General features: G+C 42.7%; 1 protein-coding gene and 3 non-coding genes across 4 annotated transcripts; 2 read left to right on the top strand and 2 right to left on the bottom strand.

Annotated features, from left to right (window-relative positions):
* Positions 1–3,500: 3,500 nt before the first annotated feature.
* On the bottom strand, positions 3,501–3,638 carry LOC119926103. Its single transcript, XR_005450013.1, has one exon. It is a non-coding gene; the product is annotated as a small nucleolar RNA SNORA7 (small nucleolar RNA).
* A 14,196-nt stretch (positions 3,639–17,834) lies between these two features.
* On the top strand, positions 17,835–17,972 carry LOC119926301. The gene has a single exon (XR_005450188.1). It is a non-coding gene; the product is annotated as a small nucleolar RNA SNORA7 (small nucleolar RNA).
* Positions 17,973–46,418: 28,446 nt separating this feature from the next.
* LOC119925341 (olfactory receptor 1030-like) lies at positions 46,419–47,168 on the bottom strand. Its single transcript, XM_038743436.1, has one exon. The coding sequence runs from the start codon at positions 47,166–47,168 to the stop codon at positions 46,419–46,421; it is 750 nt and encodes a 249-aa protein (XP_038599364.1).
* Positions 47,169–61,989: 14,821 nt separating this feature from the next.
* LOC119926398 lies at positions 61,990–62,127 on the top strand. Its single transcript, XR_005450277.1, has one exon. It is a non-coding gene; the product is annotated as a small nucleolar RNA SNORA7 (small nucleolar RNA).
* Positions 62,128–72,089: the final 9,962 nt, after the last annotated feature.

The following is a 72,089-nucleotide window of genomic DNA, read 5'->3' as shown; positions in this document are numbered from 1 at the left end:
AATATGCTTTCTTTTAGTGACTGGAAAAGTCATAAAGGCAAAAGTCATTTTTAAAAAGATTCCAATCATTGCCTTATATATGTAGTTCATGGACCAGCAAGATTGAATTTCTCTATTTCCAGGGCTTTCTGTCCCTCCCTCTCCGATCTCATTAAATTCCACAAGCCGAGTTTTAATCACTACAGAACAAAGCTTTGTGCTTCTGGGATGGATGGGGAAACAATCACATAGGTCATTTTGACTATTTGTAACTTGCCAAGTGCATTATTCATATCTGATCCCTCCTTACCTGAATTAACAGTTTTTGAAGTTGAGTATGGATAGGATCTATCCATCTATCTACCTATCTTCAGTTTATTTTATTTTATTCTTCTTGCTAATGGCAGTAGAGACCCAATTACCATAATACATAGCACCAAACAAAAAATAATTTATTGCTTGTCCTTCCCTGACTATTGAATTGAAAAGGGTTACAAAAGTGCCTGTTTCATATTCAGTTTTACTGAATAGTCAGATTGTTTTTCTTCATAGATTAAAGTAAAGGGCTTTTATAATCAAATACAAGCCAGAAGAAGCAAAAAAAAAAATAATAAGTGGGCCTGGAAAGATTCTCATTATTCCAGTTAAGTTCAAGTACTGTCAAATATGAGGCAGTGTGGTTCAGTGGAAAAAACAAAGATCCAGAAATAAGTAGAACCAGCTTCTAGCCCCAGCTCTGTTTCTGACCTGCTGAGTGACCATGGCAAGTCACTTAAGTCTCTCTATGCCTTGGTTTCCTTATATATAAAATGGGAATAATGATATCTTACTCTACCTCATAGAAATGGCTAGAAACAAAAGTAATGTGAAAACATCTTGGGCAAAAATTGCTATATAAAAATACAAGGTATTATCAGCCAATTCTTCTCTCATTGGGGATAACAACTTAATTAGATAACATCACTAAATTATATGCATAGGAGAATTTATACTTTGGTCAAATGGAAAGATGCAGAGTGACATATTAATACAGGTCCTAGTTATCAGTTTTAGGTGAGCTGAATAAGTATTGAATAATTTTAACAGTGGCAAGAAAAACCAGCAGTGACAGTATACAGGTTTAGGAGCCCCTCTTTCATTAATCTAAGGGATTATCTATTTGATTTTGATTTACTTATTCACACGTTTGTTTTCATTTTCACTCTGTTCTAACAACTGAATTTCATATTTCCTGAGTATATCCCCAAGCTTCTATTACCACGATGGATATTTAAGTCAATGCTCAATAGGTAATTTCAGAGAGAGCTAAGCAAATTTCAAATGGAATGACTCCTTTTCAAGTGAATGGTGCGGTGTGAACATTCTAAATACGACGGGCACTGGCAGAAAAATTGTCTTTTTGATTTGTAGGTCACACTTATTTGCTCTGTCCTCCTATTCCTTCCTTCAGAAGATGAAGTGTTTTTCATGCTGGGCCCCTCCCCAGCCCCTCACTAACCTTTCAAACAATGTTAATGAAAGATTTCCCCCAATCCCAACTCCCCCACTCTTTACTCCATCTCTTTACTCTCATTACTCACTCAAATCATGAGTTAGGGGAGATAGGGAAACTCAGAAGAGGTCAATTCTTTAGAGATGGATCTTTTAACTGCAGAGCTAAAAAGCAAATAGGATTTGAATGAACTGCAAAAAAGAACTTTCCAAACAATTTCAGAGTTCTGTATTAATAATAATAATAATGATGGTATTTTCTTTGCACTTACTATATGCAAAGCACTGTTCTTAGCGCTGGGGTAGATACAAAGTAATCAGATTGGCCCACGTGGAACTCAGAGTCTTAATCCCCATTTTACAGGTGAGGTAACTGAGGCACAGAGAAGTTAAATGACTTGCCCAAGATCACACATCAGACAAGTGGTACAGCCAGAATTACAACCCACGACCTCTCACTCAAAAGCCTGTGCTCTTTCTACTAAGCCACTCTACTTCTCTATTACACCTCAGTATCGCTAAAAATATCTTTCCCATTGAAAGTTTAGGCTGCCTCAAGTATTAGGTGAAATGGACTCTTGGGTTTTAGTTTTATTTTATTTTATCATTTCAGACTGTGAGTTCATTGTGGATAGGGAATGAGAAAATGAACTCTGTTGTATTGTACTCCCCCAAGCCCTTAGTACAGTAAGTGTTTATTTATTGAACAGTAAGTGTTCAATAAATATGATTGATTGATTGGTTGAGTATTTTATTTTGAATTCCCTTCTCATTACAATATGCTGTGACATGCTGTACATGTTGTATCTTTATGCTGATGCTAACTTTGATTGTTTAATTCTGAATCAAACGCCTTCAATTTTCCATGCACTGTGATATGTGCCCCTGAGAAAGTTAAGCACTTTCCTCCTCCTGTTCCTTCCCCTTTCCTCACCACCACCAGAGGTGGTGGTAGTGGTGGTGGAGGTCCCCCAGCTACACTTCACTCCTCTAAGGCTAACCTATTCACTGTACCTCAGTCTCATCTATCTCACCACCCACATCCTGCCTCTGGCCTGGAAAATCCTGCCTCCTCTTATCTGATAGGCAATTACTCTCCCCCATTTCAAAGCCTTATTGAAGGTACATCTCTTCCCTGACTATACCTATTTTTCCTTTTCTTTGACTCCCTTCTGTAGCACCCTAACTTGCTCCCTTTATTCATTCCCTCCTCCCAGCCCCACAGCACTTACGTATCTATCTGCAATCTATTTATATTAATGTCTGTCTCCCCTTCTAGACTGTAAGTTTGCTGTGGGCAGGGAATGTGCTTGTTATATTAGACTCTCACAAGTCCTTAGTACTGTGCTCTGCACACAGCAAGTGCTCAATATATGTGATTGACTGACTGACTAACTGATGGGGTGGGGAGGGGGAAAACGTTTGAGATCCACATTGCAGCAGCCTAGGACCCTCTTGGCCCTGCCTATTCCCTAACAAAAATGCACTAGTGCATTTCCCCAATTCATCTCACTTCACATAAATTCCCAGTCTCTGGTTTTGAAGTGGAGACTCCAAAGATTTTGACAGTGAAGATAGGTGCTCCATTCAACAATCACCCACAAAGCGAATGAGGCAACGTAGCTCTTGCTGTGGCTAAATAGACTCCTGAAAATGCACTTCAGTCCTCCTCCCATTAGGGCATTTCACGATAAAGGCCGTTGGCCACTGGACAGTTAGTTTTCCCTATTTCCATCCAATGTTATACTATTTATTGTTAGCCTGTGTTTCTGGGTCACTGATATGTTTTCCCTATACTCATTCTCTGTCTGTTTTACGCTGTCAAGTCATGTCGGTCCCATAGTATATGCCATAGATACATCTCGCCCAGAAGACCCCACTTCCACCTGCAGTCGTTATGGTAGCATACCCATAAAGTTTTCTTCGTAAAAGTATGGAAGTGGTTTACCATTGCCTCCTTCTGCACACTAAATGAGTCTCTGCCCTGGACACTCTCCCATGTTTCTGCTGCCCAGCACAGGTGAGTTTTGTCTTGTAGCAAATTGCCTTCCACTCACTAGCCACTGCCCAATCTAGGAATGGAATAGGTATGCCTCTGCTTGACTCTCACTCCTGTAGTCGAGACTGGTAGAGTACTGAAAACTCTCCAGGTGCGAACCTGAGAGGATGTATACTTATCACCTCCCCCAGACTAGGGCCAGGGACCATGTCAATCAATAGTACAATCACTTGGTAGTGTAGTCTAGTGGAGAGCCCAGGCCTGGAATTCAGAAGGACATGGATTCTAATCTTGCCTCTGTTACATGCCTGCTTTGTGACCTTGGGAAAGTCACTTCACTTTAAATGCCTCAGTTACCTTATCTACACTATGAGGATGAAGACTCTGAGCCCCACATGGGAAGGAGGCTATGTCCAACCTGATTTGCTTGTATCCACTGCAGTGCTAAGTGTAGTGCCAGGCACATAGTAAGTACTTAACAAATACCACAGCTATTAATATTATTCACTTCCATAAAATAATCTCCCCAGTGCTTAATTCAGTGCCTCTAAATTTAATAAATGCTCGTGATGAGTAGCACTATTCTTTAGCAACTGTGCTCTTCAAGTATTAAGTCAAATCTGGTAGACTTTCTATTTATTTTATTATGATGCTATTCTATTTATTTTGTTATGATATGCATCTAGCTTTACTTCTATTTATTCTGATGACTTGACACCTGTCCACATGTTTAGTTTTGTTGTCTGTCTCCCCCTTCTAGACTGTGAGCCCGTTGCTGGATAGGGACCATCTCTATATGTTGCCAACTTGTACTTCCCAAGCGCTTAGTACAGTGCTTTGCATACAGTAAGTGCTCAATAAATACGATTGAATGAATGACTTGATTTGAGGCATCCGATTCAACCAGTTTAGACTAGACTGGGAGATTAAGGTTTAATAAGAACATATTCATCTAGAAAGTAGACTGATATAAGATTTTCTTATCATCATTCTTCCTGACAATTTTTATCAATTTCAAGCATTTAAGCAAGGAGGACCAGAAGGTGTTCAAAGCTTATTGGAGAAATTCAGGAAGCCTATGAAGGTGTTGTGTGCTGTAATAGGTTTAATTTGTACCACTGAGTGAGAGCAGGTCACAGGATTATTTAGCCAAATGCGTTTGTGCATTTATTTCTGTTGGAAAAATATAGAAATATATTTGGCCAGTTAAATGTTGTCATGATGACAATTTACAAACTATAATATTTAATTATTCAGCAATAAACATGCCATTTGAGAAAGAAATAGATGATGATTGCATTTAAAAGTAGCTATTTGTTTTGTTTCCTTACAATTATTATAATTAGACAAAAACCCATGTCAATTCATGCCAGTGGTCCTTCGAACTTGGTATTCTCTCCCACACAGTGGCTCCAAATGGTACTTGGAGGAATAGATTCTGGACCACAAGCTCAGTGTGGGCAGTGAATGTGTCTACCAACTCTCTTATATTGCCTTCTCCCAAGTTCCTAGTACAGTGCTCTGCACACAGTTAGTACTTGATGAATATGTTTGATTGATTGATTGGAACAGAACAATGATTGCTTTTTTGTTGTTTACTCGTATGGATTGTCCTTCCAACATCTAATATCTCCCCTAATAATTCCTCTGGACCAAGCCCATCAATCTGTAGAAATCCTTGTTGAGCTCTCAATCATCTGTAAATTTTTTTCTTTGACATCACTGATTTTCACTTGTCTAGGAATTAACAACTTCAACTTCATTGAATATCCTTCATTTTAATGTTTCAATATTTTTAATGGTATTTGTTAAGCACTTACTATGTGCCAGGCACTGAACTATGCACTAGGGTAGATAAAAGCTAATCAGTTGGGGGACAATTCATATCCTACCTGGGGCTGACAGTCTTAATCCCCATTTTACAGATAAAGTAACTGAGGCATAGAGATGATAAGTGACTTGCCCAAGAATGCACAGAAGACAAGTACCTGATCAATAACAATGTCATAGTCAACTCTGTCCTCACCCCTGACAATTTTTATCAATTTCAAGCATGCTCCCTTTTCAGCATTCATATTTGTAGACTGAAGTGTTCTTGCTGTGAGGTTATGTTCCTATAATAAAGATGCTGTAAACCCTGGGGCAGACACAAAACAATCAAGCTAACCTGCCCCACACGGGACTCACACCTAATAGTTAGGTAGGATAGGCCCCAGATGCTGCTCTTTTGGAACAGAAGTCACCCATAAGCGTTGTAGGCAGAGGTACAAGACCCCTTTTGGGTTTGGGAGTCAAAAGGACCTCAGTTCTAATCCCAGCTCTGCCACTTGTCTGTTGTGTGACCTTGAGCAAGTCACTTAACTTCACTGTGCCTCAGTTACCTCATCTGTAAAATGGGGAATAAAACTGTGGACCCTATGAGAGACAGGGACTGTATCCAACTTATTACCCTTGTGTCCACGCAGCAAATGGAACATTGCTTAGCACATAGTAAATGCTAAACAAATTCCATTGTCATCATCATCATCATCATATAGGTCAGGGAACTAATAAGGAGCATAGTGGTTGGAGGAAATCATCATGAGTGGGGCCTAATCTCGAAGATGATGAAAGAATGAAGTACAAAAAAAGGCTTATGCAACACACCTCTGTTGCCTTCATTCAACAAGACTGTCCACAACATTTTGTCACGTAATACGTTGTCTGACTGTGGCCCTACTGAAAGGATTTCACAGTGAAATCATTCAAGGCCAAGGTTTTGCTTCTTGGAGTTTCTGGGGTGAAGAATGCCATGACGAGGGGGCCGTGGGGAATGTTCTGGCCTCCTGTTCCCCCATGCTTGGATCTTCCTATTGGAGGTTCAGAGGATGCTGGATTCTTCTGAACATTCTTGGACACAAGAATGAGGAGATGGGGGCTCTGACCTGAGGGTCCTTGCTGGTGTTCTCCTTTCTAGGACCAGATGAAGTGATGAGGCTACCCCAACCCACCTCTGCTTTGGGCCAGGGGAGGTCAGCAGGGTGGGAGCTGGTCCTAAGGTTGTTTGAATCCTGCGTGGGCCACCCTGGAGGGATCAGGGGTAGCACCTGGATGTGCTTGTGGTAGCAGGACTCGAGCCACACCGGCAGCAGCTCCAGAAGAGTCTGACCGAGAGAAGGCCCACAGTGAGGGCCAGAGGGCGGGAGGGCCACACAGAGAGCCTGGGCTTGAAGTGCTGGGCCAGACCCCTCTTCCTGGGTCTCCGCCCTGATGACTTCTCCTTCCTTCTCCAGCGAGTGACTTCTGCCCGTTGTCCTGCTTCCAGCCACATCATTATAGGGCATAAATGAATCACCCTGCCCATAGCATTTTTTACTTGTTTATTTCTCAGGCTATAGATAAGGGGGTTCAACATGGGGACCACGATGGTATAGAAAACAGAAGCCACCTGGTCCTTACCCAAGGAGTAAGATTTACTTGGCTTTAGGAATGTAAAGATTAGAGTCTCATAGAAGATGGTGATTCCCGTGAAGTGGGAAGCACAGGTGTAGAAAGCTTTTATTCTCCCCACAGTGGAGTTGATCTTCAAAATGGCAGTGATAATAGCCATGTATGAAACTGTAATCATTATCAGAGACATTGCAAGGGTGGATCCAGCTAAGATAAACATCATTTCCGTGTTGTGTGTGTCAGTGCAGGACAAAAACAAGATTGGTGAGGTATCACAGAAAAAATGGTGAATTACATTTGAGTTCCAAAATGGCAATCTAGCTATGAACAGAAGAACTATCAGGGAGTTTTTAAAAGCAACTCCATGTGACCCAACCATAAGCCACATGCATAATCTTGAGGACATAACAGAGGAATAAAGCAGTGGGTTATAGATAGCTACATAACGATTGTATGCCATTGCAGAGAGGAGAAAGCATTCTGTTCCTGCCAAAGAAATGAAAAAATACATTTGGTCAAAGCAGCCAATGAATGAAATTTTCTTTCTGGATGTTAAATTCTCCGAGGTTTTGGGAGTAATGGCTGTGGAGTAACTCAGATCAACAAAAGACAAACCACACAGGAAAAAGATACATGAAGTTATGAAGACAAGATTCTTTCTGGATTATGAGGATCATCCCTATGTTGCCCACCACAGAAATCATATAGATAGAGAGAAATATCATGAAAAGGATCAGTCGGGCTCTTGGAGAACCTGTCAGGCCCATGAGGATGAAGTCGGCCATTCCAGTATCATTTACTGTGTGCAGAGCACTGTACTAAGCACTTGGGAAGTACAAGTTGGCAACATATAGAGACGGTCCCTACCCAACAGTGGGCTCACAGTCTAGAAGGGGGAGACAGAGAACAAAACAAAACATATTAACAAAATAAAATCAATAGGATATGTACAAGTAAAATAAATAAATAGAGTAATAAATATGTACAAATCTATACATATACACAGGTGCTGTGGGGAAGGGAATGGTTTTGTTCTCTGTCTCCCCCTTTTAGACTGTGAGCCCACTGTTGGATAGGGACTGTCTCTAATATGTTGCCAACTTGTCCTTCCCAAGCGCTTAGTACAGTGCTCTGCACACAGTAAGCACTCAATAAATACGATTGATTGATTGATTGATTCTTGCAGCCGGTGGCGTCAGCATCTCTCCTCTACTGAGAAATGAATATTGAAATTCAGGAGGAAAATGTTCCTACAGTTTGGGGGATATTAGGAGAATTAATAGAGAAACATACTTAGGGAAGGATACTACTGTTTGATCACATTTCGTTCGATATCTGTGCTTGGATAGAGGGAAGTCAGAGAAGCCCAGGTTTTCCCTTCTCAGGCAACAGTGATGGGAGAAGTTTATGTTCACTTTGAATGGAGAAAGCTTCCGACCCTGCAGAGTCACTAAACAACTACATAGAATTAAAACGATGTTGCAATAACTCAATTTTCTCTCACCTATCCTCACAGTTCTGATAATATAGGGAGTTCAGCACCTACAAAGGGGTTCTGTGTGTGTGTGTGTGTGTGTGTGTGTGTGTGTGTGTGTGTGTGCATGCTTGTGTATATGGGGGACAGAAGATGGCCATGGGAGTAAGCAAGGTCTAGTGGATTGAGCACGGGGCTGGGAGTCAGAAGGAGCTGAGTTCTTACCCTGGATCCACCACTCGTCTGCTGTGTGACCTTGGGTAAGTCACTTAACTTCTCTATACCTCATTTACCTCATCTGTAAAATGGGGATTAAGACTGTGAGCCCCATGTTGGACAGGAACTGTGTCCAACCTGATTAGCTTGTATCTACCCCAGCACTTAAAACAGTGCTTGACACATAGTATTAAAAAAATATTATTATTATTACCCTGTGAAATTCTACTCTTACAAAAGGATTAGAATGTGATTCCTCCCTCTATTTCCTCTTCTGACTTTTTCTGGTTCCTCATCTTTCAACAGGTTTTAGCCTATGCTAAAATAATTATAATTATTTATTAAGCATTTGCTATGTTCCAAGTACTGGGGTAGATGCAAGACAATCGGACAGGACCCAGTCCATGTCCCACATGAGGCTCACAGTCTAAGCTGGAGAGAAGACAGGTATTTCATCTCTATTTTACAGATGGGAAAATTCAGGCATAGAAAGGTTAATTAACTCTCCCAATTTCACAAGGTGACATGTAATGAAGCAGGAAATGGAACCTCTATCTACTGACATACAGTCCAATGCTGTTATCTCTAGATTGCTAGCCTCAGGTATATAGGAAACAATTCAAGCATGAGTTTAAGAGAATGAAGAGTATGCCCCAAAGAATCCTGGGAAGACCATCTATACAGCCCTGACACCATCTTGTCACTGATTCCTTGCTATTTTGAGGCTCAGTTACAGGAATTCCACACAAGTGCTGAATGCAGTCTCTATCTTTGATAAATGCAGGCTGGCGATAATATTATGTCCCTGTTCTCCCTTCTCAAGTCTCAACACAACTTCCATTATGAGAGCAAAGCCGGAGGGATTTACCTCCTGTAGACATGTACATATCTTTAAATTATATATAATGAATCATTTATTTATACTAATGTCTGTCTCCCCATCTAGACTGTAGGCTCATCGCGGGCAGGGAATGTGTCCACCAATGCAGTTGAATTGTACTCTCCCAAGCACTCAGTATAGTGCTCTATACATAGTAAGCGCTCAATAAATGCCACTGATAATGATGATGATCATACAAGTTGTATTATTGTAAACTCTGAAGCTCACTCTGGAAATTTCAGTTGAGTCTTTAAAAAAGAATGTCTTCATTTAGAAATCAAAAATATGGTGTTAATTTGCAAAAAATTCTTCAGGGAAGCTGATTTGTTTATACTCTATCCTCAAATTTTCAATTTACTGAAGTCAAATTTGTTCTCTTATTTAAATGAATCAGAGAGGATACATCATGAAGAAACTTTGAGGGGTTTAACTTTAATTTAGATTTTGGTTGCTATTTCAAAACCTTTTACAAAACTCTGAGAGCCTAGGTATTATGGAAACTTTCCAGGACACCAATATACAATCATACAGCTTTTACTACAAAATTGTAACTGAGCAGAGACATAATCACTTACCCTTTATAGTGGTTTCCAATTCTGATTAGGCGATATGACAGAGTTAAGGAAAGGGTCTACTTGAAATTCCAACTCTCCTTACTCAATGGGATCTTTCCAAAAGGAGAATGAGTATATAAAATGCCATATATTAAAGGAAATTTTGATGTTCTTTAAAAAGAGAAGGATACCATCGGAAGGTTTTTTCAAGTCTACTAATACGATATAATATTGAATTGTTTCCCATTTGTGAGAATTAAATGATCATTGTTGGGTTAAAGGAAATGCATCCCTCCAAGAATCAGGTTATTCAGAGGAAGTTGATAACTTTCTGCAAGAAACTTCTCTCTACTAGTTTGTCATTGCAGATTTTCCTTTTCTACAAAATGGATTTAGTTCCCAAGAAATATCAGAGCCCTCTGATTTAAGTCATTTCTCATCAGATTTAATTTCAGTTATATTTTTTTCATGTGCTTTCCTATCCTGTATCCTTGGGCAAAGAAAATATTCAGATCAAATCCAGAAAAGCACTAGCCATTTCCAAGAAAAGATCATGCCAACACTATTTATAGGGACTCTGGGCAGTGTCAGGTTCTGATTTGTTCCACACAATGCTGACAGCCTCTCCCTCGCTTGAACCTCAGAGCATCTCTCCAACAGAAAGTTAATAACCAAACAAGCTTTGTTTCTCTTTAGGGAGACAGGGATTAAATTGGTCACACAAGTCATTTTCAAAGTAAGACTATGAGAAGGTTTTTTAAAGACAAAATATCAGAGCAGGATAAACTCAAGTACACTGTTTCTCCATAATGTGTGATTTCCCTATGTGTTTTGGATATGACATTATTGAGAAATTTGGGGATGCTCTTCAGATACATTCATCAATTTAGAGAAAATGTGATGTGTTGGATGAAATAGATAAACCCCAGGTGTGGCAACAGACTTGGGACATAAACTATCTTGTGAATGTTCTTTGTCGAAAAGTTCTATAAGCTTGTAATCTCTGTATTACAACAAAAATGAGAGTTTTTTAAATTTTTTTCATGATATTTCTTAAGAATTTACTATCTGCCAGGCACTGTGCTGAGCACAGAGGTGGATATAAGATACAAGCTAATTAGGTTGGACACAGTCCTTATCCCATTTGGGACTCACAGTTTTCATCACCATTTTACAGATGAGGTAACTGAAGCACAGAGAAGTAAAATGACTTGCCAAGGTCACATAACAGACTAGAGGCAGAGCCGGGATTAATACCCACTTCCTTCTGATTCCCTGGCCTGTGTTCTATTCACTAGGCTGTGCTGCTTCTCATAGTTTGTGTGACTGACCTTGATTCTTCTACTTCAAAATAGGCCCTGTACATGGTCTTCATTCACCATGAATAGTCTTTTTTTTATTTTGTAAATCATAAAGACCTGGGAGTTATCCTGCTCAAGTTTGGCTTTCCCAAATTAGTTATCGTCATATGGTCACACTCCGTTGGAATGGCAGTCAGAGTCTGGATAAAAGCTGTTTAAGGACATCCTTTGCTGTCACAAATGGTGTTAACTCTTGCACTGATGCTTTTCACCATAATGTTCACAGTGTTGCTGACTGACACATACTAAGTGTGGAATTTGGCAGCTGAATACAGAATCTCCTAGGAGGTGGACTCTTGTATTTGCAAGGCCTTTATGCAAAGACAATGATTGCAAAGACTCTCATTGATGAGCCCCTGAATGCTTTGTGTTGATAGCCTGAAAAAGACAGGTATTCTACTTCAAACAAGGTGCAGTGTCCTAATTCCTGCTCGAAATGCTATCCATTGATGGTGGGCAGCTTAATTCTGCTCCCTGAGGTGCAGAATTTCACCAAATTCTATTCAGAGTGGCCAAGTGAAAAGAGCATCAGAGCCTGAGAATCTGACAGCATTCTAATTGCAGTTCCACCACTCGCCTGCTGTGTGACTTGTCTGCTGTGTGATCTTGGGCAAGTCACTTCATTTCTCTGAGCCGCAGTTACCTCATCTGTACAATGGGGAATGAGACTGTGAGCCTCAAGTGGAACAGAGATGGTGTCCAACCCGACTTGCTTGCATCCACCTTAGTGCTTAGTACAGTACCTGGCACATAATAAGAGCTTAGCACATACCACCCCCTTTTGGGGTCACACCTGGAGAGTTTCCAATACTCTACCAGTCTCAACTATGGGAGGAAGCATCAAGGAGAGGCATATCCATTCCTAACTTGGGCAGTAGCAGGTGAGTGGAAGACAATCTGCTACCAGTCAAATCTCTCTGTGCTGGGCAGCAGAGGCATAGGAGAGAGTCGAGGGCAGAGACTCAGGTTTACTGCTCAGAAGGAGGCAATGGTGAACCACTTCTGGATTTTTACCAAGAAAACTCTATGGATCCACTACCAGAACTATTGCAGATAGAGGTGGGTCATTCTGGGAGAGAGGTGTCCATGGCATCGCTATGGGTCAGAGATGGCTCGGCAGCATTAGACAAGACTCTTGTCTAATAATACCAGAATTATTATTATTATTACCTTACATTGTAAACTTCTTGAGAGAGAGGATAATGTCTACCAACTAGATTGGACTGAACTCTTCCAAGCACTTAGTAGAGTGCTCTACACACAGTAAGAACTTAATAAATATCATTGATTAACTTCTCTGTGCCTGTTTCCTCATTTGTAAAATGGGGATTCAATAACTATTCTCCCTCCCGCTTACAATGTTAGTCCTACATGAGACAGGGACTGTGTTTGACTTGAATACCTTGTTTCTACCCCAGCATTTAGTACAGTGCTTAACAAAAATAATAATAATAATAATGGTATTTTCTATTATTATTATCATTATTATTACCATCTACCTACCCCAGTTGCTTAGTACAGTGCTTGGCCCAAAGTAAACGTTTAACAAATACACAACTATCATTATTGATGGCAATGCTTCTAGATGCATAGGCTTGGCCTGTTCACCATTTGGAGTGTTGCACTTGGATTTGCAACCTTTATTCATGCATCCTCAGCCCGACACCACTTATATGCATATCTGTCTCTTCCTATAGAATGTAAGCTTGCTGAAAGCAGGGACTGTATCTACCAACTCTGTTATAGCATAGTCACCCAAGCACTTAGCATAGTGCTCTGCATATAGTAAGTACTCAATAAATACTATTGACTGATTGATTGGAACATTGGCTCTGGAAAGAAAGGATGACAGCATCCTCAGATTTGATATCTGAGGTGCTATTGTCAACATAGTATTGTTAGACTGTAAGCTTCTCTAGACTGTAAGCTCACTGTGGGCAGGCAATGTGTGTGTTAATTGTTATGTTGCACTCTCCCAAGCACTTAGTACAGGGCTCTGCACACAGTAAGTGCTTAATAAATACAACTGAATGATTGAATCAATATGACCATGAAGAGGGGACACCACATGGAGAGTATATACAGCAACTTCATCAATTCTGTTTGCACTGTTTGAGGCAAATTACCAGCAGAGACTGACAAGAACACATCCCACACTCCAAGTTCCTACACTGTAGTGGCATCATAAGTGGCCAAATAGTCCATATTGAAAACAAACAATGTATAGAGAAGTAGCGAGCTCTCCAAAGCAGGAGAGATTTTCCAAGCAACAGAATTTAATGATTACAGGAAGGTGGCTCAATTCAATATTTGTTTAGCATTCAGGGACATGTGTCCCTATAGCAAAGATTTTTCTCTTCGTTGCTCTCAGAAGAGCATTCTTATTGTCTTTCTTCTTCAGGCTACAGAGCAAAGGATTCATGAGGGGAATGACTTCAATATAAACCACAGGAGCTCCTTAATCATTCTGGCAGGGAAGTGATATTATCCAGTTGTAGGAAAGTGAAGAAACAGGGTCCCTTACAATAGCGTCACCCCATGAGTGGGAGGCAAAAGTGGAAACATTTATGTTGGGCATCAGAGGAAGAGATTTTTAGGAAGGCAGAGAGAGTGGAGCTGTAAGAGATGGAGAAGATATGAGTTAAGCCCTATTTTTCCTGCGTATTCAATCATTCACTCAATCGCATTTATCGAGTGCTTACTGCGTGCAGAGCACTGTACTAAGTGTTCGGAAAGTACAATTCAGCAACAGAGACATTCACTACCCAACAACGGGCTAACAGTCTAGAAGTGGGGAGAATGACATCACTCCCCCAGACTCACCGGAAAAGTAGGAGATGTCGGTTTCCTTCTCGCCTCCCAATGTTGCTTTCACACTATCCCTCCTCCCCTTTCGTTTTTCCTCCCTTCCTTTGAAACCCACATTATTCGACTCTACCACCCCCTGCAGATTCTTGTAGCCGTCATCTACCGCCCCCCCGGCCCCACCTCCAACTTCTTTAATGATTTTGACCCCTTCCTCACCTTCCTTCTCTCCTTTTCCAAGCCCACTCTGATCCTCGGAGACTTCAACATTCACATAGATATCCCTGGTGACTCCTCTGCTGCCCACCTTCTATCTCTCCTTGACGTTGCCAACCTCGTGCTCCACCCCACCTCGCCCACTCACCAACTTGGTCACACCCTCCACCTCATCATCTCCTACCGCTGCACTCTCTCCTCACTCACCAACTCTGAAATCCCTCTCTCTGATCATAAACTTCTCACCTGCCTCCTCACTCACACTCCTCTCCCCTGCAAATCTATATTACTACCTCACAGAGACCTCTGTTCTCTCGACCCCATCCATCTTTCTGAGGGCCTCACACCCTACCTCGCCGCCCTCTCCTCTCTACCCAATCTTGATGATCAGATTACTGCTCTCAACTCTACCCTCTCTACTCAGCTCTACTCACTTGCTCCACTTTCCCTTCGCCACTCTCGTACCACTAACCCACAGCCCTGAATCACTGCTACTGTCTGCCTCCTTCACTCTTATGCTCGAGTTGATGAATGCAGCTGCCGAAAGTCTAAACACCATGCCAACCTCGTTCACTTCAGGTTTATCTTTTCCTGCCTTTACTCTGCCCTCTCCACTGCCAGACAAAACTATTTCTCCTTCCTTATTGACACCCATGTCCATCATCCCCGTCAGCTCTTCCATACATTTAACTCCCTTCTCAATCCCCCTGTTCCTTCTCCTCCTCCTTCCCTTACCCCCAATGATCTGGCCTCCTAATTCATTAATAAAATTAAATCCATCAGGTCTGAGCTCCCCAAAGTCACCCCTCCCCATTCTCCAACCCCCCGGCTCTCAACCCTCTCTGCTACTCTCCCATCGTTCCCCTGAGTATCCCCAGATGAAATCTCCTCCCTCCTCTCAAGTGCTACTCCGATCACCTGTGCTTCTAACCCCATTCCCTCTCATCTTATGATACCTCTTGCTCCGTCCCTCTTCATTCATTCATTCATTCATTCATTCAATTGTATTTATTGAGTGCTTACTGTGTGCAGAGCACTGTACTAAGCGCTTGGGAAGTACAAGTTGGCAACATAGAGAGACGGTCCCTACCCAACAGTGGGCTCACAGTCTAGAAGGGGGAGACAGAGAACAAAACAAAACATATTAACAGAATAAAATAAAAAGAATAAATGTACAAGTAAAATAAATAAATAGATAGAGTAATAAATACATACAAACATATAAACATATATACAGGTGCTGTGGGGAAGGGAAGGGGTTAAGATGGGGGATGGAGGGAGGAGGAGGGGGTGAGGAAGGAGGAAGAGGAAGTCTGGGAAGGCCTACTGGAGGAAGTGAGCTCTCAGGAGGGCTTTGAAGGGAGGAAGAGAGCTAGCTTGGCTGATGTGGGGAGGGAGGGCATTCCAGGCCAGGGGAATGACGTGGGCCGGCGGTCGACGGCGGGGCAGGCAAGAACATGGCATGGTGAGGAGATTAGCGGCAGAGGAGCGGAGTGTGCGAGCTGGGCTGTTGAAGGAGAGAAGGGAGGTGAGGTAGGAGGTGGCGAGGTGATGGAGAGCCTTGAAGCCTTGAAGCCTTGAAGCCGAGGGTGAGGAGTTTCTGCCTCCTCCCTTCCTTAACTTCCATCTTCAGCTGCTCACTCTCCACTGATTCCTTCCCCTATGCCTTCAAACACGCCCACGTCTCTCCCATTCTAAAAAAAACCCTCTCTTGACCCCACCTGACCTTCTAGTTATCTCCCTATCTCCCTCCTACCATTCCTTTCCAAACTCCTTGAATGAGTCCTCTACACGCACTGCCTCGAATTCCTCAACGCCAACTCTCTCCTGTACCCCCTCCAATCTGGCTTCCATCCCCTACATTCCACTGAAACTGCCCCCTCAAAGGTCACCAATGACCTCCTGCTTGCCAAATCCACCGGGTCCTACTCTATCCTAATCCTCCTCGACCTCTCAGCTACCTTTGACACTGTGGACCACCCCCGTCTCCTCAACACACTATCCAACCTTGGCTTCACAGACTTTGTCCTCTCCTGATTCTCCTCTTATCTCTCTGGCCATTCATTCTCAGTCTCTTTTGCGGGCTCCTCCTCCCCCTTCCATCCCCTTACTGTAGGGGTTCCTCAAGGGTCAGTTCTTGGTCCCCTTCTGTTCTCTATCTACACTCACTTCCTGGGTGAACTCATTCGCTCCCACGGCTTCAACTATCATCTCTACGCTGATGACATCCAAATGTACATCTCTGTCCCTGCTCTCTCTCCCTCCCTTCAGCCTCGTGTCTCCTCCTGCCTTCAAGACATCTCCATCTGGATTTCTGCCCGCCATATAAAACTCAATATGTCCAAGACTGAACTCCCTATCTTCCCTCCCAACCCCTGCCTTCTCCCTGACTTTCCCATCACTGTTGACGGCACTACCATCCTTCCTGTCTCACAAGCCTGCAAACTTGGTGTCATCCTGGACTCCGCTCTCTCGTTCACCCCTCACATCCAATCCATCACCAAAACCTGCCTGTCTCACCTGTGCAATATCGCCAAGTTCCACCCTTTCCTCTCCATCAAAACTGCTACCCTGCTGGTTCAATCTCTCATCCTATCCCGACTGGATTACTGCATCAGCCTCCTCTCCCATATCCCATCCTCCTGTCTCTCCCCACTTCAATCCATACTGAGTCCCCTCCTTCCTCTCCCCCTCCTCCCCCTCCCCATCCCCCCACCTTACCTCCTTCCCCTCCCCACAGCACCTGTATATATGTTTGTACATATTTATTACTCTATTTTACTTGTACATATTTACTATTCTATTTATTTTATTTTGTTAATATGTTTTGTTTTGTTGTCTGTCTCCCCCTTCTAGACTGTGAGCCCGCTGTTGGGTAGGGACAATCTCTATATGTTGCCAACTTGCACTTCCCAAGCGCATAGTACACTGCTCTGCACACAGTAAGCGCTCAATAAATACGATTGAATGAATGAATGAATGAATGAATGAATGAATAAACAGGAAACAATAGCATCCAAATTAAATTTTGATAAAAAATTAGATATAAAATTTATAAATAAAATTATAGACATATACATATCATTAATAAAATAAATAGAATAATAAATGTGTACATATATACACAAGTGCTGTAGAGCAGGAAGGGGAGTGGAGTGGAGAAAGCAAATCAGGGTGATGTGGAGGGGAGAAGGAGCAGAGGAAAAGTGGGGGATTAGTCTGGAAGGATTTTATGCTCTTTTTAGGCTCTTAAGTAAGTTTGCATCGAGTGTGATGATTTCATAGCAAAAAAAGGTGAATAGCAAAGTAAGAGAATATTAGTCTACTGAGATTAAGGAGTTAGTGAATTTAATTTGATGAGATGGTGTTCAGCCATTTGCAGACCATTTGTGACACAAAGCCTGGAAAAAGCAGTGGGCTACAGATGGCACACTTCTCAGAGTCACACCTGGAGAGTTTCCAGTACTCTACCAGTCTAGACTATAGGAGGGAGAGTCAAGCAGAGGCATATCCATTCCATTCTTAGCTTGGGCAGTGGCTAGCGAGTGGAAGGCAATCTTTTACAAGTCAAAACTTACCTATGCTGGGCAGCAGCGGCATGGGAGAGAGTCGAGAGAGGAGACTCAGGTTTACTACATGGAAGGAGACAGTGGCCAACTGCTTCCGTATTTTTACCAAGAAAACTATATAGCTACACTACCAGAATGATTGCAGGTGGAGGTAGGGCATTTTGGGAGAGATGTGTCCATGGGGTCATTATGGGTCAGGCATGACTCGAAAGCATAAGACAACAACAGATGGCTATACAACAGTCAGAGCACATCGAGTCCAGGAGGAAGCACTCATTACAGACTAAGCCAAGAGTTAAGTATGTCTGGCCAAAAAACCCAGTGTAGGGAATGGTTTTCTATTTGAATATGAAATTGATTAGGGTCTGGACAGCGGTAGAGGAATAAAGGATATTGATGAATGGTACGTTGCTGAGTATAAGTGCCTTGTAACCAGAGAACGGGTCACTTCTTTATACTATATTTCCCAAAAGCTTCATACAGCGCACCTCACCATGCGGGCTCTCAATAAATGTTACTTCAGAAGCAGTGTGGCTTAGTGGAAAGAGTTTGGGCTTGGGAGTCAGAGGTCATGGGTTCTAATCCCAGCTCTGCTACTTGTCAGCTGTGCGACTTTGGGAAAGTCACTTAACTTCTCTGTAACTCAGTTACCTCATCTGTAAAATGGGGATTAAGACTGTGAGCCCTCAGGTGGGATAACCTGATTATCTTGTATCTACTTAGAACACTGCTTGGCACATAGTAAGCACTCAACAAAAGCAATTATTATTATTACTACCAGTCCTCCTCCTCCTCCTTCTTCTCCTCCTTTTTCTCCTTCTCCTTCTCATCCTCCTCCTTTTTCTTCTTCTCCTCCTCCTCATTGTCCTTTTTCTCCTTTCTTCCTCTTCATCCCGCTTTTCCTCTACTCTTCCTCGTCTTCATGTCATTCTTTTTTTCATTCAATCGTATTTATTGAGCACTTACTGTGTACAGAGCACTGTACTAAGAGCTTGGGAAGTACAAGTCGGCAACATATAGAGGTGGTCCCTACCCAACAACGGGCTCACAGTCTAGAAGGGACAAAGGATTGTTCTAAGTGGTGGGAGGTTACAAGGTGATCAGTTTGTTCCTCATGGGGCTCACAGTCTTCATCCCCATTTTACAGATGAGGGAACTGAGGCCCAAAGAAGTTAAGTGACTTACCCAAAGTCACACAGCTGACAGTTGGCGGAGATGGGATTTCAACCCATGACCCCTCTGACTCCAAAGCCCGTGCAATTTCCCTTGAGCCACGCTGCTTCTCAGGGAGGATTCATTCAATCGTATTTATTGAGCGCTTACTGTGTGCAGAGCACTGTACTAAGCGCTTGGGAAGTACAAGTTGGCAATATATAGAGATGGTCCCTACCCAAAAACGGGCTCAGAGTCTAGAAGGGGGAGACGGACAAAAACAAACAAACATGTAGACAGGTGTCAAAATCGTCAGAACAAATAGAATTAAAGCTATATGCACATCATAAACAATACGAATAGAATAGTAAATATGTACAAGTAAACTAAATAGAGTAATAAATCTGTACGTTTATATATATATATGTATATATATATATATATATATATAAGTGTTGTGGGGAGGGGAAGGAGGTAGAGCGGAGGGGATAGGGAGGAGGAGAGTAAAACGGGGCTCAGTCTGGGAAGGCCTCCTGGAGGAAGTGAGCCCTCAGTAGGACTTTGAAGGGAGGAATAGAGCTAGCTTGGAGGATGTGTGGAGGGAGGGCATTCCAGGCCAGGGGAAGGACGTGGGCCAGGGTTCAATGGCGGGACTGGCAAGAGTGAGGTACAGTGAGAAGGTTAGCGGCAGAGGAGCAGAGGCTGTCTACCACTGCTGAGGAAAAAGTGCATTAGTTTGTGAACATGTGAGTAAGTTCTGATTAGGATGATCTGCACATCTGCTATGATGATAAAAAATGCAGCGATAAATACCTTACTAACAACATTGAGGAGAGGATAGTTATGTCATCTGCAGGTCTCTAATCACTTTTTGTGGCTTTTTGGGCCAGTGGATACTAAAGGGGTGGGGGTGGGGGTGTTGAAAGTACAGTGAAATTTTCACCTATGGAGGCTCCTATCTGTTGCTAAGCCATCTGCATTGAAGATTCACACTGCCTGCTGTCATTTTTAAAATTGCTAATAATTATATGGCTGCCAATTAAAATGTTTAAAGCCCAACTGATTCTCCTCAGGTTAATGCAGAATAAAAATGAAGTAGGCTCTAGTGGAAAGAAAATAGGCCTGAAAGTCAGGAGACCTCTGTTCTGTTTCCAACACCCTGCTACTGACCTGCCTGTGTCTTCTGGCAACACCTTTAACCTCTCTGGCCATCCTCTGGCTAATGAATATAACAATACTCGTTCCCTTCTTGGGGAATTATAAGAATTAAATTGGAAGCATTATGGCCTAGTAAAACGAGGACAGGCCTGAAAGTCAGAGGACCTGGGTTCTAATCCTGGCTCTGCTGCTTGTCTGCCGTGTGATGTTGGGAAAGTAAGTTAACTTCTCTGTATTTCTGTTTCCTCATCTGTAAAATGGGAAGTCAATCCTACACTCTCCTCCTTAGAATGTGAATCCCACATTGTACAGCAGGGACTGTGTGCAACCTGATTGACTGTCTTGTACCTAGCCCTGTGCTTCATACAGTGCTTGACACAAAGTGACCGCTTAACAAGAGTCATGGAAAAAGGAAATGGAACGTGAAAAACCCAAGGCCTTGGGGAGTTGATACCCAGCCAAAATTGGCTAGCTCAGAGTGATAATCATAACAATAGTAATGGCATTTGTTAAGCACTTACTATGTGCAAAACATTGTTCTAAGCACTGGGGAGGTAACAAAGTGATCAGGTTGTCCCATGGGGAGCTCACAGTCTTAATCCCCATTTTAAAGATGAGGTAACTGAGGCACAGAGAAGTTGTTACTTGCCCAAAGTCACACAGCTGACAATTGGCAGAGCTGGGATTTGAACCCATGACCTCTGAACTTGAACCCATGACCTCTGACTCCAAAGCCCAGATTCTTTCCATTAAGCAACCTTGCTTCTCTGATATAATACAAATTGATTAAAAATATCTTCACCTCTGCCTTGTATTAAAATATCTAGGTAATTCTATCCAAATGATCAGGCTGATTGTATAATAATTTGCGTTTTGTAGACTTGGTCCAGTGGTGTTAAACTAAGCATGTCACCCTCCCACAGAGGCTTCTCAGAGATTCTCTTTGGAACTGCTTTTAGTGCAATTTTTCATTTATTTTGGTATTTGACAAGAGCTTACTATGTGTCTGAAACTGTACTAAGTGCTGGGGTAGACACAAGCTAATCAGGTTGGACACAGTCAATATCCCATGTGGGGCTCACAGTCTTAATCCCCATTTTCCAGGTGAGGTAACTGAGAATCAGAGAAGTGAAGTGACTTGCCCAAGGTCATGCAGCAGAGAAGTAGTGGAGCTAGGATAAGAACCCAGGTCCTTCTCGTCCCTGCTTCATCCACTAGGCTGCACTGTTTGTGTTGCTGATAAGGTTTCCTGAATTCTGGGAGTCAGTTGCTGTAGATAGTCCAGCATGGCATTCTGCAATCTGGAAAGAATTGTCTCTGTTGCAGTAGAAGAGAAAACGGTGTTAGGGACTGCCAGAAAAATAAGGTTGACCAGCTAGGAGGGTTCCCCAGGGAACCTTGTTGGGTGACTGCATGAGTTACTTATGGCTTGGCTGTTAGTGGTCTAGGTGACAACACTAAATGATACATTAAAAAATCTGTAATCTTTGAAGATTCCCGACATAAATTCTGCTCAGCTAAAAAATTCGTTGTTGGAATGTCATGAAGAACGTAACAAAGACTCCTCTGTCACCTTATTTTAGTTTGTCTAAGAACCTAAGGTAAATCCCTTAACTTCTCTGAGCCTCAGTTATCTCATCTGTAAAATGGGGATTAAATCCTCCAGTCCTCCTCCTTTTAAATTAGACTGTGAGACCCATGTGGGACAAGGGCTGGGTTCAACTTGATAAATTTGGTATCTACCCCAGCTCTTAGAACAGTGCTTGACTCAGAGTAAGCACTTAACAAATGGCATTCAAAAAATTGAAACTGTGAAAATGATGGTTTTTGGTGTCTTGGTAGGCCATCTATTTCCTGTAGGGTGGAAACTAGAGCCTGTTTTCAGTGATTGGCTAGCAATGACTGTTTTATATTTCCACCCAGAAAATCATCATAGGTGAAATCAGTCAATCAATCATTGAAATATACTAAGCTCTTGAGAGAATACAAAACCACAGAGTTGGTAGACATGATCCCTGCCCACCAGGAGCTTTTAGTCAAGAACGTACAGTCTGTAGAGGGAGAAAGGCATTAAAATGAATAATAATAATGTTGGTATTTGTTAAGTGCTTACTGTGTGCCAAGCAATTTTCCAAGCACTGGTGGGGGGGAGGTAATCAAGGTTGTCCAACGTGGGGCTGACAGTCTTAATCCCCATTTTACAGATGAGGGAACTAAGGCCCATAGAAGTGAAGTGACTTGCCCAAAGTCACATAGCTGACAAGTGGCAGGACTGGGATTAGAACCCATGACCTCTGACTCCCAAACCCGTGGTCTTTCCACTGAGCCACGATCTGTATGTAAATTCTGCGAGGCTAAGGGTTGGGTGAATATTGAGTGCTTAAAGGGAGCAGATACAAATGCATAGGTGACACAGAAGGGAGAGGGTTTAGTTAAACAAATAACTTGGGGGTAAAAAGAGGAAACTGGAGACACAACTGTTCTGTCTGCATTCATTTGTTCTAAACCTTGGAGTTGTTTTCTATTTCCAGAACACAGGCTAGGATGTCAGAGGTCATGGGTTATAATCCTGGCTTCACCACTTAGCTGTGTGACCTTGGACAAATCACTTAACTTCGCTGTGCCTCAGTTCCCTCATCTGTAAAAGTGGATTAAGACTGTGAGCCCCACGTGGGACAACCTGATTATCATGTATCTATCTCAGTGCTTAGAAGAGTGCTTGGCACCTACTAAGAACTTAACAAATACCATTATTATTATTATTATTATTATTATTATTATTTCATACTCTTTCTCTTAGTTTCCAGTCACAGATCTATACCATTTAGTTATTATCAATCTCGTTACCAAATGATGCTTTGGGAATTAACTGGAGCTAATTTCTGAACACATAAAGAAGCAAAACACAGTGTGTGTGTGTGTGTGTGTGTGTGTTTGTGTGTGTGTGTGTGTGTGTGTGTGTGTGTCTTTCTTTTCAAGATAATCACTACCATCCTTAGTTAGAAAGGACCAACAAAAATCCAAGGCGGTTATATTTGCAGGTTTGCTGTCTCAGGCTGAGAAATGTTCAACTTTATAGTTTATTCATCTCCTAGGCAACTTTAGAGATGCAACTGTCAATGGAATTATTATAATAGCCTTGTCCACTGGGCATGATTAAAAAGTTACGTGACTGTGAGGTGCAATTACTGAACTTTTAAAGTAAGTTTAAGAAAGCCAGGAAATTGGGTCCACTGGGCCTTGTTAGGAGCTGAATGGCAGCCAAAAGCATAAAAACATCCACTGAAATTAGGCCCTGTGTCTTCAGGCTCTGTGGGAGAGATTAACTCTGATTCTTGTCCTAAATTGTGGGGATGATCAGAGACTTCTTATAGGCATAGGCTTTGTTCCTGGGAAGACAGTCTGTTTGATTTTCAAGTTATTTTCCTTAGGATGCCATGTCCCCTCTCCTATTTCACTAACCTCGATCTGGAGCAGTTGGGAGTCACACATTATGGATTCTCACAATACATTTGTTCCCTAGCTAAGGACCTAATAAGTAATGCAATCTGGCATAAACAAAGCTTATTAACATTTGCAATTTGGCCCCATTGGTTGCAAATATTCTCAGGCCTTCCAGAATTTTTGTTCCTCTCCTGACTCCATTCTGACAGGACTCTTCAGCCTCCCAGAGAGGACACCTAATTAGATTCCTCATGACTGACTAGCTAGCACAAGCCCCTGGCTTGAAGTGCAACTCTATAGGTACTGCCACAGTGTGGCCACATGAGTTTATAGAAGCAAGAGTCAAAATCAAACTAAAACTGCTTTTGTCTGGTCCTTTATCACATCTCTTTTGCCCCTAAGACTATCTCTGTCTTGACTGAAAGCCTCGGCTCTGGTTTGGGAGAAATGTGTTAAAGAAAGATAAAACAACCACCTGCCACTCAAAAAATAGGCCCCATTCCCCTTTCCCTCTTCCCTACCCTTCTCCCAAAATTAATGGTACCAGACCTGAATGAACAGAACATATACACATATAAATTTAGCTAGTAGCTAGTACCTCATCTGTAAAATGGAGGTTAAATCCTACTGTCTACTACTTGCACTGTGAGCCTTATGTGGGACAGGGACTGTGGCCAAACTGATTATCTTATATCAACACCAGCAGTTAGTACAGTGCTTGGCATATAGTAAGTGCTTAATAATTGTAAATATAATAATAAGTAAAATAGCTGGTTTTCAACAATGCTTCTCCTCCAGTGTATAAATATATAGCGTTATATAGCTGTACGGTGTGTATGAATTACTATATTGTCACAGGCTAGTGTTACTTGGCAAACATATCCCTGAAGACGTGAAAATACTACAGTTTCACATAGTGGAAGTGAGAATTCTGGGATTAACAGGTCGTTAAAGTAGATGATTCTGACATTAGATGCACTGTTGCCCTTAAGAACTACACGTAAGATAACTTTTTAGCATCTCATGACATAGTAAGAAACATTTATAGCCCTAAAACAAGACGGCCAGATAATAGTACAGACCAGATATTGGTGCACAAAATATGAAAATAGATTAAATGCATTGAAGTACAATTAAGATGGTCCTTGGAGTCAAAATACATTGAGCACAGGCTTGGGAGGCAGAGGACATGGGCTCTAATCCCGGCTAAACCACTTGTCTGCTGAGAGACCTTGTGCAAGCCACTTCATTCCTCTGTGCTCAGTTGCCTCATCTGTAAAATGGTGATTAAGACTGTGATCTTCATGTGGGACAGCTTGATTACCGTGTATCTATCCCAGTGCTTAAAGCAGTGCTTACTTAATAAATACTATTATTATTATTATTATTGTTATTATTATTATTATTATTATTATTATTATATACCTGTAGCATCAGATGCGCCAAACGTTAAGCACAGAACCTCAAGGTACAACCTTTCTGTGAGCCCAATGTGACTGAGATTGTTGTCCCACACTAACCTTTACAGCCACACATGTACCAACAGGTGAACTTCACCTCAGTGGTATCTTCTTCAACTATGAAACACAACTACATAAATAAACTATAAAAAGAAACTTATGTATTATATTCATGTAAATAGTAAATTATTTTTCCTGAGAAAAACCTATGCAGAAAAATTTAATGTTTAGATCTAGGAAAATCCATTATCTACTATACAAAGATCTTCTGGTGGTTATTCATTGGCCATTTTGTAACATTCACTTTTGTTATTCTTTAATTAGGCATTTGCAAATTAAAATATCATGTGTCACACCTAATGATGTAAAACCTAATGAAAACATGTATATTTATCAGGTTAATATGACCTTAAGATAGACGATATAGAATTCAGGTAAGTGTATTATAATCAGGGACACGAACTACATAGGGGCCCACTAGCCATGACCCATGAGATCATCATTGAGTAGTTGTTTCCTATCCTGTACATTCGTTCTACTCACCTAAAATGTAACATAACAAGCACTGCTTCTATGCTGAAACACTGACAGCATTCCAAGACCTCACAGAACATCTCATTGTTTGTGATTGTATATTGTCATTTGATGTTAAGTAAATGTAGCATAGCCTGGGGAAGGAGCATAGGGCTGGTCATTAGGAGATCTGGATTCTAATCCTGGCTCTTGCATTTGCCTGCTGTGTGACCTTGGGTAAGCCACTCTGACATTCTTCCAACCAACATACTGGCCTTCTGAGTTCAAGCCTCTACCTGTTTTCTCTAGTTGCATCATTCAACAGTGTATTGCCTAGCTAACAAAATGAAATGGCTGTAATTCTATCAGGGGCACTTTTGCGTTTTGCTCAATATTCAGTGACAATACAAGAATACAAAGAATGCAATCAGGGAACAAAGTCTCCTACCATTGAAGCTATGATAACCTTTCAGTAACTCAAATAAGATAAGTAAAATGAGTGGGTGAAAGTAGGTTACTCCAAAAGTTGCTGAAATTTGAGCCAAAATTGGGCAAATCTAAACAAAGGGATCAGAGAAATTGTTTTAAGCATGCTGCAAACAAAGTGACAACCTACAATGCATCTTAGCTAATGGGAGACAACTATGGCAGACGGACAAGCAGGGTGCACAGCAATTGAGAAGGGAGCAGTTCTTTTTGAGGCAAAGCTCTCAGAGGATCATGAGATAGAGGCAAAAACAAGACAACCCCAGCTACAGATAACAACCACAACAACACAACAAAAGAAAATATTTGCCTGCAAACAATGAGGGTGGGACTGTGGATAGTGCATTAGGATTTTCAGACACATCACTGCTGAATTTTACTCAGAGGGATATTCTTCCAATACTAAGAACAACTATAACTTTAAAATTTTGAACATCTGGTACTGATCAACACAGCTACTCCCCTCCCATCCAAATTATTCCTTGAAAGAATGTCCAGGGAATATTATGTGCACCCTTATTAGTGATTGGGGCTGAGCCATGCACAAAATAAGGGCTGGATGACATAATTAATCAGATTCCATTGCTTAGGTAGTGGGGTCAATCATGGTGTCTTTATTTTATCTAGAAGGTAGAAGACATTTGTGGTAATGGTAATTTGAGATTTGATTCTTTTTTTAGTTTTCTACTCTCATATAGTCTAATGATTACTCATTTTAGCATCACTAATCACCTGGGCATTGAAACACCCCAAGGTGATCAACCTCCTAGATTTTGTACTACTGCTATGAATATTTCCAGGTCCTTGTTGAATTTTTCTTTCCTTTCATCTGGATGTGATAGTGTTGGGATTTGGGTTCTAAAAATGGATGCCAAACTCTTGGCTTTTGAGTCAATCATAGGGTTATCAGATGGTTGCTAGACATTTTGGAACTTGGACCTTAGCCTGTCAAGGCCATATATGATATGCCCACTTAACAATCGGTCTATTTAATGAGCACTTAATATATGAACAGAACTGTACTAAACTATTTGAAAACGAGAGCTCCTTAGGTGAAGGTGTAGCTAGCCCCTGTTTCCTTGAGCTATCTGTTATTTCAGTAGTATTTACTGAGCTCCTACTGTGTGCAGTACACTGTACGAGGTCCTGGAGAGAGGTCAACAATAGTAAAAGACACGGTCCTTATCTTTGAGGAGCTGACCATCTAATAATTAAGTAATTTCATTTCACTCAGTGTTTGTGATATCAACTCCATATCTTGCTAGTTTGAAGGCACTGAGGCACGGTCCTTGTCTTGACAACTGTTGTAATCAATGTCATCTAATGATTTCTTATTCTACACCACAGTGATTATTTTATTTGCCTTTAATAGTAATAACAATAATAATAATGCTAATGCAATTAATAAAGTGCTGACTAAGTGATATTGTGTCGGGTAAATGGGTAATGAAATTAGATGCAGTCATTCTCCTTCATGAGGCTCACTTGGGACCCAGAGCTTGTGAGGATAATTTGTATGTAGCCAGTGTGGAGGGGGTTTAAGGATGAGCCAGAAAAAGGTTGTAGTGCCAGGATGGAAAGAGGTGGGAAGACTATACAACACATTCTTGAGAGTCAGAAGGACCTGGGTTCTAATTCTAGGTCAGCTACTTGTTTGCTGTGTGACCTTGGATAATTCACTTAACTGCTCTGTGACTCGGTTCCCTCTTCTGTAAAATGGGCATTACGACTGTGACCCCTGTGTGGGACAGGGACTGTGACTAACTCGATTACCTTTTATCTACTCCAGCACTTAGTACAGTGCCTGGCACGTAGTAAAGACTTAACAAACAGCAGCCTTGCCATACTAAGCCCCACTTTTCCTCATCCCCCACTCCCTTCCATGTCACCCTGATTTGCTTCCTTTGCTCCCCCCGCCCAGCCTCACAGTATTTACTCATTCATTCAATAGTATTTATTGAGATTTTACTGTGTGCAGAGCACTGTACTAAGCACTGAGGAAGTACAAGTCGGTAACATATACAGACGGTCCCTACAAAACAACGGGCTCACAGTCTAGAAGAGGGAGACAGACAACAAAACAAAACATGTAGACAGGTGTCAAAATCATCAGAACAAATAGAATTAAAGCTATATGCACATCATTAACAAAATAAATAGAGTGATAAAGCTGTACAAATATATTTACATGTGCTGTGAGGAGGGGAAGGAGGTAGGGTGGGGGGATGGGGAGGAGGAGAGGAAAAAGTGGGCTCAGTCTGGGAAGGCCTCCTGGAGGATGTGAGCTCTCAGGAGGACTTTGAGGGGAGGAAGAGAGCTAGCTTGGCGGTTGTGTGGATGGAGGTCATTACAGCCTAGGGGAAATACGTGGGCCGGGGTCGACGGCGGGACAGGTGAGAACAATGCACAGTGAGGAGGTTAGCAGCAGAGGAGTGGAGTGTGTGGGCTGGGTTGTAGAAGGAGAGAAGGGAGGTGAGGTAGGAGGGGACAAGGTGATGGAGAGCCTTGAAGCCGAGAGTGAGGAGTTTTTGCTTGATCCGTAGGTTGACAGGCAGCCACTGGAGATTTTTGAGGAGGGGAGTAACATGCCCAGAGCGTTTCTGCACAAAAATAATCCGTGCAGCAGAGTGAAGTATAGACTGACGTGGGGAGAGGTAGGAGGATGGGAGATCATAGAGGAGGCTGAAGCAGTAATCTAGTCGGGATAAGATGAGAGATTGAACCAGCAAGGTAGCGCCTTGGATGGAGAAGAAATGGTGGATATTGGCAATGTTTTGGAGATGAGACCGGCAGGTTTTGGTGACAGATGTGTGGGGTGAACGAGAGAGCGGATTCAAGGATGACACCAAGGTTGTGGGCTTGTGAGACGGGAAGGATGGTAATGTCGTCTACAGTGGCAGGAAAGTCAGGGAGAGGGCACGGTTTGGGAGGGAAAATGAGTTCAGTCTTGGACATATTGAGTTTTAGATGGCGGGCAGACATACAGATGGAGATGTTCTGAAGGCAGGAGGAAACACGAGCCTGGAGGGAGGGAGAGAGAGCAGAGGCAGAGATGTAGATTTGGGTATCATTGGCGTTGAGATGATAGTTGAAGCCGTGGGAGCAAATGAGTTCACTAAGGGAATGAGTGCAGATAGAGAACAGAAGGGGACCAAGAACTGACTCTTGAGGAACCCCTACAGTAAGGGGATGCGAGAGGGGGGAGAACCCCGCAAAGGAGACTGAGAATGAACAGCCGGAGAGATAAAAGGAGAACCAGGAGAGGATGGAGTCTGTGAAAGCCAAGGTTAGATAGCGTTTTGAGGAGAAGGGGGTGGTCCACAGTGACGAGGCAACTGAGAGGTCGAGGATGTATATATCTGTAATTTTACTTATGTATATTGATGCCTGTTTATTCGTATTGATGCCTTGATGCCTGTTTACATATACTGTTGTCTGTCTCTGTCCTCTAGACTGTGAGCTCACTGTGGGAAGGAATTATCTCTAATGCTGCATTTTACTTTCCCAAGAGCTTAGTACAGTGCTCTGCACCCAGTGACTGCTGAATACAATTGAATGAATAATAATAATAATGATATCATGCTTATTAATGGCCTCTGGGATCTTATCTGGCTTAAAAGCCCAATGCAGGCCGTGATCCAGCGAATTAAAGAGCTAGAGTGGCACTTCGGCTCTACCTATATCTCCTTTCTACCTCTGAGGGTTGGTGTCAGCAGCAAGTCTGTCTTATTTATCTATTGTACTTTCCCAAATGCTTAGTGTAGTGCTCTGTACACAGTAAGCACTCAATAAATATCATTGTTAGATTGTTGGGTGCATGGGAAGCTATTGGCTCTGTCCCCTCCGTGAAAAGCCCCTGAGATAGTGATAGGTGTGCCCTCTTCCCAGCACCCTCTCCAGAGGAAATCGAGTGGCCCAGCTTTCTAGCACAGCATAGTGGAGTTAGAGCACAGCTCTGGAAGTCAGGAGGACCTGGGTTCTAACATCACCTCTGTCACATGTCTGTTTTGTGACCTTGGGGAAGTCACTTAACTTCTTTGGGTCTCAGTGCCATCATCTGTAAAATGGGGATTAAGACTGTGAGCCTCATGTGGGATCAGGGACTGTGTCCAACCTGATTACCTCATATCTACCCCAGTTCTTAGAACAGAGCTTGGAACACAGTAAATATTGAATGAGTACCATAATTATGATTATTATCCTCTTTTTCCTGTCTCCCAGTGCAGGCAGTGGAAGGTTAGAAGTGGCATCAGTGGTTATGGAAGAGAATATATTTGCCTGCCCTCCTCAGCAGAAGTCACTGATGTGGCCTGTCATCAGAGAAAAGCTCATGAGAAGCAGCGTGGCTTAGTGGAAAGAGCACGAGTATGGGAGTCAGAGGTCACGGGTACTAATCCTGGCTTCACCACATGTCAACTGTGTGACTTTGGGCAAGTAACTTAAATTCTCTATGCCCTCAGTTACCTCATCTGCAATATGGGGATTAAAGCAGTGAGCCCCATGTGGGACAACTTGATAACCTTGCATCTATCCCAGCGCTTAGAACAGTGCTTGGCACATATTAAATACTTAATAAATACCATAATTATTATTATTATTATCTCCTTCGAGTGACAGTGTCGAATACATCACTCAGTTCAGCTGATGACAAGTGGAGACAATGGAATGGAGAATGAGTACCACACCCAATTCTTCCAGAACACGCTGGGAACATGTCTTTTATTGTTGTATTGGACACTCCCTGGAGCTTAGTACAGTGCTCTGCACACAGTAAGCGCTTAATAAATACAATTGACATTTGACATTTGGGCTAGAACTTAAGGGAACTCAACAATGTTGTTCCAAAAACACAAGACCGACTGGTTAAAGAATTGTCAGAATAAATGGATGCAGACTCAGGGTCAACACTGTACCACATTGTGAGATTTCCCACTGCAAGTTTTTGTACAAACACAAGTCTGGCATTGTAGGAAAAGTTGGTGCATTTTGGGAAACGGTATGTCATGTTTCCACAAGGGGGCAACGTGATACAATTTGAAGGCAACAGCTTATCATTTGAAGAAATTTTCGTCAACAAGCCCAGGACTTATTTATAGGTGGAAAATTCGCAGTTAATACAAAGCTGAACTTTGAATAAAGGCTTTTCTAGATAAGTCCCATTAGCACAACACGGTCACTTCCATTACCTTATTGTGGGATCTTGACCTTAAAGTTTTCCCTCCTGAAATACAATGTATATAGAATGTATATAGAATTATGTTTCTGCCTTAAAATTACAATAGTATTTATGTCTTCTGATTTTTGGATTTAAAGTATTCATGGCAAATCAATCATTATCACTTCAGAATTTATTGAGTAGATCTATTATTTGTCTAGCACTCTACTCATTCATATATTTAGTCATGGTTTTTTCATTTGATTTCCAATTCTGTATATTGCTAATGGGAAGGAAAGACCAGAAAAAGGCCAGGAAAGGGGGGTTTAGTGAAGGAGTATCTCTAGAAAGAGGAGGTGTTTTTGTAGGAGGGCCTTCAAAATGAGGAGAGCTATGGTTTGATGATTTTGAGAGGAAAGGACATTTCACACAGAATGGAGGGCTTGGGTAATGTATTGGAGATAGGAGAGTAAAGAGAGAGATACAGTAGGAAGTCAGTTTGAGAGAAGCAAAGAAATTACTCTCCCCCATCCTTGAAAGCCTTATTGAAGGCACATCTCCTCCAAGAAGCCTTCCCTGACTAAGCCTTCTTTTCCTCTTCTCCCACTTCCTTCTGCATTCATTCATTGAATCGTATTTATTGAGTGCTTACTGTAATAAGCGCTTGCATCACTCTGCCTTGTTCCCTTTATTCATTCCCTTTCACAGTCCCACATCATTTCTATAAATCGCAGTAATTTATTTTTCATTTATTTAGTTAGTTATATTACCCATCTCCCCCTCTAGACTGTAAGCTCATTGTGGGCAGGGAATGTGTCTGTTTACTGTAGTATTTTACTCTCCCAAGCTCTTAGTACAGTGCTTTGCACAAAGTAAGCACTCAGTGAATACGAATGAATGAAAAAAGAGCAGAAAATGAAGAAAACGTCTACTGAATGGACTTGAGTGCCCACAAAGAATTGCCTTCAGAAAATACTTTTGCCCCATGCAGAATCAGCTAAGGTAGGTAGTAACCATGCTTAAAGAAAAGGGTGGAAAAAAGATGCCTAAGAAAATCTATGCCTTTCTTTAATAATAATAATAATTATTACTATTATGGCATTTTTTAAGCACTTACTATGTGTGAGGCACCGTACTGGGTGCTGGGGTGGGATAAAAGGAAATCAGGTCAGACACAGTCCCTGTCCCACGTGGGGCTCACAGTCTCAATCCCCATTTTACAGATGAGGGAACTCAGGCTCAGAGAAGTGAAGTGACTTGCCCAAGGTCACACAGCAGACAAGTGGCAGAGCCGGGATTATAATTCATGGCCTTCTGACTCCCAGGCCCTTGTTCTATTCACTATGGCATGGTGCTTCCCTTTCACTCTCATTGTATGTATGTTATGCATGCTTGCATATTTCACCCCATTTTGCTGAATGCTTCCTGAGATCATGGACCATTTCTTCTACATCTATTGAAGCTCACAAAGTTTGATTTCACAAGGTTGTGTAGCCCAGTGATCTCTATGCAATAGGCACTCAATAAATGCTTCTGGAGCTGAAATAACAATGATGATGATGAAGTTGCTACTGCTACTGGTGATTGTTGTAAGGAGTGAGAGGGGTGATGGCAAATTGCATTTTAAGCCCAAATCTGCCCAGAGTAAATCTAATAAGAATCATGAGTAATAAAATTATTTACTGAGTACCCACTGGAAATAACGCACTGTCCTGCAAGTGTCAACATGATGTTAGGCCATGCTATAAGTGGGTGGCCTAGTGAAAGCATGGGACTAGGGGTAGGAAAGACCTGGGTTATAATCCTGGCTCTGCCATTTGTCTGCTGGGTGACCTTGGAAAGTCACTTAATTTATCTGTGCCTCAGTTACTTCATCTGTAAAATGTGGATTAAGACTGATCCCCATGAGAGACAAGATCTTCTTTTGTATGGTATTTGTTAAGTGCTTACTATGTTCCAGGCATCGTTCTAAGCACCAGGGTAAATGAAAGCTAATCAGGTTGGACACAGTCCCTGTCCCACGTGGGGCTCACACTCTAAATCTTTACAGGTAAAGTAACTAACAGAGAAGTTAAACGATTTATCCAAGGTCACACAGCAGAAAAGTGGCAGAGCTGGGATTACAATCCAGGTCCTTCTGACTAGGAGACCCATGCTCTATCCACTAGACCATGCTGATCTCTACTAGCTTGTGATTATCCCAGCTTAGTATAGTGCCTGGAACATAGTAAGTGCTTAATAAATACAATAAAAAAATCATATCTCCTCTGAGTAGCCCTTCATTTCCCCAACTATTGGCCCTCCCTTTTGTGCCACCTAGGAACTTGGGTCTATATCTCTTAAACACTATTCACCCCACTTCCACAACCCTTATTTTTATATCCTTACATTCTGCAGCTTCCCCTATCTGGAATTTATTTTAATGTTTATCTCCTCTGTTAGATTGTTAGCTCTTTCAGTGCAAGAATCATTCATTCATTCATTCCTTCATTCAACTGTATTTATTGAGCATTTACTGTGTACAGAGTACTGTACTAAGTGCTTTCATTCATTCATTCAGTTGTATTTATTGAGCACTTACTGTGTGCCGAGCACTGTATGAAGCACTTGGAAAGTACAATTCGGCAGCAAATAGAGAAAATCCTTACACAATAATACAGTAATAAAGAGAGATATTTCTTGCCCACAATGGGCTCACAGTCTAGAGCTGGGAAGGCGGACATCAATACAAGTAAACAGGCATTAATACGTATACCATCTCTTTTGTTTTATGCTCTCCTGAGTCCTTAGCACAGTGCTCTGCACACAGTGAGTGCTCAATAAATGCAACTGATTGATCGATTGACAACCCTCGGTCCACAGTTACTGTGAGACATCTCAGGAAGTGCCTAGATTTAAGAGAAACAGCATGATCTAGAAGAAAGACACTGGGCCTGGGAGTAAGAGGACCTGAGTTCTAATACCAGGTCTACCACATGCCTGCTGTGTGCCTTTGTGTAACTCACTTATCTTCTCGGTACCTCAGTTACCTCATCTTTAAAATGGGGATTAAGAGTGTGAGCCCCCTGTGGGACAAGGACTGTGTCCAGACTGATTACCTTTTATCTACCCCAGTGCTTAGAAGAGTGCTTGGCACGAAGTAAGCACTTAGTAAGTACTGTAATAATGATGATTACTAGTAACTATAATTAATATTACTTATATTATAATATATGATATGATAATTATTATAACAGATGAGTTAACTGAGGCATAGAGAAGTAAAGTTACTTGCCCAAGGTCATTCATTCATTCATTTATTCAATCATATTTATTGAGCACTTACTGTATGCAGAGCACTATACTAGGCATTTGGAAAGTACAAGTTGGCAATATATACAGACAGCCCCTACCCAACAATGGGCTCACGGTCTGGAAGGGGGAGACAGACAACAAAACAAAACATGTAAACAGGTGTCAAGTCATTAGAATAAGTAGACGTAAATCTAGATGCACATCATTAACAAAATAAATAGAATAGTAAATATGTACAAGTAAAATAAATAGAGTAATAAATCTGTACAAACATATATACAGGTGCTGTGGGGAGGGGAAGGAGGTAGGGTGGGGGGATGGGGAGGAGGAGAGGGAAAAGGGGACTCAGTTTGGGAAGGCCTCCTGGAGGAGGTGTGCTCTCAGTAGGGCTTTGAAGGGAGGAAGAGAGCTAGCTTGGCAGATATGTGGAGGGAGGGCATTCCAGGTCAGGGGGAGGACATGGGCCGGGGTCGACAGTGGGACAGGCGAGAACGAGGCACACTGAGGAGGTTAGCGGCAGAGGAGTGGAGGGTGAGGGCTGGGCTGGAGGAGATAAGGGAGGTGAGGTAGGAGGGGGTGAGGTGATGGAGAACCTTGAAGCCGAGAGTGAGAAGTTGAGGAGTTTTTGCTTGATGCATAGGTTGACTGGTAGTCACTGGAGATTTTTGAGGAGGGGAGTAACATACCCAGAGCGTTTCTGCACAAAGATGATCCAGGCAGCAGCATGAAGTATAGACTGAAGTGGGGAGAGACAGGAGGATGGTAGATCAGAGAGGAGGCTGATGCAGTAATCCAGGCCACACAGCAGACAAGTGGTGGTGTCGAAATTAGAACCCATGACCTTCTGACTCCCAGACAGATGGTCTCTCCACTATGTCATGCTGCTTCTAAATGCATGACAGAGTATATATAACTGAGTTGGTAGACACAGTCCCTGCCCACAATGAACTTATCACATTACGCCAGATGTCTGGTATAATGCCTATGACATCATAGAACATCATATAATGATAATAATAATAATAATAATAATAATAACAATAATAATGACATTTGTAAAATGCTTACTATGTGCAAATCACCATTATAAAGCTGGGGAGGATACAAGGTGATTAGTTTGTCCCACGTGGGGCTCACAGTCTTACTCCCCATTTTCCAGATGAGGTAACAGAGGCACAAAGAAGTTGAGTGACTTGCCCAAAGTCACACAGCTGACAATAGGTGGAGCCGGTATTTGAACAAATTACCTCTGACTCCGAAGCCCAGGGTCTTTCCACTGAGACACACTGCTTCTCTGTGACCTTCTGACTCCCAGGCCTGTGCTTACTTTGTGTCTACCCCAGCACATAGAACAGTGCTTGGCACAAAGTAAGCACTTAACAAATATTATTGTTATTATTATTATTATTATTATTATTATTATTATTATTATGTGTTTTGATGCTTGGTGTTTTTTGTACTATGAGGGACTGACGTACTCTCAAGGCCTCTAAAAACACAACGAATTCTCATATGCCCAGAATGGTTTCAGAGTGATAGTGAGCAAAAGTAGGAGATTGACTAAGTGGCCCTCTTGGTTCCTCTTCTGGCTCTGGAATTCTAGAAATCTCTCATCATATGGTGAGGAGGTAATAGAGAAGATACTTTCAAAATATACCCTCTTGAGGTTGGACGATACTATCCCTACCTTCCCTTTATTTTCCCATGAAGACGGCAATGTTTTCCAACTATCAAGAACACCTGCCTCCCAGGAGCCCATATTTTGAAAATGTATTGTATAATTTTTCTCACCAAATCTACAGAGGTGTAGAGGAACATTAACCTCATCCCATCTGTTCAGGTGAGATCACTGAGTCCTACAACAGCAGAATCAAAACGTTTAGCTCCTAATCCACTGCTCCTGACATTACCCTACACTTTCAAACAAACTCTTTCTTGCATTTCCTTGGCTCTCCATTGGACATAATTAAAAGTTAGGTTTCCAGAGGGATGCTAAGATCACCATATCATAAAACTTGCAATTGCACCACAAATAATTATGAGTGATGAACTACCCCAATTAGAGACTTCCATGGAAAGCAACATGGAGCTAAAGAATCCTTAAGCAGAATTAATTTCTTATTTCCCTTTTTTCTAATTGCACAAAAACATATTTCCTAAACTCACTCTCTGTTTATCTTAAAAGGGCACCCCAGGCTTTCTTTGGTGTCCATCCTTACTGCTGGCATCAGCAGTGTTAAGATGCCAACAATCAATTTACTACAGCTTAATTTAAGAAAGATTGCAGGAAGTCATGCTTTCCAAGTTTAGGCTGACACTAATGGACACAGGTGTTTAGTCTGCCAAGTAAGAATTTATTTTTTTTCTTATTAATATTTTGGCCAAAAGAAGGATGGAATCAATGAATCAGTGAATCAATCAGAGAAGCAGCTTGTCCTATTGGATAGAGCAAGGGCCTGGAAGTCATAAGGACCACTTTAAATTTTTAAGGTACTTATTAAGCACTTACTATGTTCCAAGTACTATACTAAGCACTGGAGTAGGCACTAACTAATCAAGTTGGACACAGTCCCTGTCCCATAAGAGGTTCACAGTCTTAATTCCCATTTTACAGATGGGGCAAAGGGAAATTAAGTGTCTTATCCAAGACCACATAGCAGACAAGTGGTGGAGCCAGGATTTGAACCCAGGTCCTTCTGACTCCTAGGCTTGTGCTCTATCCACTAAACCACAGCGGTCCTCTAGGACCTGGGTTATAAACCCGGCTCCACCACTTGTCTACTGTGTGACTTTGGGCAAGACATAACTTCTCTATACCTAGGTTACCACATCTGCAAAATGGGGATTGAGACTATGAGCCCTATCTAGGGCAGGGAGTGTGTCCCATTTAATTATCTTGTATCAATCCCAGTGCTTAGTACAGAGCCTGGCATGCAGTAAGCACTTTACAAATACCATAATTAAAAATAAATCAACCATATTCATTGAGTGCTGACTGTGTGCAGAACACTGTACTGAGTGCTTGGGAGAGTACAGTATTGTAGAGTTGGTTGATTTGTTCTCTGTCCATTAGGACCATGCCTTCAATCCTTTCTTCTCCAGGTTCTACTTAGGGTTTGATTCAGGACAGAAAATAAAGGACAAAATATAGTTAATGAGATTAATTTTGACAATACTAGAAAATCTGGTCAGGTTCCCACAGAGGAAGTGAAATTCATGGTATTAAATTGACCTTTTGTGAAATAGTCATGGCTGGAAAGATTTGCAATATTTTTGGGAAGGCTTTTCCATATACAAAGTCAATCAATCAATTGTACTTATTGAGTGCTTACAGTGTGCAGAGCACTGTACTAAGTGCTTTACAAAGACAAAGTCTTTGGTAACACACTGCAGATTTAACCTGTCAGTCAAGAGAGAAATAAATTATGTAGGGACAGATTGTATCTGAAGTGTGTTACCAAAGACTTGAAATCTAGCACATAAAATAAATCACTTAATAATAAATATTTGAAATTTCCAAAATTGATCAGCTCAGTTTCAGTATACAGTTGAATAATGTAAAATTTAACAATAATGTATAGCTCATTTCCTGTTTATGTAAGGTATACAACAACCTAGTAGCCATAGATTAGATGTTGTATTACAGATGCCCACTCTCTGGTTGTAGCATAAAGTCAACAACTGGGGGATGTTGAAATCATAGATGAATGACGAAATCAAGCACCCTGGAATTATCAGATTTGACCAGCATAAATTTTATAGTATGCTTCAATTTTAAATATCATTTCTCATTTTTAGGAATGAAAATATGCAAGGCCTTTGCTACATAGCAGTCACTGAGATTTTGATGTATTAATAAAATACAGTCCACTTATTGCCTTCTGTTCAGCATTATTTTAAGAGCTTTATGTGTTGCTAGTTGTACCAGCCTACAGGATCCCAATATCTGAAATATGGAGGGGTGGTGCCAGTAGGTCAGTCTATCATATTTATTGGGTGCTTACTGTGTTCAGAGCACTGTACTAAGTGCTTGAGAGAGTGCATTATAGCAATAAACAAATACATTCCCTGCCCTCAACGAGCTTAGTGTCTGGCGGTGCTATAGCCTATAATTCCTAGAGCTTTGCCAAATGAAGAAAAATGAACCTGATTCTGCCATGAGTTTGGGAGAAAAAATGACTGTCTTAAAGCGACACCTAAGAAGACATTCCATAAACTCATGAGACAGGGCTTGGGATCTCTGCCCTGTGTCTGTGCCAGGATATTATGTGATTGGCGTTTGGCACATTAGCAGGCAGAGAACGATTTGTGAGTACAGCTGGGAGAAGCAGAGGGCACTTGTTCCAAGGGATCCTCGCCACACTTCCTCCCCTCATCCTGAGTCGATTTCTTAATGTGTCTCAGAAAGTTGACCTGGGGAAGAAAGAGTAGAAGGCATGGCAACCCGCAATGTGATTATACAGGAGCGATTCTGTGCTTGAGCAGGTAGTAGTAATAGTAGGAGAAGAGGTGTTTAATGAACAACCACTCAGTGCTTGCATTGTACTATCTGCATATATCTGTAATTTATTTATTTATCTATTTATCTATTCATTTATATTCATGTCTATCTCCCCCTCTAGACTTAGAATTTGCCATGGGCAGGAATGTGCCCGTTTGTTGTTATATTGTACTCCCACAAGCACTTAGTACAGTGCTTTGCACACATTGTGGGAGTACAATATAACAACAAACGGGCACATTCCTGCCCATGGCAAATTCTAAGTCTATTTATGTATTTATTGAGCACTTAAGCACTTAGTACAGTGCTTTGCACACATTAAGTGCTCAATAAATACAATCGAATGAATTGTACTAAGTGTTTGAGTGGTTCAGAAAAAGGAAGTTACCCGTTCCCAACCCAATATATAATCAATCATATGTTGAGTCCTATTACCCCCTGATCGAGAAGCCCAGAACTACGTGAACTCACATGAGCATATTTCATATAATCATATTTATTGAGTGTTTATTGTGTGCATGACACTATTCTAAGCTCTTGGGAGAGTACAACATAGCAATAAACAGACACATTCCTTGCCCACATTCCCTGCCTATGTGAATTCACTCAAGCATATTTCATTCAATCGTATTTATTGAGTGCTTATTGTGTTCATGACACTATTCTAAGCTCTTGAGAGAGTACAACGTAGCAATAAACAGATACATTCCCTGACTATAACAAAGTTACAGTCTAGAGGTGGTGAAGTTTCCCTCTATGGTTTTAAGCAAAGGGAAGGATACATAACCCTACCCCATTATAAGCAACTTGAGGAGTGGGTTGTGTCTTTTAATTCTTCTAAGAGATTCTCAAGTTCCTAGTAAATTGATCTAGACTTAGTGCTCATTCATTCATTCATTCATATTTATTGAGCGCTTACTGTGTGCAGAGCATTGTACTAAGCTCTTGGAAAGTACAATTCGGCAACAGATATAAACAATCTCTACCCAACAATGGGCTCATAGTCTAGACGAGGGGAGACAGACAACAAAAGGAAACAAATAGACAAGCATCAATAGCATCAAAATAGATAGAATTATAGATATATACACATCATTAATAAAATCAATAGAATAATAAATATGTACATATATACATAAGTGGGAGGGGGTAGAACAAGGAAAAGGGGGGGCTCAATCTGGGAAGGCCTCCTGGAGGGGGTGAGCTTTCAGTAGGACTTTGAAGAGGGAAAGAGAACTAGTTGGGTGGATATGTGGAGGGAGGGCATTCCAGGCCAAGTGAAGGATGTGGGCCAGGGGTCAATGGACGGACAGACAAGAATGAGGCACAGTGAGGAAGTTAGCGGCAGAGGAGCAGATTGTGCAGGCTGGGCTGTAGAAGGAGAGAAGGGAGGTGAGGTAGGAGGGGGCAAGGTGATGGAGGGCTTTGAAGCCAATAGTGATTAGTTTTTCTTTCATATGAAGGCTTATAGGAAACCACTGGAGATTCTTTGAGGAGGGGGGTGACATGACCAGAGCTTTTCTGTAGAAAGATAATCCAGTGCTGAATAACACTGCTTCTGATACTTTGTACTGGTGCATTCCCAAGCCCCGTTGACTGTACACGGCTACATTTGGGATGGTAATTGTGATGATGTTGGATTCTCAGTCCCTTCTCCCCTTTAGCTTTAAATTTCCCAGCTGCCACCTCCTTTGGTGTCTTCAAGGATCACACCAGGGGACCAGGATGGTTTTCCGGAATTATCACAGCACCAGAGGAACTGTCAATCAGATGATCAATCATTGGTGTCAATTGAGTGCTAACTGTGTACAGAGCACAGGTCTAAAAGCTTGGGAAAATAATAATAGTAATAACTGCGGAATTTGTTAAGTGCTTACTATGTGCCAGACACTGTACTTAGTATTGGGATGGATACAAGCAAATCAGGTCACACGCAGTTCCTGTCCCATCTGGGGCTCACCGTCTCAATCCCCATTTATAGATGAGGTGACTGAGGCAAAGAGAAGTTAAGTGACTTGCCCAAGGTCACACAGCACACAAGTGGAGAAGCCAGGTGCAGCAGAGTTGGTAGACATGTTCTCTGCCCACCGAGGGCTTATACTGTACAGGGGGAGGCTTCTTGTATGCAGATATTTAGTGTACAGTAATGAATTGAACAATTGTGGAAGGAAGCATCAACTTTTGCTGGTGTAAATACTACCTATTGGTTCAGCCAGTAAATATCAGTGTTCACCACACTGTTGCTTTTTTATCTCTTCAGATTAATAATTTCTCTCCCACGGATCACATCACCTATTGCAAATAGACAGAGGACAAAAAGAACGTGAGGGAATTGATTTTCTCTGGACTTTCCCAGAACCCACTGCTGCAGGAGATATTTTTCGTGGTGTTTTTATTCTTTTATCTGACTATCCTTCTTGGAAATCTCCTTATCATAATAACAGTCTGTTCAGGCAACCTTCTCAAGACACCCATGTACTTCTTCCTCAACTGTCTTTTGTAGACCTCTGCTACTCCTCCATCATAGCCTCTAAAAATGATTGACGACTTCCTCGCAGAGAGGAAAGCCATCTCCTACTTGGGGTCAGTGGGGAGCATAATACAGCTTTTTGGGGTCCAGAAGTTTGGTGGGACTGAGATCTTCCTTCTCACGGCCATGGCCTATGATCGCTATGTGGTCATCTGCAAGCCCCTTCACTAGTCCATCACAATGAGGAGGTCTGCAGGTACCAAGATGGTTGCCTCATCATGGCTAGGAGGCTTCATCCATTCCATCATCCAAGTGGCCCTGGTTATCCAGCTGCCTTTCTGTGGCCCCAGGGAGATCTATCACATTTTCTGTGATTTGCACCCTTTGCTGAAACTAGCCTGCATGGACACTTTCGTGACGGGCATTGTCTTTACAGCCAATAGTGGCTCCATCGCTCTGAGGAGCTTCGTCATCCTGCTCGTCTCTTATACCATCATCCTGGCGAGCTCTGAGGAAGCAGTTGCCCATAGGGAGATGCAAAGCTCTCTCCACCTGCGGCTTGCACCTAGCCATGATGCTCATCTTTTTTGGCCCTTCCATGTGGCCCTCCACCACCTTTTCGAGGGACAAGACTGTCTCTATATTCTCCACTATCACCCCCATGCTGAACCACTTCATCTACACTCAGGAATAAGGAGGTGAAGAGCACCATGAGGAAATTATGGAGGTAGAGGTTGGAAAAATGAAGTAAGTTGCAGGATAGTCTTTGGACACGGACTGGCGAAAATGGGAAAGGCTTGTTAGTGCAAATCTATGTAGAGGAGTCGTTTAATTTTGACTACTAGGAAGTACACTTTGCTTGTAATCTTTATTATCTTTCAGTGCTTTTCAATGGTGACATCTCAGAGCATTTTAACAAATAAAGAACTCAGTCATTTCCAACTTTTCATTTGATTCCTGTGGTTGAACAAGTCTTATCTCAGCATTAACTCTACCTTCCAAATATGGTTCTTTCTCCAGGGGGCTAGAGACTTGAAGAATATCTTAAGGATATTTATCTGCATCCAACACATAACAGGTTATCTATTCATCTATCTTTCTATCTGTCTATCTGCTGTAAAGATTGAGGATGGGTAAAAATAATATTAATAATTATGGTACTGGTTAAGCACTTACTATGTGCCAAGCATTGGTCTAAACGCTGAGGTAGATACCAATTAATCTGTTTGGACAAGTTCCTGTCCCACCTAGAGCTCATTCATTCATTCAATTGTAATTTTTGAGTGCTTACTGTGTACAGAGCACTGTACCAAGCGCTTGGACAGTACAATTCAGTAATAAAGAGAGACAATCCCTTCCCACACTCTTAATCCCCATTTTACACATGAGAGTTTTGAGACACAGAGAAGTTTAGTGACTTGCCCAAGATCACATAGCAGACATGTGGCAGCACGAGGATTAGAACCCAGGTCCATCTGATGTCCAGGCCCATACTCTAACCACTATACAACACTACTTACTATCTAGATTGCTGTATAAATCGAGGGTGCATGTATTTTTGTACTTGGGAGAAGCTCAACTGTTTTAGAGAGAACAATAAGGAGATAGGAGGTGATAGCTTTCACCTTTGCTTTTAAGAATCTTATTAAAGAACTTCTCCGTGCCTCAGATATCTCATCTGCAAAATGGGGATTATGACTGTGAGTCCCATTTGGGACATGGATTGTGTCCATTCGGGTTCATTAATTCATTCAATCGAATTTATTGAGCACTTACTATGTGCAGAGCATTGCACTAAGCGCTTGGGAAGTACAAGTCGGCAACATATAGAGACGGTCCTTATGCAACAACGGGCTCAGATTCTAGAAGGAGGCTATCCTGTATCTAACCCACTGTTAGTGTTAGTAACCCAGTAACCCAGTGTGCCACTGTTTAGTACAGTGCCTGGCACATAACAAATACTTAACAAATGTCATAAAAAAGGTCCAGCAAGCCAGCACAGAGCACCTAGTACCTCATTTGAATGTCTGAGCTCGGAGTGGAAGCCAGGTCAGATGCTTGGACGATGCATATGCTCCTGGTCAATTAAAGCAGGATCAAGGAGTAGCTGGAGGTCACCAGGAATCCAACAATGGCCTGCCCCAAATGCCAGAGACAACACACCCATAGGGACCCTGCTGTGGAGGAGGGTTATGCTCTGCACACAGTAGGCGCTCAATAAATACGATTGATTGATTGATTAAGAATCTTATAGGTGGTCCTCTCGGGAAAAAGGTGAAGGACCATAGGACCTCAGAAAAGAACATGTGAGCTGAATGCCAGGGTGTTTTAGAGAGCTTCAGAGATGATTCAGCCAATAGGAAGCCTCCCTAAGGAAGTTGGCTGGAAATACAGCATAGCCTGGTGGGAGGACCCTGAGCCTGGAAATGGACAGATCCAGCGGACTCAGTCTCCAGCTCTGACACTGGCCTGTTCTGTGACTTTGGGGAAGCCACATTGCTTCTCTATGCCTCAGTTCCCTCCGCTATAAAATGGGAAGTAGATAGCTAGAGTTCTCGTTTCCCCTTAGATAACAGATCTTGTGTGGAACAGAGACTGTCTGATCTGATTATCCTGTAGCTACCCCAGTGCATATCAGAGTGCAAGTGGTTAATAAATGCTACAATAATGATTCTATAACCCTGGTTGTGGGTTGTGTGTGTGTGTGTGTGTGTGTGAGAGAGAGAGAGAGAGAGAGAGAGAGAGAGAGAGAGAGAGAGAGAGAGAGAGAAGGAGAGTTGAAGTACTTTCTTTTGGAACATTCCGATGATTACATAACTTTGAAGCCTCCAGCTCTCTTTCCCTCAAGGTCCTTTTGATGATTTACTTGGAAGCACTGGGAAAAATCCATGACTATGGGATGTGAGTCCCACAAGGGGCTTTTACAATCAGTTCCTTAGAAACCCATCTTTGGCCACTTCTTATTCGTACTTGCAATAACTTTGCCTTCTTATCCATTCACTGACACATCTTCTCCCCATAACTTCCTTTGTCATTGCACCCAACTACTATCCCAGATGTTAAATTCCCTCCCGAAGTCTCAGTTCTCCAACATTCTCAATGCCCTTGTCAACTACTTTGTTGACAAAATTGAAACCATCAGACATAAGAAGCAGCATGGCTTAGTGGAAAGAGAGTGGTCTTGGGAGTCAGAGGGCATGGGTTCTAATCTCAACTCTGGCACTTGTCTGCCTTGTGACCTTGGGCAAGTCACTTAACTTCTCTATGACTCACTTCCCTCAGCTGTAAAATAGGGGTTAAGACCGTGAGCCCCACGTGGGACAACCTGATTACTTTGTGTCTACCCCAGCGCTTAGAACAGTGCTTGGCACATAGTAAGCACTTAACAAATATTATTATTATTATTACTATTATTGAGAAATGAAAGATTTTTATTCTAATAGGAAGAAGTCTGTTCACTCAGGGAGAGGGTGGGAGGTTAGGAAGAGAAGAAGGGGAGGGGAAACGATGAGTCAAACAATGTCTCCTATGATTTGCTTAGTTGACATAACATATTAAGGTAGAAAGTAATTACTTGGGCAAGATCTGTGGTGAAAATTCCAAGCTTCAACATAAGCAATTTGATCCAAACCAACTTAATGAACCTAATGTGTTCAGGTCCTTGCTGCATCAGGTAGAGTCAGGAAAGTAGACCTTTTGTACATAGTTGGGTATGGTCGCAAGCTCTTTGTGGCCAGGGAATGTAATGATGATAACAGTGGTATTTGTTAAGCACTTACTATGTGCCAAGCACTCTACTAAGCCCTGGGGTGGATAAAAGCAAATCGGGTTGGTCACAGTCCCTGTCCCATGTGGGGCTCACAGTCTCAATCCTCATTTTATAGATGAGGTAGCTGAGGCACAGAGAAGTGAAGTGACTTGCCAAAGGTCACACATCAGAGAAGTGGCAGAGCTGGGATTAGAACCCATGAGTCCAAGGCCTTTGCTCTGCCCTCTATGCCATACTGTTTTTCTGTGTACCAACGTGTCTACCAGTTCTGTTGTACTCTTATATTGTACTCTCTCAAGTGTTTAGGACAGTACATACAAGTGACTGATTGATTGATTGAATAGTTTAGAATATAGGTTGGGTGTGGGGTTTAAGGCCCAGTAACTCAACAGAGCCCTAACCCTCACCGAGGCAGCTTCACATACAACCAAAGAGTTTCATCACTGACACAGAGTTTAATGTCATGATTAGAAAATGAAACCACTCTAGATGTAGTCACATAGAAGACAACACAGTCTGCACATTCTTCCCTGATGCATCCTTTCACTCGGCATTTGAGCTAGAATGTGACAGGAGAATTTGGTAATATTCTTCTGACAACGTGTGTGTGACAGAAATCAGTGCAATGTAGTGTTGGAAAAAACAGTTGTACACACAAAGGTATGATGTTGGACACAGGGTGAGTACCACAATACAGCTTTTACTTAACCCAAAGTTTTGCAAAGAATGCCATACCAGTGCATTTAATTTTAAAATGTAAAATTCCACTGCTACAATTTAAATAACCAGTAATTTCAGGGAACATTGAGAAATATGAGTTTACTGATTTATAATATTGCTGCTGACCACATTAATTCACCCTAACACATTCCTCTCTATCACTTTTCTCAAGGCCTCATTCACATCTCTGTAACACAGGCTATACATCAGGAGTTCAACATGGGTACGATGAGACTGTAAAACACAGAGGATCCTTTGTAATATGGCAAGGTGTGGTTTGTATTTGGCTGTTGAATGTACATAGAGAAGAGGGTCCCGTAAAACTAAGCAATGATGGCCAGGTGGGTTACACAGGTAGAAAAAGCCTTGCACCTTTCCTCTCCTGAGGGGAATTTCAGGACCACAGCAAAGATGCAACAGTATGAGAGAAAGAACACCAACAGAGAGCTGACAAGATTCAATGTGGAAATAATGAAGATGTGTTTCTCTTCAATTTGAATGTCAGAGCAGGAAAGAGATAGCAGAGGTGGGTCAGCCCAGTAGACGAGATTAATGGCATTGGAGTCGCAAAATGAGGCTTGTAAAGTCATAGTGGTCTGTATCAGTGAACTGAGGAAACCATAAATATGCACTGTAACTGCCAGCTCACTGCAGACTCTATTAGACATGATGACTGTGTAGAGCAATGGATTGCAGATGGCTACAAAACGACCAAAGGCCATGGCCGCCAACAGAAAACATTCCTTAGTCACCAAAGCACTGGAGAAATACATCTGGGTGAAGCAACCAGTAAAGAAAATGACTTTTTCCTTCATGAAAATATTTGCCAGTATCTTGGACACGATAGAGGAGGCATAACACATATCAACAAAAGAGAGTTGACTGAGGAAAAAGTACATGGGAGTGTGGAGTCGAGAGCTGATCCTGATTAGCCCCATCATCCCAAGGTTCCCTATCAGGGCGATGAGATAAATTACTAGAAATATCACAAAAAGCAGAATCTGCAGGTCCAGCTGATCTGTAAATCCCAAAAAGACGAACTCTGTCACCATGGTTTGGTTCGTTCCGGCCATTTTTCTCTTCAATATTCAATCTTCTCTCTGTAGGATTGACAAGGTTTCTTGAGAAAAGGTCCAGTGTGTGCAGGGAACTGTACTAAGCATCTGGGAGAGTACAATATAACAATAATTGAATGCTGATAGTGTTTATGCTCCAAGGCATCTCTAACTTTCCCCATTGATTCATTCACTCATTCAATTGTATTTACTGAGTGCTTAATGTGTGCAGAACACTGTCCTAAGCGCTTGGGAGAGTACAATACAATAATAAAGAGACACATTCCCTGCTTCCAATAACTTGCAGTCTACAGTGAATGGCTGGCCTCACTAGCCATGTGCTGGAAAGCCAGCAAAATTCTGAAATCCTAAATCCCATTCTTCTCTAGTTCCTGTTATTCAATGAGCAACCCAGAAGGAATTATGTTGGAGAATAAAGAGCACTGAAAATATCTTCTAGATTGTAAGGTGACTGTGGGCAGGAGATGTATCTGTTTATTGTGGTATTGTACTCTCTCAAACATTTATCACTAAATAAATACAATTGACTGACTAACTGCAGGACCTGAGTCATGATTCCAGCTGTACCTTCATGGGACTGTACTAGGTGAGCTCCATTAGATTATGTTCCCAGGTTCACCAAGCTCATTTCCCCAGAAATGCTAAGAATAGGGTTAGGGTGCTTTCTCAGCTATTTTGTCGTATTTCTAAGCCTGAATTTTTCATTCAATGGATTTATACCCAATCCAGCATATTTGTGTATTCAATGCACATCGACATGGGGTCCGACAATGAGCCCTAGTCCAAGGTATTTGAGATCACAGACTTCACCACTGCCTCTGAGTGGGTACAGTTTATTTCGAAAGTCGAAGAAGTTTTGAATGACTGGAAACTAATCAGCGCTTAGAACTGTGCTTTGCACATAGGAAGTGCTTAACAGATACCATCATTATAATTGGAAACTCATTCACCACTTGAGAAGGCTGTCAAGGAAAGGAGCCAGTGTTGGTGTCTGCACTGGTTCTTTGTGTTTGTTTGAAGAATCCAAAGTAGAGGCCGAACTTCCCATCTCTGACTGACCATTTTGATGCTAGTGATACCTGTCTACTTGTTTAGTTTTGTTGTCTGTATCCCCCTTCTAGACTGTGAGCCCGTTGTTGGGTAAGGATTGTCTCCCTGTTGCCTAATTGTACTTTCCAAGCGCTTAGTACAGTGTTCTTACACAGTAAGCTCTCAATAAATATGACTGAATGAATTACATACTTTGATCACAATAGTTTTAACTATTTTTATATCTTCCTCAATTAGAACATAAGCATGTTGGCTTGTGTGGAACATGCCACATAATAATAATAATAATAATAATAATAATAATAATAATAATAATAATAATAATAATAATATTTATTATACGCTTACTGTGTGCCAAGCACTGTTCTAAGCACCGGGGTAGATAAAAGGTAATTGGGTTGTCCCACGTTGTGCTCACAGTCTTAATCCCCATTATACAGATGAGGTAACGGAGGCAGTGAGAAGTTAAGTGACTTGCCCAAAGTCACACAGCTGACAAGCGGTGGAGCCAAAATTAGAACCCATTACCTCTGACTCCCAAGCCCAGGCTTTTGCCACTAAGCCACGATGCTTCTTTATTCTGCACTTAACAAATGCCTTATTCTTCAGCACATTGCATCAAGTGGGAATTCAATTGATTCTACTGGGTCTAATGCAACTAGTACTAGTAGTAATACGAATACCACTACCACTATTACTACTAAGCAGCATGTCCTAGTGGATAGAGCACGGGCTTGGGTGTCATAGGAACCTTGGGTCTAATCCTGGCTCTTCCACTTGTCTTCTGGAGACCTTGGGCAAATCACTTAACTTCTCAGTTACTTCATCTGTAAAATGGGGATTAAGACTATGAGAGCCATGTGGGACAGGAACTGTGTCGAACCTGACAAGCTTATATCTATCCCAGTACTCACAACACTGTTTGACATAAAGTACATCCTTAAAAAATGTCATTATGATTATTATTGTTATTACTACTACTTCTACAATTATTGCAATTTCTACTATTACTACTGCTAAAATCAGGTTTCAGTGTTATTAGTCTAAAATATTTTCAAATTCCAAGATGCCACTAAAATCTTTTCAGTTCCATTCTCATGCATGGGTAGGATCTCATGACAAAAAATAGCTGTATTTATGGCTTTGCCATTGCTATGCTTTTTAGAGCACATTACCAACATTTGGCATTATATTCTTAAACTTTCAGTGTTTTCCTACATAGATGTGTTTTCTTTGCTCTCCCAAAGAAATGCAGGGAAATAGCTGCAAAATGAGATATTCAGTTATTTTTCCCATGGTTTTCTGTTTTATAGTTGAAGAAACTGAGTCGAAATGACTTTTTGCTAACATCAACTGGAAAGCATTTTAAGATGTCTATCTAACCAGCTCCTTGTGGGTAGGGAACGTATCTGCCAAATCTGTGGTATCTTACTCCTCCAACCTCTTAGTATAGTGATCTGCACATAGTAAGCACTCAATATAATGCCACTGATTGATTTATTGATAGTAAGAGCTCAATAAATACCATTGATGATGATGATGACGATTATTAAATAATTGGAATATTATATCTGTCATTTTATATCCATATCATTTTACACCTTAAAATCACCGCTAAAAAGTTATTTGCAGAACAGATATTGGAATCTTACAGACAATAGGAATTATTAATGTGCTCTTTCTTATTGCTTGCTTTCATAACCCCAATTTTGAAGTTAATGTATTTGTTCCACAATTACAGACAAAGTTAGTATTTTTAACAGCAATTTCCATAAGCTATTTTTTAAAACTGCTAAAACTGTCAAATCCTGCATTCGTGCAAAACTATTATTTAAAAAAGGTTTCCAACTTCCATGATTAAAAAATAAAAATTTATGATGGCTTTTTTAATGCTGGAATCTCTTTAAATAGAAGCCAGAATTTAGCATCTTAAATTTTTCTTTCATTTCCACTAAGTGTATTTAGATGTATCTTTGGGTGCCATCAGCATAGAGATGATAGTTGAAGCCATGGGAGCAAATGAGTCCACCAAGGGAGGGAGTGTAGATAGTGAACAGAAGGGGACCAGGAACTGACCCTTGAGGAACCTCTACAGGGGAAGGAGGAGTTAGCAAAGGAGACTGAGAATGAATGACCAGAGAGATAAGAGGAGAACCAGGAGAGGACGGTGTCTGTGAAACCAAGTTTGGATAGCATGTTGAGGAGAAGGGGGTGATCCACAGTGTCGAAGGAAGCTGAGAGGTCGAGGAGGATTAGGATAGATTAGGAGCCATTGGACAAAGGAGGTCATTGGTGACCTTTGAGAGGGCTGTTTTGGTGGAGTGTAGGGGACAGAAGTCAGATTGGAGGTGGTCAAGGAGAGAGTTGGTGTTGAGGAATTTGAGACAGCGAATGTAGATTACTCGTTCTAGGAGTTTGGAAAGGAAGGGTAGGAGGGAGATAGGGCGATAATTAGATGGGGAGGTGGGGTCAAGAGAGGGTTTTTTTAGGATGGGGGAGACGTGGGCATGTTTGAAGGCAGAGGGGAAGGAACCAGTGGAGAGTGAGCAGTTGAAGATGAAAGTTAAGGAGGGAAGGAGGGAAGGGGCCAGAGATTTCATTGGATGAGAGGGAATGGGGTCTGATGCACAGGTGGATGGAGTACCACCTGAGAGGAGGGAGGAGCTCTCATCTGAAGATACTGGTAGGAAGGATGGAAGAGAAGTGGAGAGGGTTGAGAGTGGGGAGATGGAGAAGGGCTGGAGGGGTGATTTTGGGGAGCTCAGACCTGATGGACTTAATTTTACTAATGACATAGGAGGCTATAACGTTGGGGGTGAGGGATGGAGGAGGGGGAGGAACAGGGGGACTGAGAAGGGAGTTAAATGTATGGAACAGCTGATGGGGATCATGGGCATGGGAGTCAATAAGGGAGGAAAAATAGTTTTGCCTGGCAGAGGAGAGGGCAGAGTTAAGGCAGGAAAGGATAAACTTCAAGTGAACAGGTTTTGCTTGGTGTTTAGACTTTCACCGGCAGCGTTCAGCAGCTCGAGAATAAGAACGAAGGAGGTGGACATTGGCAGTGACCCAAGGCTGTGGGTTAGTGGTACGAGAGCAGCGAAGGGAAAGGGGAGCAATCAAGTTGAGTTGAGTAGATACGGTGGAGTTGAGAGCGGTAATCTGGTCATCAAGATTGGGTAAAGAGGATAGGGAGGCGAGGTGGGGTGTGATGCGCTGAGAAAGGTGGATGGGATCAAGAGAGTGGAGGTCTCTGTGGGGTAGTGATATAGATTTACGGGGGGAGGAGTGTGAGTGAGGAGGCAGGTGAGAAGGTTATGATCAGAGAGAGGGATTTCAGAATTGGTGAGGGTGGTTCAAAAGCGGTAGGAGATGATGAGGTCGAGCGTGTGACCAGGTTGGTGAGTGGATAAGGTTGGGTGGAGCAGGAGGTTGGCAGCGTCAAGGAGAGATAGAAGGCAGGCGGCAGAGGAGTCACCAGCATCAATGTGGATGTTGATGTCTCTGCAGATCAGAGTGCTCATGGATGAGGAGAGAAGAAAGTTGAGAAAGGGGTCAAAATTGTTAAAAAAAATAGTTGGAGGTGGGGCCAGGGGACGGAAGACGATGGCTACAAGATTCTGGAGGGGGTGGTAGAGGCGAATAATATGAGCTTCAAAGGAGAGGAAGGAAAGGGAAGGGGGAGGAGGGATATTGCTAAAGCGACATTGGGGTGCGAGAAGAAAGTCGACACCTCCTTCTTTCCGGTGAGTCTGGGGGAGTGGGAGAAGAAGAGGCTTCCACTGGCGAGAGCAGCAGAAGAGACCGTGTCATCCGGAGTGAGCCATGTTTCGGTTAGGGCGAGAAGGAGGAGAGAGCTGGAAAGGAACAGGTCAAGGATGAAAGGGAGCTTACCTATAATGGAGCGGGAGTTCCAAAGGCCACACTTGGCAGCTGATGTGGAGGGAGGAAAGGGAGGGGAAAGGGTGCGAGGGGTGGGGAGAGTTTGGATTGGTATTCATTCATTCATTCAATTGTATTTATTGAGCGCTTAATGTGTGCAGAGCACTGTACTAAGCGCTTGGGAAGTACACGTTGGCAACATATAGAAACAGTCCCTACCCAACAGCGAGCTCACAGTATAGAAGGGGGATACAGACAACAAAACAAAGCTTATTAACAAAACAAAATAAATAGAATAATCAATATGTACAAGTAAAATAAATAGAGTAAAAAATCTGTACAAACATATATACAGGTGCTGTGGGGAACGGAAGGAGGTAGGGTGGGGGGGGATGGGGAGGGGGAGCGGAATGGGGAGGCTCAGTCTGGGAAAGCCTCCTGGTGGAGGTGAGCTCTCAGTAGGGCTTTGAAGGGAGGAAGAGAGCTAGTTTGGCAGATGTGCGGAGGGAGGGCATTCCAAGCCAGGGGGAGGACGTGGGCCAGGGGTCGACGGCGGGACAGGTGAGAACGAGGCACAGTGAGGAGGTTAGCAGCAAAGGAACGGAGGGTGCGGGCTGGGCTGTGGAAGGAAAGAAGGGAGGTGAGGTAGGAGGGGGCGAAGTGATGGAGAACCTTGAAGCCGAGAATGAGGAGTTTTTGCCTGATGGTAACCACTGGGTTTTGATTGGTAACCACTGGAGATTTTTGAGGAGGAGAGTAAAATGCCCAGAGCATTTCTGCACAAAGATGATCCGGGCAGCAGTGTGAATTATAGATTGAAGTGGGGAGAGACAGGAGGATGGGATATCAGAGAGGAGGCTGATGCAGTAATCCAGTAGGGATAGGATGAGAGATTGAACCAGTAGCGTAGCGGTTTGGATGGAGAGGAAAGGGCGGATCTTGATGATGTTGTGGAGGTAAGAGCGGCAGTTTTTGGTGATGGATTGGATGTGAGGGGTGAACGAGAGAGCAGAGTGGAAGATGACACCAAGGTTGCGGGGTTGTGAGACAGGAAGGATGGTAGTGCCGTCAACAGTGATGGAAAAGTCAGGAAGAGGGCAAGGTTTGAGAGTGAAGATAAGGAGTTCAGTCTTGGACATATTGAGATTTAGATGGCGGGTAGACATCCAGATGGAGATGTCTTGAAGGCAGGAGGAGGCACGAGCCCGAAGGGAGGGAGAGAGAGCAGGGGCAGCGATGTAGATTTGCGTGTCATCAGCGTAGAGATGATAGTTGAAGCCGTGGGAGCGAATGAGTCCACCAAGGGAGTGAGTGTAGATAGACAACAGAAGGGGACCAAGAACTGACCCTTGAGGAACCCCTCGAGGGGATGTGAGGGTGAGGAGGAACCCGCAAAAGAGACTGAGAATGAATGGCCGGAGAGATCAGTGGAGAACCAGGAAAGGACAGAATCTGTGAAGCCAAGGTTGGATAGCTTGTTGAGGAGAAGGGGGTGGTCGACAGTGTCGAAGGCACCTGAGAGGTCAAGGAGGATTAGGATAGAGTAGGAACCGTTGGAATGAGTTGGCGAGGGCCTGGGCAGGGAGAGGGGGAAGAGGGGTGGCGATGAGAAAGGAGAACTGGGATGGGGTGGGGGTGGAGACGAGGGGAGGGAGGGTGTTAGAAAGGAAGGGTTAAGAGTTAGTACTGGTACAGAGGGATTCTGGGGAGGGGGTTAGGGGGAGGGGTGGGGGCGGGGGAAATGGAGGGAAAGAGTTGGGTGGAAGAGGGGAAGGGGAAGGTGAGGAATGGGAAGTGCAGATGGGAGCAGGTAATTGATAGTTCATGGTGAAGTCAGCAAGGTAACTGACAGCACAGCGAGTAGTTAGCAATTAACATGCAGTAGCAATAAGAAAATTAGTAGATGATGACATCTCACAGAGTAATTAACAATTAACATGCGATGGCAATAATAAAATAAGCAGATGATGACATCACAGAGAGCAGTTAACAATTACCATGTGATGGCAATAAAATAAGCAGGTGATGAATCACAGAGAGAGGTTAACAATTAGCATTTGATGGGAATAAGAAAATAAGCAGAGGATGACATCACAGAGAGCAGTGAACAATTAACATGTAATAGCAATGCTAAAGTAAGCAAATGATGACATCACAAAGGGCAGTTAACAATTAACATGCAGAGGCAACCATGAAATAGGCAGATGATGCCCACAGCAGAAGGATGAATTTTCTATTAGTCAGTCGAATCAAATTATAAAGGCTAATGGCAAGGAGATTCCAGGGGCTCTTGGCAGAACTGTCTCTGAGGTGGTGGAGGATGGAGTCCTATGGATGACAGGTCTTGAGTAGGGCGGAACTGTTAAGGGGGTGTCATGGAAGAGGAGAGGCCTGGGAAGAGGAGTAAACAGCCGTATTTGCAATGTCAACTAACTTTATATTTTCTCCTCTAAAGCATTTGTTAACCTTTATTTTCAAATAACTATAATCACAAGTAAATTGTTGGAGAGAATGCATGTGTCATCTTAAGCTATTTTGAACAAGTGAAGAAAAACCATCCAAATTATGTCATATAGTATTTGTAAGCACTCAATAAGTCCAATTGATTGACTGAAAAATCTGAATTCCCTTTTATAACAAACCTAGATAACTCCAGGTACCTGAATCAGTGGCTAAGAATGGAAGCTTATTATTTATGAAAACTTACCAAATATGTTGGAGGGATATTACAAATGCCTCAACCATAGCCATTCATGTATCTACTTCACGTTGGGAAAAATAATCCTACTTAAAGATATATGACCTAGCTGGCTAAGATTCAAATGATTACGAATTTATAGTATAGTTGTATTCATGTATGTGTGTTATACATAGATTAAACATATACACACAGATACATACATACATATGCATATATGTATTTATGCAGACTCATAAAGATTTTGATATTCACTAGCATCTTGAGTTAAACTCAAGAGTCTCTAATGTACCTTGGGTGTATACTGAACTGTATTTGCAGCTGGCAATTCTACCAACTTTGGAATTTGTTGATGTGTAGCTAGATGTACTTTGTTTTATGCCACTTGGGCCCTACTCCCTGAAGCTCCTTTTAAAATCATGGTGGATCTATGCTCAATCTTCTCTCTCATCTCTGTGTCAGACAATCATCAAATTGGATGGTTCTAGCAGGAATAATACACTAAATTGTTATTTTTTCCATTTTAGGAAATGTTGTAGCACTCTCACTTGCTCCTTCCATTCTCAGAAGAAAAAACCAGAACATGGCATGATGGCTCCATCCATGCAAACAATCACAATTGTGTCAGCCCACACAAACTTTTTATCAACCTACTTTCTACCTTGAAGTTAGACTGTAACTCAAATGTATGAAGTCAGAAGATTTTTTATTTACTACTGCATCAGTCTTCTTGCTGGCCTTCCTGCCTCCTTTCTCTCCCCAGTCCAGTCCATACATCACATATGCTGCCCAGATCTGATTTTTAAAAAACTGCTCAGTCCTCAAACCTCTCTTCAAAAACCTCCAGTGGTTGCCCATTCGCTTCTACATCAAAAGAAAACTCCTTTCCATCGACTTTAAAGCACTCAGTCAGCTCTCCTTCTCTTTCCCTTAATAATAATAATAATAATAATAATAACATTTATTAAGTGCTTACTATGTGCAAAGCACTGTTCTAAGCACTGGGGAAGGTACAAGGTGATCATGTGGTCCCACGGGGGCTCACAGCCTTCATCCCCATTTTACAGATGAGGTAACTGAGGCACAGAGAAGTTAAGTGACTTGGCCAAAGTCACACAGCTGACAATTGGTGGAGCCGGGGTTTGAACCCATGACCTCTGACTCCAAAGCCCATGTTCTTTTCCACTGAGCCACGCTGCTTACCTCTCTGATCTCCTACTACAATTCAATGTGCACACTTTCCTCCTCAAATGCCAGACTACGTACCATATCTCTATCTTGTCTTTCTCATTGCTGACCCCTTGCCCATATCTTCCCTCTAGGCCATACTGCTTTGTTCAGACAGAGGTCATTAAAAGGTGGCTGAGGTATAGCCCTTGATTAAGAAATCTTGGTTGCTCAGCTCCATGGTGTATGCGATTTCTCTGAAGGGTAATTCAGATTTCTGTGTTGAATAAGACAGAAATTCCTTTTGGCAAAAACTGCCCCATCTCCTGGAAGTCCAGAAAAGTTGTGAGGTCCTGCAGGTGATTATTCCCAACCACTGGGTGATCTAAAGAACAATTAAATAATGCTTTTCACTTATAGTAGTATTGCAGGAGACTCAGAGGAATTCAGGGACTTGTTCCGCAATAACCACTAAGCCCAATGTAAACATGTCTCTGTTACCAGTGATAACTCTTTTCATATGCACAACTTGCTGTGGAACGCTTAGAATTTTATTCTTGAAAAATGTTGAATTTCGTGAAGCCGACTCTCCTTCAACCTCCTCTTGCTCCCCCTACCTATCTGGAGTTTAGAACAAGATTATGTAAGCACACAGCTTTCAACCATTCATGGGTTTATGCTGTTGGGGTGCAAGGGTAGGGACAAAAGTGTAGGCTCAGCCTGGAAAATCTCACTGACTTGTCCCTCCACCTCCTAAATCAATCAATCAATCAGTCAATCATTGGGATTTATGGAGTGCTTACTGTGTGCAGGAAACTGTATTAAGCTCTTGGGACAGTGCAATATAATAGAGTTGTTTCCATCCAAGAAGCAGATTATAGTGCTCTTCCTGCTATTGGTTAAGAAATGTTAGTTGCTTCCTTCCAGACACTTTCACAGGTATAGGTGATCTACCAAAATTCTTCTGACAAAGAAAAGGCCAACTGAATTTGAGAAGATGCCTGTTGACCCTATCTTCTGGATTCATTTAGAAATCCATTGGACTTTTTTTTTCTGCTGTGTGCTTTGGCTGCAGGCTACTCTGACTGAACTCATTTTTAATTTAGATAAGAAAAGTGTACAATATAAGTGTGGAGAGGCACTACGTTGCAAGGCAGAGACCTTCTGAGATGATCCTCCCCTTGATTCCTCAGAGTAATTTATTTATTGTAAATATTTTCCTACAAAAATATAGTCTTCCCACACTATCTTGCAAAGTGATAACTCATAATTGTGCCAAACTACATTCTGAAGGGAAGAATCTTGTTTTACTTTTTTCAATTTTGGTAGGGATGGTGCATTGAAATCTATAGTTCAAATATTTTTCTTAATGGATAGATAATTAAAGCTATTTAGAAAATCATATGGAGGTAAATATTCAAAAACATTGTTGATGAAAAGAGTAGATTGCTGTTTCTTTTTATAATATAAGGAATTAGCTTCTGAGTTTGCTAGCATGAGTACACTGACAAACAGTCTTCTTTGGGAGAAGATTTTCAGCTTCATTTTCTGTTCCATTCGATTTCCAGACCTTGGATTATCCTTAATATTTGGAAATGCTTTACCTTCATTAACTACTAAACTTTTTAAAGCAAGAAGAAACCTGTCTAAGAACTGGAATGTCTAGAAGACAAAGAGAAGATTCTGAATTTTAAATGGAGGCTTAAATGAAGAAAAATGGGAGATGGAAAAAATTAAAATTAGGTAATTTTGTAAGTATGACAAAACAATTCCCCATTGAGGTGTATTTAAGAATTTGAAGGAGGAGATACTACAGGTAATATGTGTAACGGGAATAAATGAACTCTTAAGGAGGAAGGAAATGAAATCATGATGGAGAGGGCCAGCAATGATGATGAGTGGGCTCTGTAGTAAAGTAGAGGGTTGGAATAGTGTGTACTGGTGCCTTGGAAGAAATCAATCAATCAATCAATCAATCAATCAATCAATCGTATTTATTGAGCACTTTCTGTGTGCAGAGCACTGTACTAAGCACTTGGGAAGTACAAGTTGGCAACCTATAGAGACAGTCCCTACCTAACAGTGGGCTCACAGTCTAGAAGGGGGAGACAGAGAACAAAACCAAACATATTAGCAAAATAAAATAAATAGAATAGATATGTACAAGTAAAATAAATAAATAAATAAATAGAGTAATAAATATGTACAAACATATATACATATATACAGGTGCTGTGGGGAAGGGAAGGAGGTAAGATGGGAGGGATGGAGAGGGGGATGAGGGGGAGAGGAAGGAGGGGGCTCAGTCTGGGAAGGCCTCCTGGAGGAGGTGAGCTCTCAGTAGGGCTTTGAAGGGAGGAAGAGAGCTAGCTTGGCGGATGGGCAGAGGGAGGGCATTCCAGGCCAGGGGGATGACGTGGGCTGGGGGTCGACGGCGGGACAGGTGAGAACGAGGCATGGTGAGGAGATTAGCGGCAGAGGAGTGGAGGGTGAGGGCTAGGATGTGGAGAGAAGGGAGGTGAGGTAGGAGGGGGCGAGGTGATGGAGAGCCTTGAATCCGAGGGTGAGGAGTTTCTGCCTGCTGCACAGATTGGTAGCCACTGGAGATTTTTGAGGAGGGGAGTAACATGCCCAGAGCGTTTCTGGACAAAGACAATCCGGGCAGCAGCATGAAGTATGGATTGAAGTGGGGAGAGACACGAGGATGGGAGATCAGAGCGAAGGCTGATGCAGTAGTCCAGACGGGATAGGATGAGAGCTTGAACGAGCAGGGCAGCAGTTTGGATGGAGAGGAAAGGGCGGATCTTGGCAATGTTGTGGAGCTGAGACCGGCAGGTTTTGGTGATGGCTTGGATGTGAGGGGTGAATGAGAGAGCGGAGTCGAGGATAACACCAAGGTTGCGGGCTTGTGAGACGGGAAGGATGGTAGTGCCGTCAACAGTGATGGGAAAGTCAGGCAGAGGGCAGGGTTTGGGAGGGAAGACAAGGAGTTCAATCTTGGACATGTTGAGTTTTAGGTGGCAGGCAGACATCCAGATGGAGATGTCCTGAAGGCAGGAGGAGATGCGAGCCTGGAGGGAGGGGGAGAGAGCAGGGGCAGAGATGTAGATTTGGGTCCCATCAGCGTAGAGATGATAGTTGAAGCCGTGGGAGCGAATGAGGTCACCGAGAGAGAGTGTAGATCGAGAACAGAAGGGGACCAAGAACTGAGCCTTGGGGAACCCCCACAGTAAGAGGATGGGAGGGGGAGGAGGAGCCTGCAAAAGAGACTGAGAATGAACGACCGGAGAGATAAGAGGAGAACCAGGAGAGGACGGAGTCTGTGAAACCAAGGTTGGATAGCGTGTTGAGGAGAAGGGGGTGGTCCACGGTGTCGAAGGCAGCTGAGAGGTCGTGGAGGATTAGGAAAGAGTATGAGCCGTTCTTTAACTGAATTAAGAATTGCTGTGAGGGAGCCAATCAGTAATATGTGTAATAAAGTAAAAATAGAGCAATAAATGTGTGCAAATATACACGAGTGCTGTGGGGAGGGTAAGGGGGTAGGGGAAAGGGAAGGTGGGTGATGGAGAGGGGAAGAGGAGGAGAGGAAAAGGGGGTGCTCAGTCTGGCCTATCTCTGTGTGAGTGTATGCCTAGAAGCCATTCATTCATTCAATCAATCATATTTATTGAGCGCTTACTGTGTGCAGAGCACTGTATTAAGTACTTGGGAAGTATAAGTCGGCAACATATAGAGGCGGTCCGTACCCAACAACAGGCTCACAGTCTAGAACGGGGAGACAGACAACAAAACAAAACATGTAGACAGGTGTCAAAATCATCAGAACAAATAGAACTAAAGCTATATGTACATCATTAACAAAATGAATAGAATAGTAAATATGTACAAGTAAAATAGAGTAATTAGTCTGTACAAATATATACAAGTGCTGTAGGGAGGGGAAGGAGGTAGGGTGGGGGGATGGGCAGGAGGAGAGGGAAAAGGGGGCTCAGTCTGGGAAGGTCTCCTGGAGGAGGTGAGCTCTCAGGAAGACTTTGAATGGAGGAAGAGAGCTAGCTTGGCAGAAGTGTGGAGGTAGGGCACTCCAGGCCAGGGGAAGGGCCGGAGTTCCATGGCAGGAAAGGCAAGAACGAGACACAGTGAGGAGGTTAGTGGCAGAGGAGCTGAGGGTGTGGGATGGACTGTAGAAGGAGAGAAGGTAGGTGAGGTAGGAGGGGGCGAGGTGATGGAGAGCCTTGAAGCCCAGAGTGAGGAATTTTTGCTTGATTCATAAGCAAGGAGTCGTTTATCGTTATCCATCTGTCTTTCTCTGGCTCATGTTATTCATCATCCGTCACCCCTGAGATGCCGGCAAATTTCTCAGTGGACAAGAAAACCTTTTCTTACAGGATTTGTGGCCCAACTCTGTGCTGCGGCTACATCTGGGGTAGTGGAGTATTGTCTTCTAGTAGTGATGGCATATGATCGATTTGTTACCGACTTGTAGTTCCCAAGCGCTTAGTACAGTGCACTGCACACAGTAAGCGCTCAATAAATACGATTGAATGAATGAATGATATGTAGCAATCTGTAAACCCCTGCTATATACAGTCTCCAAGCCTCAGAGGTTGTGTGCTTTACTGGTCACTGCTTCTTATTTGGCCAGTTGCCTGAATGCTGTGGTCTGTGTAGCAAGGGTATTTAGTTTGTCCTTCTGTGTATCTCTTATACCGTGATGTCCCCCCATTGTTGAAGCTGTTCTGTTCGGACCCCAGGCTTGCCCAAGTCCTTCCTGCTGCTTCCATAGCTGTCATTATGCTGGTTACAATTCTGACCACACTGATATCGTATGTGTACATCCTGTTGGCTATTTTTAAAATACACTCCCCTGGAGAAAGGCAAAAAGCCTTTTTCACATGTGCTTCTCACCTAATGACAGTCATTTTATTTTATGAAACCACGATGTTTATTTATCTGCTGCCCAGTTCCAGCTTCTCAATGGATCAGAGAAAAATGATGTCCATGTGCTGTACGATATTGATCCCCATGCTGAACCCAATGATCTATATAGTGTGAGTAACAAAGAGGTGAAAGACACTGTGGAAGGTGATTGCTCTAAAAAAAAGGTCTTTTTAAAGTCAAGAATTGCACACTAGATGTGAATCAGTCATATTGGTCCATTCATAACAATAAACAGGATTTTTGCGTTTTGCATCCATCTTCAGCCCACATGTCTGCAACCAGTTTTCTTCTGAATGTGAGAGTTGTATCCTGTGTTGAGAACTCATACTGTGGCACATGCTTTGCTCATTCTGCAGGTATGCTCACAGCCTGATTCTTCTGATATTCCATCGAGCTGTTCTCAAACAGGCCTAATCATTCTCTAATTGCCTAGTAACATTCAAGCCAAAGAGTGTAAAGAAAACCTGGACAATAGCAGAATTGAATGTTCATTATTATTTAGTCACATACTTCATTATGTATTCAGTTGTTTCATCTTGACATTCATTCATCTACTGATCATATCATTCTATTTTCTCCTGCTTTCATTGTTTGTGAACAAATTTTGTCTGTCTGTCTGTCTTCCCTATAATACAGGGAACTTCTTATAATGTGTGCTTTGCTTCTGCTGAGCTCTCCCAAGCATTTAGTATAGTGTTAAGGCTTGAATAAATTCTGGATAAATTCCTTTGATAGAGTGGCCGATTTGAATTGTATTCTGTTAGGTCGGTTTGACTAATGGGTACTGAAACCTTTTATCCAGCTCTGCATCTCACTTTGCCTTCAGGACATCTCTGTTGGAAGTCTAGTAAATGCCTGCAGACTTAAATGACACATTCAGATTGTCATTCCTATCTCCAGTGGCAATAGCCAATAAAACAATTGCTCCCAAGTCTTTCAGGTAATCTTTATTGTTCTCTAAGCTTCTCCACGACCATTCAACCAATTGCCTTACTTAGTCTATTCCCCTGCCAGTTCCCAAATCCAAACCTTAGGTGTCTCTGAACAAAACTATGCTATATTCTTCTAGCTAGCATTTCAGAACCCCTCTCACAATTGCACCTGGAGAGTTTTCAGTACTCTACCAGTTTTAGCTATGCGAGGGAGAGTCAAGCAGAGACATACCCATTCCATTCCTATCTTAAGCAGTGGCTAGTCAGTGGAAGGCAATCTGCTAGAAGTCAAATCTCACCTGATCTGTGCTGGACAACAGTGGCATGGAAGAGAGTTGAAGGCAGAGACTCAGGTTTACTACCCAGAAGGCAATGGTAAACTATTAACCATTTACCAAACATGCCCACGTCTCCCCCATCCTAAAAAAACCTCTCTTGACCCCTCTGCCCCTTCTAGTTATCGCCCAATCTTCCTCCTACCCTTCCTTTCCAAACTCATAGAATGAGTCGTCTACACTCTCTGCCTCGAATTCCTCAACTCCAACTCTCTCCTAGACCCCCTCCAATCTGGCTTCCATTCTCTACACTCCACCAAAACTGCCCTCTCAAAGGTCACCAATAACTTCCTTTTTACCAAATCCAATAACTCCTACTCTATCCTAACTCTCCTGTACGTCTCAGCTGCCATTGACACTGTGGACCACCCCCTTCTCCTCAACACGCTATCCAACCTTGTCTTCACAGACTCCAACCTCTCCTGGTTTTCCTCTTATCTCTCTGGCTGTTCATTCTCAGTCTCTTTCGCGGACTCCTCCTCCCCCTCCCATCCCCTTTCTGTTGGGGTTCCTCAAGGGTCAATTCTTGGTCCCCTTCTGTTCTCCATTTATACTCACTCCCTTGGTGAACTCATTCGCTCCCACGGTTTCAACTATCATCTGATGACATCATCTGATGACACCCAAATCTATATTTTTGCCCCATTCCCCCTCCCTCCAGGCTCGTTTCTCCTCCTGCCTTCTGGACATCTCAATATGGATGTCTCCCTACCATCTAAAATTCAACATGTCCAAGACTGAGCTCCTTATCTTCCTTCCCAACCCCTGTCCATTCCATGACTTTCCCATCACTGTAGACAGCACTTCCCATCTCACAAGCCCGCAACCTTGGTTTCATCCTTGACTGCTCTCTCATTCACCCAACACATCCAATCCATCACCAAAACCTGCCGGTCTCACCTCCACAGCATCGGCAAGATATGCCCTTTTCCCTCCTTGCTAACTGCTACATTGCTGGTTCTATCTCCCATGCTATCCGACTGTATTACTGCATCGGGCTCCTTTCTGCTCTCCCATCCTCCTGTCTCTCCCCACTTCAGTCTATACTTCACACTGCTGCCAGGATTATATTTGTACAGAAATGTATTGGGCATGCCACTCCCCTCTTCCAAAATCTCTAGTGGTTGCCTATCAACCTTTAAATCAAGCAAAAACTCCTCACTCTTGGCCTCAAAGCTCTCCATCACCTCGCCCCCTCCTACCTCACCTCCCTTCTCTTCTTCTACAGCCCAGCCCACACACTCTGATCCTCTGCCACTAACCTCTTCACTATGTCTTGTTCTAGCCTGTCCTGCCCTCAACCCCTGAACCATGACTTACCTCTGGTCCGTAATGCCCTGATCTGCCAAACCAGCTCTCTTCCTCCCTTCAAAGCCCTACTGAGAGCTCACCTCCTCCAGGAGGCCTTCCCAGACTGACCCCTTCCTTTTTTCTCTCCTCCTCCTCCTCCCCTCCCCATTGCCTCCCATCCCTCCCTCTGCCCTACCCACTTTCATTCATTCATTCATTCATTCATTCAAGCATATTTATTAAGTGCTTACTGTGTGCAGAGCACTGTACTAAGCGCTTGGGAAGTACAGGTTGGCAACATATAGAGACGGTCCCTACCCAACAGTGGGCTCACATTTGAACATATTTATTACTCCATTTTGTTAATGATGTGTATATAACTATAATTCTATATATTCTGATGGTATTTACATCTACCTAGTTGTTTTGTTGCCTGTCTCCCCCTTCAAGACTGTGAACCCGTTGTTGGATAGGGACCGATTTGAACTTCCCAAGCACTTAGTACAGTGCTAAGCACACAGTGAGCACTCAATAAATATTACTGAACGAATGTAGGAATGAATTTACATATTTTTACCAAAAAAACTCTATGGATATACTACCAGAACGATTGAAGATGGAGGTCGGGCAACCGCAGAGAGACGTATCCATGGAGTTGCTATGGGTTGGAGATGATGTGGCAGCATAAAACAAGCATCTCAATAGGATGGGGCCAATTCTTGTGACTCAGTTGGAATTTTTTCCCTAAACCATGTCATGGAACAGACCTTCTTAATAGCACATTCTTCTAGGAGGCATTTCTCAGTAGGGCGCCCAGAGAGAGGCTGATCCAAATCAAAATTCTACCAAATATGGTTTCATCTTTTGAATAACACATGATTGGAAGTGCTGCAGCTTGGCTTAGTGGAAAGAGTGCGGGCTTGGGAGTCAGAGGTCGTGGGTTCTAATCCCGGCTCCACCACTTATCTGCTCTGTGACTTTCAGCAAGTCACTTAACTCCTCTCTGCCTCAGTTACCTCATCTGTAAAATGAGGGTGAAGAACGTGAGCCCTACATGGGACATCATGATTACCTTGTATCTACCCCAGCTCTTAGAACAGTGCTAGGTACTTAGTAAGTGCTTAACAAATACCATTATTATTATTAATATATCTTTTTCATTTTTAATCTGTAAAGACTTGGCATTATTGTCATTATTTTTCAATGACAATAGCATTGGATGCCGATTCCTGATGGGCCAAATTTGTACTTCAGCAAGACTGGATACAAATTAAAGCCCTGGATAGTTTCTAAAGTAATTTTCCAAATTCTTAGACTTTGTTCTCTGCGTAGCCACCTACCCTCCTTTTCAACTATACTCTCTCCTTTACTGACCAACTGTTTCCTATTCATCCTTGAATCTCTTCCCCTTTACCCCAAGGAGTCACCCATCTTTCGACCAACTCACCTCCTCTCTGCCAATTGCCCTTACTTTTTCCACTGCATTTTTTTCCAAGTTTCCTGCTACCTATTCTTTCACAACCCGAATCATGTATTCCACAAAATCTCCCTGTCACTCTATATTTCAAACTCTTTCCTTCCCTTTTTCTTTCTTTCATTTTTGTTGTACCCTAGCCTTCTATAAGTAGTATCAGTAACATTTTTTAAGCACTTAATGGGTGTGCACCACTGTACTAAGCGCTGGGAAATAGTATGCAGGTGGAAAGTAGACACAGGCACTTTCCCTTGAGGGGCTCACAACCTATCGATATAAGCGTGTGGGGCTGGGGGAGGCAAGGAGAGATGGTGGGGAGAAGACTGGAGTTGGACATAATGAAAGCAATGAAACATTAAAATATTAAAACAGCATAACGAATAAAGACAATTATGCAGTGCATAAAATATGCTTCCTGGTTAATCTCTGTATTTCATTTTGCTTAGATTTGTAATGTCCCATTTTCAATTGTTCTTCTGAACCTTTTCCCAAATTGACCTACATCCACTGAAAAAACTCTGGTATCTAGAAGCCAACCCCTGACTTATTTCCTTTAAATCAGTCACAGCTCAACCATAAGTCTACTCCTCCTTAAAATCATCTCCAATTAATATCCACTGTATTCTGGCATATGAATATAATTCCCACCATCCCCCACATCTGAATTCAGAGGTGATTTCCCCACAACTTCCCTGCTGCATTAATGATCTTACACAATATAAGGAGACTCCCAGTTACCCTTCCAAAACTTCATTGGCAAATACTGCCGTATTGTTGATGGCATTAGAAAAAACCTGGATTCATAAATAATGGCTCTTGGTATCACGTCCTCTTTATCAGCAGCCATGTGATAGATGACATTTCTTTTGAGGAGCCTTTAAAACATTTCTTATAGAATTCCTTAAGGAATTTCCTGTTAGGCTGTATAAACACTGTTGAATGGAATCACCTAATAATATTTCAGTTAAGGTGAAAAGACTTTGGAAAGACTTCTTCCAAACTTCATAAAGTCCATAAACGTAGCTATAAGTTTAACTCCTCATATGTGGAAAATCTTAAGAGAGCTAAATTAAGAAAGTCAATAATGAGACTAAATTATCGTCAAGAAGAAGAGATTTGAGAGGCACTAGGAATGTCACATCAAGTACATATATTGTCCCTATGCAAGGATCTATTTATCAGAGTTCACATGTTGTCCAGTAAGAGGAGGTCAATTAACATTATGTTAACTGCTAGACCTGGGCCTTGTCACCTCTAACTGGAGAGCAGTTTCTATTAACAGGGAGAAAAAGACAGAGCCTAATAAATGCAATATCTCACTACTCTCCATATACAACCCAGTCCAGACACTTCGCTCCTCTAATGCTAACCTACTCACTGTACCTCGATCTCACCTACCTTGCCTCCAATCCTGCCTTTGACCTGGAATGCCCTCCCTCCTCAAATCTGGCAATCAATTGCTCTCCCCACTCTTTAAAGCCTTATTCATTCAGTCGTATTTATTCAATCGTATTTATTGAGCACTTACTGTGTGAAGAGCACTGAATGAAGCGATTATTGAAGGCACATCTCCTCGAAGAGGCCTTCCTAGGCTAAGCCTCCCTTTCCTCTTCTCCCACTCCCTTATGCATCACCCTGACTTGCTCCCTTTGTTCTTCACCACTCCCAGCCTCACAGCACTTTTGTACATATCTGTAATTTATTTATTTGTATTGCCGTCTCTCTCCCTGCCTCTAGACTGTAAACCCGTTGTGGACTTGAGTATTTATAAATAAATCTGTGGCCAGCATTTTTTTCCCTGAAGCTGGTGCCATGTGCTCTGCTCTCTGTCTTCTTCAGAAATTGTTATATCCTGATTATGTATTGTCCTGTTGGAACAGCAGAGTTTTAGTAATGTTTGTCATGCACATTCTAGTGCCAAGAATGGGTCATTGCTAGCCTACATGTAGAGTAAGATCCATAAGAATCTAGAAGGAAAGAAGAATTTAAGAGGGAAACCTTATTCTGATGCCTTTGTCTAATTAATTAATAGTATTTATTGAGTACTTACTGTGGGCAGAACACTGAACTAAAAGACAGTAGAGTTGGTAGGCATGATTTCTGCCCCAAACCAGCACCAACTGTGGGGCTTGCTCACCCTTTCCATGTGCTTATATTCTGGTGAGACACTAACTAGACAATAAATATAATAAACTGTTTTATTATAATTAAAACATCCATTTATACCATATTTTCACTGATGTGATTTCCACCCAGATATACAACATTTAACTGTAACAATGGTCAAAGATCTAATTTTTTGCTAATTGGTATTTTTCATCTATTGTTATCTCTGTTTTGGAAAATGGTATTGGTATTAAATGGTATTTGTTAATAAAGGATACTTAAATAATGATTTACCTATACTTCATGTCTTTTGAATGAATAAAAATATTTTCCTTCCCCCAAGAATATGCAAAAACCTCAGTGAAGTCTAGATTAGCAAGATCTCGTTTTCACCATGTGTTTCGTTTTTTCATTTTTTATGGTATTTGCTATGTGCCAGGGACTGTGCTATATGCTCTGGTGTAAATACAAGTTAATCAGTATGGACACAATCCATAGCCCACATGGGGCTCACATTCTTAACCCCCATTTTATGGATGTGGTAACTGAGGCACAGAGAAGTTAAGTGTCTTACCCAAGATCACAAAGCAGACAATGGAGGAGCCAGGATTAATATTCAGGTCGTTCTGACACCCAGGTCCGTGTTCTAGCCACTAGGCCAGGCTGCTCCATACCCATGCAATCCAATCAATCAATCCTTCACAACATCACTAAAATCCACACTTTCCTCTCCATCCAAACTGTTACTACATTAATCTTAGCACTTATCCTATTCTATCTTGATTAATACATCAGATTCCTCACTGTCCTCCCGGGTTCCTGTCTCTCCCCATTTCAGTCCTTACTTCACTCCGCTTGCCCAGATCATTTTCTACAAATCCATGTTTCCCCACTCCTCAATAACCTCCAGTGACAGCCCATTCACTCAGCATCAGAGCTCTTCACCATTGTCTTTCAAACATAAATTCACCCTGCCCTCTTCTACCTCACCTTGCTACTCTCCTACTAAATTCCAACCTGCAAACGTTTCTTCTCTAGTACCAACCTACTCACTGCACCTGTATCTTGCCCATTCTGCCACCGACCTCTTGCTCACATCCTGCCTCTAGCCTGGAATGCCCTCACTCTTCATAACCAACAGGCAATTAATCTTCCTGCCTTCAAGCCTTACTGATTGCACATCTCTTCAAAAATAGCTTTCCTGGCTAAACCCTCATTTGATTTTCTCCCACTCCCTTCTGTATTGCCCTGACTTGCTCCTTTTATTCAGCCCCACATACCCCCACAGCACTTATATACATATCTGCAATTTATTCACTTATATGAATGTATTTTTCCCCCTCTAGATTGTAACGTCATTGTGGGCAGGGACTTTGTCGGTTATATTATATTGTTGAGTCGTAATCTACTAAGTGCTTAGCACAATGCTCTGCACACAGTAAGTGCTCAATAAATACAATTGATTGATTGATTGACAATGTATAAATAAATCAATTGTACTTAAATAATAATAATGATGATGGTATCCATCAAGCACTTATTATATGTAAGGCATTGTTTCAAGCGCTGGGATAGATACAAGGTAATCAGGTTGGGCAAAGTCCCTGTCCCACATGGGGCTCACAGTCTTAATCCCCACTTTACAGATGAGGCAACCGAGGCCCAGAGAAGTGCAGTGACTTGCCCAAGGTAATACAGCAGATAACCGGTAGTGCTGGCATTAGAATCCATGACTTTCTGACTCCCTGGCCCGTGCTCTATCCACTATGCTCTTCTGTTTCTCTATTTATTAAGCAGTTACTGTGTGCAGAGCACTGTAATAATGATGGCATTTACTCAGTGCTCTTACTATGCGCAAGTGCTTCTAAGCACTGGGGAGGTTACAAGGTGATCAGGTTGTCCCACGGGGGGCTCACAGTCTTTATCCCCATTTTGCAGATGAGGTAACTGAGGCAAAGAGAAGTTAAGTGACTTGTCCAAAGTCGCATAGCTGACAATTGGCAGAGCAGGGATTTGAACCCATGACCTCTGACTCCAAAGCCTGTACTCTTTCCACTGAGCCACGCTGCACTTCAGAAAAAAACAATACAACAGGAATTGGTAGACATGTTCCCTGCCCAAAAGGAGCTTACAGACTAGAGGAGAAGCTTTTACAGTCCAGGAAGGGAACCTCCCAACATCATCTAGCGTTCATGCTGAGCTGCAGAGGGGCTTAATGGCCTAGTGCTAGTCCCCTGATTCTTGGAGAATTCAACATCCACATGGATATCCCTGATGATTCCTCTGCCGCCTGACTTCTATCTCTCCTCGATGCTGCCAACCTCTTCCTCTACCCCACCTCACCCACTCACCAACTTGGTCATACCCTCGACCTCATCATCTCTTATCACTGCACTGAGTCCACCCTCACCAACTCTGAAATCCCTCTCTCTGATCATAATCTTCTCACCTGCCTCCTCACTCACACTCCTTTCCCCTGTAAATCCACATTACTCCCTCACAGAGATCTCTGCTCTCTTGACTCCATCCATCTTTTGGAGCGCCTCACATGCCACCTCGTCACCCTCTCCTCTCTACGCAGTCTTGATGATCAGATTACTGCTCTCAACTTTACCCTTTCTACTCAGCTAGACTCACTAGCTCCCCTTTCCCTTCACCGCTCTCGAACCACTAACCCACAGCCCTGGATCACTGCCACTGTCCGCTTCCTTCGCTCTTATGCTCGAGCTGCCGAACGCTGCTGGCGAAAGTCTAAACACCATGCCAACCTCGTTAACTTCAAGTTTATCCTTTCCTGCCTTAACTTAGCCCTCTTCTCTGCCAGACAAAACTATTTCTCCTCCCTTATTGACACCCATGCCCATCACCCCCACCAGCTCTTCTGTACATTCAACTCCCTTCTCAGGCCCCCGGTTCCTCCCCCTCCTCCTTCCCTCACCCCCAACGATCTGGCCTCCAACTTAATTCACAAAATTAAATCCATCAGGTCAGACCTCCCCAAAGTCACTTCCCCCCTATCTCCAACCCCCCGGCTCTCAACACTCTCTGCTACTCTCCCATCCTTCCCAGCAGTATCCTCAGAGGAGCTCTCCTCCCTACTCTCAAGTGCTACTCTGGCCACCTGTGCTTCTGACCCCATTCCCTCTCATCTCATGAAATCTCTAGCTCCATCCCTTCTCCCCTCCTTTACTTCCATCTTCAACCACTCACTCTCTACTGGTTCCTTCCCTGCTGCCTTCAAACATGTCCACGTCTCTCCCATCCTAAAAAAGCCCTCTCTTGACCCCACCTCACCTTCTAGGTATTGCCCCATATCCCTCCTACCATTCCTTTCCAAACTCCTTGAACGAGTCGTCTACACGCGCTGCCTCGAATTCCTCAACAACAACTCTCTCCTCGACCCCTTCCAGTCTGGCTTCTGTCCCCTAAATTCCACGGAAACTGCACTCTCAAAGGTCACCAATGACCTCCTGCTTGCCAAATCCAACGGCTCATACTCTGTCCTAATTCTCCTCGACCTCTCAGGTGCCTTCGACACTGTGGACCACCCCCTTCTCCTCAATACGCTATCTGACCTTGGCTTCACAGACTCCATCCTCTCCTGGTTCTCCTCTTATTTCTCCGGTCGTTCATTTTCAGTCTCTTTTGCAGGCTCCTCCTCCCCCTCCCATCCCCTTACTGTGGGGGTTCCCCAAGGTTCAGTGCTTGGTCCCCTTCTGTTCTCGATCTACACGCACTCCCTTGGTGACCTCATTCACTCCCACTGCTTCAACTATCATCTCTACGCTGATGACACCCAGATCTACATCTCTGCCCCTGCTCTCTCCCCCTCTCTTCAGGCTCGCATCTCCTTCTGCCTTCAGGACATCTCCATCTGGATATCTGCCCGCCACCTCAAACTCAACATGTCCAAGACTGAACTCCTTGTCTTCCCTCCCAAACCCTGCCCTCTCCCTGACTTTCCCATCTCTGTTGACAGCACTACCGTCCTTCCCATCTCCCAAGCCCGCAACCTTGGTGTCATCCTCGACTCCGCTCTCTTATTCACCCCTCAAATCCAAGCCGTCACCAAAACCTGCCGGTCTCAGCTCCGCAACATTGCCAAGATCTGCCCTTTCCTCTCCATCCATACCACTACCTTGCTCGTTCAAGCTCTCATTCTATCCTGTCTGGACTACTGCGTCATTCTTCTCTCTGATCTCCCATCCTCTTGTCTCTCCCGACTTCAATCCATACTTCATGCTCCTGCCCGGATTGTCTTTGTCCAGAAACACTCTGGGCATGTTACTCCCCTCCTCAAAAATCTCCAATGGCTACTAATCAATCTGTGCATCAGGCAGAAACTCCTCAGCCTGGGATTCAAGGCTGTTCATCACCTCGCCCCCTCCTACCTCACCTCCCTTCTCTCCTTCTACAGCGCACCCGCACCGTCCTCTCCTCTGCCGCTAATCTCCTCACCGTACCTCGTTCTCACCTGTCCCGCCATCGACCCCCGGCCCACGTCATCCCCCGGGCCTGGAATGCCCTCCCTCTGCCAATCTGCCAAGCTAGCTCTCTTCCTCTCTTCAAGGCCTTACTGAGAGCTCACCTCCTCCAGGAGGCCTTCCCAGACTGAGCCCCTTCCTTCCTCTCCCCTTCGTCCCCCTCTCCATCCCCCCCATCTTACCTCCTTCTCTTCCCCGCAGCACCTGTATATATGTACATATGTTTGTACATATTTATTACTCTATTTATTTATTTATTCATTTTACTTGTACATATCTATTCTATTTATTTTATTTTGTTAGTATGTTTGGTTTTGTTCTCTGTCTCCCCCTTTTAGACTGTGAGCCCACCTTTGGGTAGGGACTGTCTCTATATGTTGCCAACTTGTAGTTCCCAAGCGCTTAGGACAGTGCTCTGCACACAGTAAGCACTCAATAAATACGATTGATTGATTGATTGGTATGGCACTTTGAACTTCATAGGTGCTCAATAAGTACTATTATTTGTTATAACAATCTCTTGACCCTTCTCTCACCCCACTTTTGAAGGATGTGATGTCTG

This window comes from Tachyglossus aculeatus, chromosome 3 (genome assembly GCF_015852505.1).
Source record: "Tachyglossus aculeatus isolate mTacAcu1 chromosome 3, mTacAcu1.pri, whole genome shotgun sequence".
NCBI lineage: Eukaryota > Metazoa > Chordata > Mammalia > Monotremata > Tachyglossidae > Tachyglossus > Tachyglossus aculeatus.
The sequence above is the reverse complement of the archived record's forward strand: the minus strand, read 5'-3'. Positions and strand labels throughout refer to the sequence as shown.

What these genes read in the sequence shown, in the direction of transcription:
- LOC119925341 (XM_038743436.1), bottom strand. Translation starts at nt 47,168, where the DNA reads ATGGCCGGAACGAACCAAACCATGGTGACAGAGTTCGTCTTTTTGGGA.